This window comes from Thermobia domestica, chromosome 2 (assembly GCF_964235325.1).
Source record: "Thermobia domestica chromosome 2, izTheDome1.hap1.1, whole genome shotgun sequence".
In the NCBI taxonomy this organism is placed as follows: Eukaryota; Metazoa; Arthropoda; class Insecta; order Zygentoma; family Lepismatidae; genus Thermobia; species Thermobia domestica.
In genome coordinates this window covers 8,364,542-8,436,630 of record NC_137455.1, presented here as the reverse complement: position 1 = coordinate 8,436,630, position 72,089 = coordinate 8,364,542, and positions in this window count along the sequence as shown.

The window sequence follows — 72,089 nt, the reverse complement described above, 5'->3', positions numbered from 1 at the left end:
TGTAAGGAGTTAGCTATAAGGTCAGTGACTATTGTTAGATTAGTTGTTGTTGATATGCGAGTTACCAAGACATGTTGATAGATTGAAATTGCTGGTTTAACATGATCAATAATCCGTTTATACCTGGTGCGGTAAAAAGTAATCCATTATTTTGCCAATAGATGGCTTCAGTGATCTGTATCTCGCGTTGTATAAGTCCGACAAACACTGTTCAGATAGTTGTGATGAGTTGACTCAGTGTTGTGTGAGCGCGAGTCAAAATGGACACTAGCCAAGAGAAAATACGCCATATTTTACAGTTTTTCTTCGATAAAGGCGAAAAAGCAAGCCAGGCGACTGCAAATGTGAATAATGTTTATGGTCCTGATACTGTAACAGCCAATCACGCGCAATTTTGGTTTCGTCGATTCCGTTTCGGAATTTTGACGTCAAAGATACACCACGCACTGAAAGGCCAAGTGGCGAAAATGTCGATAAAATCATGGACATTGTCGCGTCCGACCGTCATGTAAGCACTATGTTGATTGCCCAAGAGCTAAACATTGCACAAAAAAACGTGTGGAACCATTTGCATAAGGCTGGAAACAAAAAGAAGCTTGATGTGTGGGTGCCACACGAGTTAACGCAAAAAAAAAAAAAAAAAAAAACTCATGGACCGAATTTCCATCTGCAAATCGCTGCTGAATCGCAACAAAATCGACCCATTTCTGAAGCGGTTGGTGACTGGCGATGAAAAGTGGATCACTTACGACAACATCACGCGAAAACGGTCGTGGTTGAAGCGCGGTGAGCCGGCGCAAACGGTGCCCAAGCCAGGATTGACGGTCAAGAAGGTTTTGCTGTTTGTTTGGTGGGATTGGCAAGGAATTATCTACTATGAGCTGCTCCCCTATGGCCAAATCCTTAACTCGAAACTGTACTGTCAACAATTGGACCGTCTGAAGGCAGCAATCGCCCAGAAGCGGCCAGCTTTGGCCAATAGGAGAGGCACTGTGTTCCACCAGGACAACGCCAGGCCACACACATCGATAGTGACTCGCCAGATGCTCCGGGAACTTGGTTGGGAGCTTCTTATGCATCCACCTTATAGTCCGGACCTGGCACCGAGTGATTACAATCTGTTCCGGTCCATGGCGAACACGTTTGCTTGTGAAAAAGTCGCTTCAAGAGAGGCTTGGGAAAATCGACTGTCTCAATTTTTTCCACTAAGGACAAGGGCTTCTATGAGAGAGGCATCATGATATTACCTTCCAAATGGCAACACGTTATCGAACAAAACGGACATATGTGACCTAAATCGGATCATTCTATGATAAGTCAAGACTTCAATGTCATGCCAAAATAATGGATTACTTTTTACTACACCAGATATAATACCTGTTCAAATTATATGTATTGAAGGGTGCTACCCTGAGTATATAAAAAGGGTCATTCTGAGATTTTCTTGTGTAAAGTTTCTGCGTTTACCATGGAGAAATTTGTACAGTGAAAATTTCCTTCCAATGGTCACAAACGTTTTAGGGACATGTGAAAAGCAACACAGCTCTTCTACAACATCTGTTTCCTCACCGAAAAGCTATCTAGAAAATTTACACAGTGGATTTCATTCCGTACTGTTCTTCTCAAGCGTACAGCAGTGAAAAAAAAAAAAAAAAACTTTAACTACTGATTATCGAAAACTAAGTCGCAAATTTTGAGTTATGAGGATTATAGATTACATCCGTCCCCTCCGTCCCCTCCGCCCAGAGTTTATGTTTGTATTGTACAGTCATCTTCAAAAGAGCGATCGTTTATGTGTTTATATGGCACGTTTATTTCTAAAGAGTTAAGGTTCTTAAGTATCTCAACTACTGTGTGCTTTTTGCCCGTTTCTTTCCGAATATTGGGAAGTACACTTCTTTCGCGATTGAAATAAACGACAACAGTTTGAGTTAACTGATTTTTTTCTTCCCCATTATTCCAATGTCTCTTGGTGTCCAAAAATATATATCATACAGGGAATTCGGATAAATATCTATTAATAACCAATTAAAATATCTAGGCAACCAACGATGATTGGATTACTAAGTTAGATTTTTCAGAATGAGATGCTCATCAAGTTAAGAAATAGGTAGGAGATCACAAGATTAAAAGAACAGCGTTTGCTTCTGAGAGATCAAAATGGAGTTGTTTACTGTTCGACGGAAAGTTGACTTCCGTCCTTTTTGTTTGTTGAATTGAAGTCCCTGTGATTGAAACGAAGTGGTCGTTTTCAAATATGGAAGTAGAAGGAGAGACGATAAAACATGTGACTAATTTTCGATAGCCGGGTAATATTATTAGTGATAAAAAGAAATGCAAACGTGAAATGAAATCAAGTACAGGAATGGTGAAACAGGCCTTTAGGAGGAAAAAAAGTCTGTTTTGAGGTACCTTGAATAAATAAAGAATCGAGGAGGACTCGTAAAACTGCTTCGTGTGGAGTATTGTCATGTATGGAGCAGAAGCATATGCATTACGCAAAAATGATGAAAAAACGATTGGAATCTTTCGAAATGTGGGTGTAGAGAAGAATGGAGAGAATTAGTTGGGACTTGCGGAAAACGAATGAGAGGGTGTTAAAAATGATGAAGAACAAAAGAATAGTTTTAGATATTATTAAGAAGATGAAGAGATACTTATTGGGCCATTGGCTAAGAAGGAACTATATCATGAAGAACGTGCTAGAGGGTATGGTAGCAGGAAAGAGTGGGTGGAAGTCGATGAGACTAAGTTGATGGACGACATCAAAACAGAAAAGTAGTACGTGAAGACGAAGAGGTTAGAGGAAGACCTTTTAACTTGGGAGCTTCTCAATTGCGGCAAATGACTTACCAATAATGGCAGAATAACTATGATGACGATAACCATACCGGGACAACTCAGAAATAATACGGAGAGAAACTACCAGATCATGAGTCCATTGTTCTGTGGCATAAATAGTTATTAAAAATGGATTCTGTGTTAAGAAAGACAGGCCATGACAAAAAAAAAGTGAGCAAGAACAAGCAGTGGTAGTTGAGAAAGATAACGAACGTGGCTCACTAAGCTCAATCGATTAGACGACGAGTACAAAACTCCAAATCTCTCTCTCGATCGACTCTGCACATTTTACGAGAGCTGGATAAAACGTAATGGCAACATTGTTGCAATTCGCATGTGGCTTTCTGCACAGAAGAACATTCCTTCAATGTCGTCGCCTCTCATATCTATCGTCTTCTGCCACACGTGTGGAAGGCGTTGTACACCGTTCGAGAGGCCAATCTTTGCCTATGTCCGTCAAGGACCACCATATGGCACGGAAGATGGCTTGTCTTGTGTACATTAGCGCAAATCCCGTAAGAATGAGGGCGGACATGTTCCCTCTAATATTGGAACTGGGAAGGACTGTCCCCCTCTAATAATCTGATTTGAAATGTGTTTATTGGGGAGAAATGTGATGATTTGTGTCCGATTGCCACAAAGGAAAGTGAGATGAAATTAATGTCCCCGTAGAATAAGCCTCAAATCTGCCAGCCTTCCAATGTTGAAGTCAACTCTGCAACCTTGATCTTCCACAGTATTGTTTTTCAACTTCATAAGTATTTTGAACATCGCTTAAATTTTTTAAAAAGATTATGGGAACGGTCTTACCCGTCCCCCCCCCCCAGATGTTGAAGACAGATTTGTGCCGCTGCTTGTGTCGTAATGCTTCCCCCGAAGTGGTTACTTCATTTGGCGAAAAGGTAAACATGAAGTATCAGAACTTGTCGTGCACTACGCCCACGTGTCACTTCAATCTTCATCTACATACAATGGTCCGTCTTTCTGAAACATGTTGTGTCGCTTCCACTTTCATCCTCTACTTCACAATAATGGAGTTTTTTGACTGAATAACACACAGTCATTATTATTGGACCTACTTACTCGCCTCAGATGCCCATATCAGTTACGGAACTCTTGTAGGTGTATCTTTCTGAAGTGAGAACAGTGTTGCTACACTTTTCATTCAATCTACGTATATTGAAGAGACAAGATGTTTGCTTCATAAATTCAAAATATTGCCTTAAACATATACGACATTTTAAACATGCCACTATGTCTCTGTGACCGTTATGCCAATAAGAAGGGTTACAAATAAATACGACTCCTTAATTTTTAGAGCTCCTTAAAAAAAAGCAACTAAAGAAGCCTACAGACGTAGTGGTAAGAAACTTACTTCCTACCAGGCGGCACGACTTTGAACCCCAGAGAGGCGAAATTTATTCCCTCGTTGTACTTACACTCTTCATAAACTTATTGTCTAAACCATAAGGTGCTGCTAGTTGCCAGACGTGAATATGTAGCTAATCTAAGGAGACAAGCTTCAGGGTGAGTCATCCCAAGATTCGAGAGTTATACAAAGCCACAATACGTTACATGAATTAAATAAACCAAGTGCAAGCGTTAGTTTCGTTTGCACAACTATTAAACGTATCTTTCCAGAATAAATGCAAACGCTTGTTTGTTTCATAGGATGCTTTGTATTCTCAGACGTGTTCTTCCTTTCTAGGCTTTTCACACAAATAAAACAGTTGAAGACAGATCCTGATGAAAACAGAGTTAGCTTCAACATTAATTACCTGCTAATGACAACATGCTCTAGGGTATTATACATATACAGTATATAATTTGATAATATTAGTAGGTACGTATTCTATACTTTGAACTCAACATTAGCTCTATTAGATCACGTTCCTTCTGTTGTTTTATAACCGCATTTCATGTTTCTAAACTCCCAAATTGTACTATGCATAAGGAAGGGAAGTCTGTAAAAGAGCTGTATCCCTCCGTCTGTCTATCAACAGAAAAAAGAGCAAAACTGACCAGAGGTAGATAGTGAGAAACGGTTTTTAAAATATTGTAAGGTTCTACACTTAACTCCAGTACGAAGTGCTAGCTGTAAACAAACTTCACATGACAACCACGAAGAAGAAGACATCATCAACCTTTGTCAACGATCGTTAAGTGAAAAAACAGTTATTTTGGTGCTCTAATTTTGAAACAAATGGGGGGGGTTAACTTCATATTTCAATCAATTCATATCGTCTGGATACTACATTTTAAGTCGATTGTACATGGTCTATCTTTTGTCGCCGTCAGGCTGGCACCAGAACGGTAAGAAACTACACAGTTCAGACAATAGAGACTCTGTTTTATCGCGTGGGAACGATTTGTTTACCATGGAGTAAACGGATTTTTACGAGAACAGCCCTTAGATCACGAGTGAAATTCGGACTGATCCTGATGTCACCTGACTGGCTCCGCCAATGAGAAGCCACCAACTACCATAGATATCATCATGGCAAAAACTGTCACCTCTAATCTTGTACAGACTCCTTCAGCATTGATTACGCAGCGCCTCAGTGCTCGAATTTCGTACTTGCGACTGGTGGACTGGTGGTTGCTTACCTAGATTCAATCCAGGAGCACGGCAACCGAGAAACTTTCTACTTCTCATACACCTCTAGGTCCATCATTTACTACCGTAATAGTTTATGTCTGTTTGGTGTGGAATCAGCATAGTAAAATCGCAAATCCAATAGTTGGTTAAACAAATATGAGCCTACGTGAGTGTGCATTTACGCAACCTGAGTGGCAGCCAAGGGCGCCGATTTCTCTGGAAATCTGGAAGGGGGGGGGGGCATTCAGATGAAGAAAGCATATATGAGGTTTTTAAAGGAGCAGTTCGACTTAGAAACGCATTTTTTACAATTTATTTCCATTTGTAGAGTTGAAAATTCTAAAAGGAATGGTGTTTGTTTGATCGCGATACGTTCAGTCGTTAGCGAGTAACAGAGGAAGAAAGATTTTGTGATGACGTCATAGGTGGGCAAGGAGCGAGAGCTGGCTTACATACTACACAGTGCCAAGCATTTCGTTTGTGAGAGGTGCGGTGGCACGTTCTGAGTGCGGTTTCCTTTTCCAGAACTGATTGCAAAGACTTACAAATATCATCTGCATGTAGAAAATGATATCTGATGGTGGGCTGTACAAACGTTTTTATAATATTAAAACATGAGTTCAGCGTTTCAAAAAAAAAAAAAAATCGAAACCAATATGTAAATAGATGGCGGACGAGATTGCTGCAACACCGAAGTACCTTTTCTTTAATCATTCTTCCGATTCCCAATCATAAGTATGTTCATTTTCACGTTTTCTTGCAATTTTTAACGCTGACCCTATAATTTTGAGCTTTAAGGTATGTACAGGAGCGTAACATATGAGGCAAAAATGAAATAACATCTGTAAAGTTTGCCAGAATACGAAAAACATTTCACCGGTTAAATTTCTTTTATTCTCATAGCTGTCCGCGGAACAACTCGCATCACCCGTTTCATCATCATTGTCACATGATACAGAGAAATTAAGCGATGGATCAATGTCTTGAGGAACAGTCATCGTCACTGATTCCTTCTACAAGCCGGTATATTTCACTCCCTAATTTATGTTGTATAGCTTATTTCTAAAGCAGTATCTTCAGAATCATGAGTGACATCGTCTCTATTACCCTCTAATGCCTCGTCTTGACTACAACCATCAATTGCGTCTTGTACGATATTTGTACGTTGGTAACTGGACAGAGATCGGTGCTTGTTCAATGGCTCAGATTTTAAACCTTTTAATAATATACTTGGAACAGCATTCTTTCTCAGTTTGCGTGTAAATAATTCTCCTGGCATTAGCCAGAAGTGGATCTAGAGGGTAAAAACTCAGGGGGGGGGGAGTCAGAACCCAGACTATGATATGTATAACATGTTTACTAAAAACTTTCAAAAATATCTAAATAATAGCTTAAATCAATTTTGTCACTCAAAAACTGGGGGGCCTAGGTTCCCGGCCCCAGCCTAGATCCGCCACTGGCATTAATTTTTCTTTCAGTAAACTTGACTTATGGAAGGCAGGCTCTTCAAGATGTTTGGAACACGAGTGATTTTATTTGGTACATTTTTTTCCCATTGATTTTCTTGGGCCATAATTTATATCGATCTGGTGATTTCTCACGACTTAGAAACGTAAGAAAAGATACTTTACGTCCTCAGCTTCAATTGCACAAGAATTGCAACCGAAAACACAGCAAGTGTTAGGCATTTCTACTTCACTTCACAGACACAGCACGCGCTGTACTAACACGTGTTTTCTACTTCACATTCGTGTTTCTTTCAGAAAAAAAATCCGGGGGGGAGGGACACTTAGTATTCGGAGAGGCACATTATTTTTACACAGTACTATTATATTTATTACATTATATACGTATTATTTTCGTCTCCTCCGGGAGAATCTCTCAGAGCTCCGGGAGACAGTGCCACCCTAAAAACATGTCTGGAAGAAACACTGTTTAGCACAACAAACGTAATTACTGCTCTCTCTCTACTCTTTTTATACTAATGCTGTAGGAAAAACAACTAACAAAAACTTCCCTCAAGAATTCAACCCAGAGCAAGACTGCTAACAAATCCAAAACACAATCTATTAAATCCAATGCACCATTAAAGGTTTATCGGCTGCGTACAAGGGAGTGGTTGCTGACTCACATTGAGTTTCTCGCGTATCCCACCCATGACGTCACCATTTACGATTCATCAAAAACAAATGCCTGTAGAAGTTGAACGAGACGGCCTATCAAGATATAAAAAATACGGGTCTCTTATTTTTTGTTTCTCTTTCTATTGCACCATACTAGTTTTTTAACTCGAACTGCTCCTTTAAGATAAATTGCATTCAAATTATGCCAAATATTGTAAATTTACAAATACCATGAGGGGGCCCACATGAGCTTTGGGGGGCCGGGCCCCCTCGGCCCCCTAGGATCGGCGCCCTTGGTGCCAGCATGAGACATTAACGGCGCCAGGGAATTTTGCAACGGCAGAACCATTTGAGCAGGAATCCGAAGACGAATCTGTATCGCCCAAGTGAACTAGTTAGCAGCTCAGTACGCCCCTTGCGAAGCCTACTGACAGAGGAGCAGAGTGAAGCAGCTTTCGCTTATTTTAAAGTCATTACTATTTTATAGACTGTGGATAAATATTCGAAAGTGCACACAAATATTATAGTATTCGGAGAAAGCTGCACGAATCATCGAAAGTTGTAAGTAAATTATCTGTACGTAATCGAATAGGCCAATACCTAACTCATAATCAAAAGGAGAGAGAGAGAAAGAATAATTCAAACTTTACGAGCTCGTTCTGAAGGTTGTTTATTTCTGCGTGATGTTAATTTAATGTCTTTTTGTATAGTAAAATGTATGTGTGATGTTTTCGTTCATCATGGTTAATCTTTTTAACGCAACAAACGTCAATTTACTCATTGTATTTCATTCTTACCCTACACCATTATTGTAAGATGTTAGAAACAACCAAATAATAGGGGAGACCGGGGTATTCACGAACACTTACGCTTTCATTATAAATAACTCTTTTGTTTTTGCAGATACAATTAAGATTTCTTTTTTATATAGAAAACTTGGAGTTTGTCCTGTTTACTAAAATGCAGAGGAAAGTCAAAAGTAGCAGTTTTCAACAAATCAATTAGATGTTTTAAAAATGTACCTACAGGTATGTTCGGGATTGCCCCAGTGGTCGGGGTAATCCCGAACATGTTGTTTACTTCGAATTTTCCTTTACGAAAGAAGGAAATGCATTAAAATATATTAAAAATATACCGTAATTTAGTATTTAAATCTTTAATGACAATTATAATTACAAACGTAACTAATATATATATATATCAAATAATAAATATAGCAAACTATTCTAATTAATAAAACTAATGACGCTTATTACCAAGACATGATCTATTTCCCGGGGGCGCGGTGGCTCAGTGGTAGAGCATTCATCTCCGGTGCTTTGGGGTCGTTGGTTCGATCCCAGCTCGCGCTGTATGGACTTTGTGCTGGAAAAACACCGTGTTCGTGGGTTTTCTCGGGTTACTCCCGTTTCTTCCCACTTTCTTCATTCCACCATTTCACTCATTTCTCATCACCGTCTCCTTTAGCCTAACAGGCATAACTGTGGGGCGTAAAACTCAAAGATTTCATTTCATTTTATGATCTATTTTCCAAACCAATTTCAGTAACTTATTACTTGCCTTTCAATAAAAAGAACTACTTAAAAATTTTTGATAATTTATTTCACACCATGGGGCGATCCCGAACACTACGGGGTAATGGCAAACATTCTGTCTGGCATTTCCCCGTGAGACGCCATTTTATTGTCCTAGAGGTATTGTCCCATGATATTTTACCAGTGTCATCTCTCGCACTATATGAAGAAGATCACCTGACGGCAAGGGCGCCGATCCTGGGTGGCCGGAGGGCCCGGGCCCCCCCAAAGCTCATGTGGGATTCCCTAGTGTATTTATGAATATACAATATTTGGCATAATTTGATGCAATTTGTCTTAACACCCTCATATATATACCTTCTGCGTCTGAATGGACCCCCCCAAATTTACAGAGAAATTGGCGCCCTTGCCTGACGGTGCAGTGTTGTCGGATTGTCGCTAAATTTCGTTTTGCTGTTATTACTGGTGTCGTTGTTCTATATTTTTTGCTTTTATTATTGTTACAGTTTAAATCGAATATTTTTTAGTGTTCGTGGTATAGTTCTTTAAATGTTGTTTTTTGTCGCTCGTTTGTCATGTCTTGTAAGTTTGGCAACGTTGTTGGTGGACTTCTGCTGTTTCACTTTTTCTCAAGTGTGCGTTCGGAAGGCAGCTCCACGAATCGTACCGAATTCTTCCGATGTATCACACGTAAGACAGAGCAGTTCTATGATTCGTATAGAGTCCAGGCCTCACGACTCCTTGCGGTCACTATAGTATGTGCTAATTCCAGTATCAACATGGATTCTGAAAGAGCAAAAGCGGGGACAGCAAGAAATGGATTCAGCGTTTCAAGAACGGATTCGATCTTTGACATTATTCTTCTATCTTAACCGGAAGTGAACCGGATCTACCACTTCCGGTTTCAGTATTGAGACCCCATAGCTTGGAAATTTATCGTAGTTCTACAATATAAAACAGACTCAACTTTTCTTTTTAAAATATTAACAAATTAGGTGCCACGGAGGTCCGACCGGTCCCACTGGAGAGTGGTTTAAGAAATTTCCTCGTAGGTCCCACAATTTATAATTCGTCAAATTGTCGTTAGAGTACTTAGGGGAGCTTACCACAGTACCGTACACCTAAGCATTTTTTCTGTTTGCTTGGAAACCAATCAACAAATTGATACAAGAAAACACACTGATAATAATCACAGAATTGATAATAACATAACATAACAAGAAGATTTTTATTATACGATTTGACCATTAAATTCTTCGATTTTCTAAAATGCTCAAAATGGCGTTGGTCAAAAAACTGTTGTCAGTACCGGACAGATTATTATAAATGTCAAATCGAGGAATGGCTGTGAATATGCAAGCAAATGTTATGTTGCAGTTATCAAATACAATTTATTTGCTGTTAATAATATTACGTTATCCAGTTCTTACAATATTAGCTGACAGGGTGAGCTATACTAGTACTTTCAGTTTAAAAGATGGAAAATAACTAGAAAATTAAAAAGTAAAGTAGTGCTTCATTTTTACGGTACTAAATTTTACACAAAAGTAACTACTGATAAAAATCAATGGTACAAGCAGCATTTACAATAATAATAAAACTAAGACTACATTAACAATAATGTCTAGGAAATTAAAGCCAAAAGATATTTCAAATTAAGAGTCTTCATCCCGCCGAAATTAAAATACCGCTAATTTTACAGTAATTATGTGATATCTTCAAATAGATAAAAGATAATCGAAATGTGGAACAAGAGCGCCGTAGACAATATTATTTTACATGAGAAACCGTTATCACGACTCACTTATCTGCTTTCGATTTCGAGCCATTTTGAAAATCGGCATTTATTTTCGCGTTTCTAAGCAGCTGAAAACGGAAAGCCACTAGGTGACTTGTGATAACGGTACCTCACCCAAAATAATATTGTCTAGAGCGCTCTTGTTCTATATTTCAATTATCTTTTATCTATTTGAAGATATCACATAATTACTGTAAAATTAGAGGTATTTTAATTTCGTCGGGATGAAAACTCTTAAGTGCTTTATCTCAGTAATATCACTGCGTACAATTTTCACAGATGAACTAATCAATATTTTCACTGTCGTCACATGCAACATGTGACCATCCTCGACAACTGCAGCACTGTACTCAATCCTGATCGAAACCTCCACAAATAAGACACTCCGTGAGAGAGTATTTTCCTCTGGTTTGTCCAGCAGCTCTCCGAATACTACAGTTTCTCGCTAACACACTATCCACAGGTTTCTTCAAACTTTCTTTATCCCATTTCCCTTTCTTAAATGTAGCCATCCTTGTACCCAGTCCAAGAAAATAAATTCCACCCTAAAGTAAGACTAATTAGGTAATTTCTTCTGTGCGGTACTGGGAGTGTCTGGTACTGGGACCACACGATCTATCAGAAAAACATATTACCAACTAGAGACTATGGAAATTTTAGTTAATGCTTTCACGTTGTACGCTTCTTTAATTATTAAGATATATTATGAGAGTAAGATAAATTTACTTCACTTACCTGAGGAAGGTGAAATCTTCTGTAAAAGTTATATGCGTAATGCAAGACTACAGGGAGGATCGATTTTCAGCGATTTGTCCTACTTGAGACTGGCGCTCACGACAGACATGTAGCGCCAAAAACTTACCTCTATTGATAAATGCATGTAGAACAGATACTGCTCTCTAATCTTGGAATGCTAAAACCACTACTGTCCGGTACTGGAAACAGTGCGGTACTGGGCCAAGCTCCTCTATATTGCAAAGTGCTGCTTCTAGTGTTAGTGAACTGTAGTGTTTCTACCACACACAATATAGGAGAGATTTACGCTGTAGGTTTTGTTGTTAGAAGTTGCTGATTAACGCCGCTAGGGGTGCTGAATATGAAGTAATCATCATTTGCTGTTTTTGTAGAGCCGATCGGACTTACGTGTTGCTTTGTCAATGACATATTATAAGTTTAACACTAGATTTATTATGCATTCTAATTCATTTTGATTAGTGTTGTGAAGTCCCCGTAGTTAGCTGATTTTCAGAAAGTTCTAGATTTGAGGTTAAGTTCTGCGCATACTTATTTGTTTTTTATTGCATGAAGGAAGTACTTACTGGCACTAAAAATAAGAGGAATTCATCCACACTTCTCATACAAAGCTAGTTTAATCATGTATTTATGAACAAATGAGTACCAAACAAAGCTGCCAGTTCAACTGGATTTTATCTCCTTGCCCATTAAAAAACACACACACATAGGTCTACGTAGGTCCGTTTGGATCCCCCAACTTTCATGCGCGCGGATTCAATATCTTGCCTTAGACTAGGAATGCAATGGATGTACCCGATTGCAATGAAATGAGCTGAGCGAGCTTAAACTACGTAATCATTCCTGGCCATTATGCAGTAATAAATGCCATTTTTAATTGTTGACAAAAAAATCGCGTGAAAACTTTTTCCCCATGTTAAGTCTATGCAAGCGTTTTTCGGTGATTATTCCTCGATGGTACATCGGATTTTTGATTTCGACCTATGTTGTCACTCAACACGACATACTCTATCAGCGTGCTAAATTTTCTTGAGATCGGCCAAACGGTCTAGGAGGAAGCGTTTTTCGGTCATTATTCCTCGATGGTACATCGGATTTTTGATTTCGACCTATGTTGTCACTCAGCACGACATACTCTATTAGCGTGCTAAGTTTGGTTGAGATCGACCAAACGGTCTAGGAGGAGTTCGCGGACAACCAAACGGCTAACCCGAGTATAAGAACTTCGCTTCGCTCAGCTCAATTATGTTTCAACATTAACATTATGTTAAAAAAATATGCACAAAACAAGAATAATGTAAGTAAGTACGTTTGGCTCTCTCTCTACCAGTGAACAACAAAATTCAGCTTTGGTAGCTAACGTGTGAAATCATGAATTTTTTCAGGTTTCACAGTGTTATAAAAAATATATTTAGTAAATCTGAAAACTTCTCTTTTTTTTGTCACTTGATCTGTCAGTTTGTTTTCTTTAACTTCTTAACATAAAAATTTTGAAGAGAAAGGTGTTTTAGTTTTAATATATTTTCTGCATTATTCAATTGAAATAATCACTTAAGGCTGCAGACTACTAAATATTTTTGAAAAACTAATAATTTTTCTTTTGCCCGTTTCTCGTAAGTGGAAAGAGGTAATAAAATGTAACTTACCACAATAATAGATAATGCTATTCTACACCCGAAAATACGGATCGAAAGAATTTTCAGTGTTGCCATCCATAGAAATAACAGTGTGACCAGAATTTGAATTACTCAAAAATCTAGGTAAAGGCAGCGATTAGAAAAATGAACTCAACGGTAATTGATGACTTACCATGCTGTCTATCTTTCTTGTTTACTACTTTTTAAATAATATTTCTATTTATTTTATAAACCTTACATAAATTCTTACAAAATAAATAAGTCATTACAAAATAAATAGAAACATTATTTAAAAAGTATTAAACAAGGAACATAGACAACATGATAAGTCATCAATTACTGTTGAGTTCATTTTTCTAGTCTCTGCCTTTACCTAGATTTTTGAGTAATTCAAATTCTGGTCACACTGTTATTTCTATGGATGGCAACACTCAAAATTCTTCCGATTTGTATTTTCAGGTGTAGAATAATATTATCTATTATTGTTTTAATTTACATTTTATTACCTCTTTCCACTTACGAGAAACGGGCAAAAGAAAAATTATTAGTTTTTCAAAAATATTTAGTAGTCTGCCCCCTTAAGAACATTATAAATGGTGACGATAATTTTGATTGTTGACACGATATATATTCCAAGTAAACTCGTGCTTGTAAAGGGACCAATATTACCTATAGAATCTGAGAAAGTAAACAAGAAAATACATTTGAATAATCAACTCTCTCCTAACACAATGTCAAGTCTCTTTGTTACTCTTCATTGTCATAAAACAGGAGAAATTTCGTCTAGAAACACAGAAGAAATCATAAGATCCAGGATTGGCTTTATCACAACCACTGCTGCATTCGAAAAAAAAAACTGGATGATGAATTGAGAATGTAGTGACATCTACCGGAAAACACTGGGTAAACTGAAGTTAACGCGAGTATACTCGGGATTTTTGATGAAATTAAACATCCGAGTATGCTCGGATATTTATCTTAAGAGGTTAAAGTAACATCTAATCACTCCCCTACAACTTGAAATGGGGGGCACGGTGTCTCAGTGGAAAAGCGCTTACCTCTAGGGCATGGGATACCTGGTTCGACCTCCAGAAAAGTAAGTTTGTGGTAGACCACATCGCGTTCATGGGTTTTCTTGGGGTTCTCCCGTTTCCCCCTACTTCTCATTCCACCAATTCCTCCATCATCATAGAGCTCATTCGTGGCTAAGCGGTTAGCGTACGCGCCTTTGACGCGGGAGACCCGGGTTTGATTCCCGGCGGGAGCTCATGTGGTTCAGATTCCACGTTAATCAGTAGGTCCCGTCTCATATAGGGCCTCGCTCCTGAAAGGGACGTTAAACTCAAAATCAAATCAACTCAACTCTTCCGTCATCATTCACTTGCTTTAATCATAGTCATCCTTAGGCTAACGGGCTTAATCGTGAGACTTTAAATTGAAAGATTTCATTTCGTTTTCATTTCAAACTTGCTATGAAAAACCATGAAAAGGTATTTGTTTGTATATTGTGTGGAAACAAGATCAGTAGAGGTAAAAATCAGTTTTCATATATATATAAAAAATAAATTTGTTCATTGACAACAGGAAAATACAAGATCAGGATCGGATCAGGAGGCCTCATCAATGCGAAATTTAAATACCGCTAATTTTACGGTAATTATGTAATATCTTCAGATAAAAGATAAAGCGGAACAAGACCTCCCTAGACAGTATTATTTTGCGTGAGATACCGTTATCACGACTCATTTATCTGCTTTCGATATCCAGCCATTTATAAAATCGGCATTTATTTTCGCGTTTCTAAATAACAGCAAACGAAACGCTACTAAGTGACTCGTGATAACGGTACCTCATGCAAAATAACATCGTTTAGGGAGGTCTTGATCTACTTTTCGATTATCTTTTATCTTTGAAGATATCACAAAACTGCTGTAAAATTAGCGGTATTTTAATTTCAAAGTGATACAGACTCTTAAGCTGATTGCGTTATTTGTTTCAAATTGTGCGCCGCGCCTAACGGACGCTCACGTTATAGTGTAATCCACTCTCAACTGTCAAATACATTGTAATATGCGTTTTACTTGTCAATTCTGTTGACTGTGGCATCTGGTGAAAAGAGTTTTTTTTTTTAATTGAAACTGATCAAAACTTAAATTATCAATTCAGGAAGAACGTTTGATGAGTTTGGCAGTTTGGACTATTGATTCTGAAATCAGCAGGATTTAGAACTTAGCTAAAATTCTAGAATAGTTCCCACAGGTAAAAAAGGAAACTAATAACTTTAATAAAAGGAACCATAATTGATTTATATTTTATAAAATTTTAGGTGATTTTAGAAGTTCAAAAAATATAGTTTGTTTCCAATAGTGTACTTAAATTTTCACATTTTAACTGAAGATTTTTTTCTCACTAAATTATTTTAGTCATTAAAAAACTGGTCTTGTAGCTGTACTTTTTAGAGACGACATACAAATATTGGTTATTACTTACAGACTTAGATGTATGCAATTTTATATTAAAATGTAGCAGACTTATCTCTGCTTGATCTATTAACTCGCATGCATTTTGTAATTATGTGTACAGTTTAATTATTTTCTATTCTACCTCAGAGAAATAAAATATACATAATCCAGTAGATCTTGGTGCAAGTTGGCTAAAAATGTGGGTCCCCCAACGTTTTTTCGCAATTGAGCCCCGCATCTCCTTACACCGGCCTGTATGGGAGGCATATCTCCATAAATACAAAAGGAAATGATACTAAAATAGGCTACCTATATTATTTGCTACTGATAATCTTCTACTCATATATATTTGTGTGTGTGTGTGGCGCTGTGAGGTTTCATTATTTCAGAAAGAAAGAAGGAAAACGGTTAAACTTTTTCCTCGCTGGTTGAAATGTTCATTGTTTTCATCACTTACTGCATCTGAAATGTTATTTGAGTTGGAATTACAGAAGTTAATGTTAAATTTGCTGAAGCAGAAAATAGCTTTATCAACAAGTGGTATGAATACGACAATTTTAATTAAGACTTCTGCCTGTCTTTGTACAAGTAAAATGAGTAAACAGAACCGTGTGTGATGAATTTTCCCAGGAAAATTAAACATTTAGTTGAATGCTGAAACACCAAACGTCCTGTTGGAGGATCGATGGAAAAATCGGTTAAATATATTTAAATTACAAATTGAATGTGTGTGTCGATAAAATGGATACTTTCAAACATCAAGGACTAATATTAACAAACCAAACCCATATTCACGAAGAAATTAAATGCGACTAAAAGCAGAAAATTCTGTCGAGGAATTTGAAGCTTAAAAAATATAAAAACGATAATCATCTCCTGGTTGCGAAACATAGTCGCTTACTCTGAGGAAGAACCTAGAGTATTTGAGGATAAAATCCTAAGACAAATATTCGGACCCAAGAACAAGAATTTGGAATGGTGGAAACTTCATAATGAGGAACTACATAATTTATACGGTTTACCAAACATTGTTAGGGTTATCAAGTCTAGGAGGCTCAGATGGGCAGGTCATGTAGCCGGGATGGAAGAAAGTAGGAACGCTTTGAAAGTCTTAACTATAAGAACAATCAGAAAACGACCATTAGGAAGACCTAGGTGCAGATAGGAGAACAATATTAAGATGGATCTCACAGAAATAAGGAAAACAAGGCAGAAACTGGGTGCACTTGGCTAACGACAGAAGTCAGCGGAGAGATTTTTTGAAAGCGGTATTGAACCTCCGGGTTCCTTAGACAATAGAGTTAGTTAATAAGTTACTGCATGTGTGTTCACTGCTTTGAACGTGCAACGCCTATACATCATTGAGGTTCTTAATTTGTTTAGATGTAAATATATATAAAAAAATATGTTTCTCTCATTACATGTATACAGAAAATGAAAATGAAACGACATTTTTAATCTAACATCTCATGGTTATCCTTCTTGGCCTAAAAGAGCCGGTTGAATAGTGAAAAGTGAATTATTATGAAGTTCATAGTATAATAATGTGGGAGGAAAAAGAAAACAAACTGATTCAATGTTGTCTATTATAAACTTACATATTCTGGGATCGAACTAGGGACCTTTCACAGCAGAGGCGAGTGCTCCAGTACTGAGCCACTGTACTACCGGCGTAGAATATTAGGCATTCGTCTAGCGACATGTTGGCCTGGGTTCGTTCCGTGATCAAAGTGGGAGTTAGTTTTCGTCCCACCCTTGTTCCAAACTGGAACAGGAACTCACTCAGACTGTAAATAAATATGAAATGAAATGTAGTCTTTAAGTTTTATGCCGGCTAGGCTAAAGGAGACGGTGATGATGAGAAATGGATGAAATGGTGGAAGGAAGAAAGTGGGACGAAACGGGAGAACCCCGAGAAAACCCACGCACACGGTGTTTGTCCACCTCAAAACTCACTTGGCGCGAGCTGGAACCGAACCAAGGTCCCGTTGCACCAGAGGTGAACGCTCTACCATATTTTTTAAAAGACTTGCTGATTTATTTTTCTATTCCACCACTTTTCAGGACTACTAGGCTCGACAGGAACACGAACACAGAAACACTGAGGACAGTTAAAATTCCACTCTTGCTAGTACAGAGGGACTCGAACCACTAATGGGCTTCACATTTTGATCATCAGCCTACCGCCTCAGACCGCGGTATCACTGAGCCACCGCGACCTCTCTCTAAGACGAGTTTCTGGGGAAACGTGAGGAGTAGAGGGGCTGGAGGGTAATGCTGACGACTTCTCCTGTATGAAAAGTTGGTATGGAGCCTTAACTTCCATTATTTGTAGGCCTTATTGTCTTATTTAGAATGGAGAGAGTTGTACCTTTAGTTATATACATTTTATACAGACATTGAACACCAAATTAGAGTGAACACAAAGATTAAGCGAATGGGAGATGAGTTTGCTAAGATCCGATAATTTAATGGTCTTGATGACTGAAATTGTAAATGCCGATTTACATTATTTCTCTAGACAAGAGTAAAGCGTTACAGTTGAAACGCATTAATTTGTCAGATCAAAAACTTTGTTGCATTTATAATAAATGGTTATCATAACAGTATTTTAATTAGAATATTTTCGTTTTTCCTAATTTTATAATTTCAACCACTAGTTCACGATTATTCATACATTCATTTTGAGTTTTACCTGTCGCGAATCTACGCCTTAAGATATTTGGAACAAACACGAGTGTCTCTTTTTGCACAAAATGTTTCGTGTTGATTTTTTTGAACCATAATTTATATCGATCTGGTGATTTTTCATGACTTGAAAACGTAAAAAAAAAAAAAAAAAAGTTTATGTCCCTCAGCTTTAATATTACGAGAATTACAACCGGAAACATAGCACGTATTAGGCATTTCTACCTCATTTCACAGACTCAGCACTCGCAGTACTAACCCTACGTGTTTTCTACTTCGCACCAGTGTTTCTTTCAGAGAAAGTGTTCCGGGGAGCGCATTTAGTATTCGGAGGGACATATATTATTTTAACACGTTACTATTCTATTTATTATTACATTATAGCCATATTATTCAGGCCTCCTCCGGAAAGGAGGCACTCTCAGAGCTCCAGGAGACAGTGCTCCCCCAAAAACATCTCGAAGAAACACTGCTTCGCACAACACTACGTAATCACTGCTCTATCTCTATTTTTGATACTAATGCTGTAGGAAAAACAACTAACAAAAACATCCCTTAAGAATCCAACACAAAGCAATACTATTAACGAACCCAAAACAATCTATTAAATACAATTCACTATTAAAAGTTTATCAGCTACGTACAAAGGAATGGTTGCTGACTCACATTGAGTTAATGGCTAGCCCACGAGTGACGTCAGCATTTGTGATTTATAAAAAACAAACGCCTATAGAAGCTGAACGAGACGGCCTATCAAGATTTAAAAAAAAAAAAAATTAATCCTTTCTATTGTACCAAACTTGTTTTCAACTCGAACTGCTCCTTTAAGCTTAAGAAGACAAACGAAAAAAAAAAAAAAAATAAAAAATGAAATATTTCAGTTTAGCGTTCCATGATTGTGCCCTTTAGGCTAAGAGAGACGATGATTAAAGCAAGTGAATGATGATGGAAGAACTGGCGGAATGCGAATGTGAGAGGAAACGGAAGAACCCCGAGAAAACCCACGAACACGATGCTGTCCACACAAACTTATTAGGCCGGGGATCGAACAAGAGACCCCACATAATAATGGTAAGCACTCTACCACTGAGCCACCGTGCCCGCAGTAGACAAACGGAAATGAATGGTTATAATGAAATCAATAGTATTTCAGTTTAACGTCCCATGATTATGCTCCGACCGTAAAAAAGACAGTGATGATGAGACGAATGATCATGATGGAATGAAGAAAGCGGAACGAAACAGAATAATCTCCAGAAAAAAAAAAACATTCACACAACGTTTGTCCACCACAAAGGTCATTTGGCGCTGGCTGCAATCGAACCAGGGACCCCACGCATCAGGAATGAATGTATGAATGTTCAAGTGCTGAGCCACCGCACAGCATACAGTGAATGTTGAATGGACAATACGTTAATATCAATGTCCTAATCGGCATAATAACTCGCAGCCGACAGATCTTGCGATCGCCAGCTCTACCCATTAAACCGCCTTACCATGACAGCAGACACTATTTATTCCGGGGATCGACTGTGGTACATCGCTCACTTCTGACGGAAATGGTCCTTAGTTCGATCCAAACTCACATAAGTTTTATTTGTGCATTTGTTAAGAGGCTCCATCACAGCGAAATTAAAAACCCGCTAATTTTACAGTAATTATGTGATATCTACAAATAGATAAAAGATAATCGAAAAGTGGAACAAGAGCTCGCTAGATAATATTATTTTACATGAGATACCGTTATCAAGATTCACTTATCTGCTTTTGATTTCCAGCCATTTAGAAAATCGGAATTTATTTTCGTGTTTATAAATGACTGCAAACGGAGAGCTATTAAGTGACTCGTGATAACGGTACCTCATGCAAAATAATATTGTCTAGCGCGCTTTTGTTCCACATTTCGGTTATCTTTTATCTATTTTAGATATCACATAATTACTGTAAAATTAGCGGTATTTTAATTTCACAGTAATTAGGCCTCTTAAAGCTTAGTGCTCTTTTACAGCACCGACACTATATGAGACTGGATCTACCATTTAGGGTGGAGCGTTCCAATTTTTTAAACGTTTCCTCCGAGAATCGAACCTGAATCGCGTGCACGAAGGAGCCACTAGCCCACTTACGCTTATATAAGTCGGTGCTGCACAAAATCCTATCATTTGAGTTTCGGTGAAGTTCTTTAACTTTCTTATTTCAGTTCTTCAGTTCTTTCCACGAAGATGCGTTATATTTATCATCTGTTTCAGTTCAGAGTATGGGAGGCATAAACGCAAATAATTTGATATCGTTTAACTTTAAAATATAATATATCAACGTCTCGCTATCCTTTTAATAGTGTCTATATTTTCCAGTAAACTATCCACAAACACACGCAAGTAACAGAAATAGAAGTTTCTCTAGGAAATATAGGATCTTCACTGTAATGTAGTTACCTTGTAAGTATACTTAGGCTAAAAGCTTTGGAAAATTGCACTACGTCTTTGATAGGGTCACCAGAGTATATTCCTCCAGGAAAGAGATTTGCATATTTCTCGTCAGAAAATGACGTGCTCATGGTGTGAAACGACCCGAGGTAGTCAAGATTTGACAATAAATGAAGAAAGTTTTATAAGAAAAATGAAGATAATGTCACGTCATACATATCACTTATTGCATCAATTTGGTGAAGAGTTGCGTACCTATAACGGACACATTCTTTCGTACTTTGCGTAAATAAACCATTGAAGCTTGTGGTTATTTTTATACCTTATTCTCAAGGACATTGACGGACAACCGACCGACAGCGTGGACCACTGTTACCACATTGCGCATTGCACCATTTTCCAAACGTGTTTCAATTTCTACACATCAGCTTTTCCGCATCCAGAAACGAGAGTTTCCTCCAGTTTCCAGACCTCTCTGTCGCTAACGACGAAAATTCAGACTGTCTGCAAGAAATGAGACATCATCATCAGTAACATCGTTTGAACCATTGAAGCTCCGTCGTAACGAGAAATTTAAACATTGAATGAAGTAAATAACTATTTGGTTTTTCCATTTGGTACTTGCTAACTAGCAACGCCAATATTAGCCTTTTTCTCCTAAAGTTCGTATATATTTACACAGTATATGAGTATTTGAGTTCTCTTTTGACAGTTCTCGCAGAGACAAACAAAATTCCTTTAGTCTTAACGCTTACAGCAACTTAAATTAATTTAGAAGTAACATACGCAGTAAAATGCCTTAATCCTTTGACGTTGAGAAATAATTAAGGAATATGTTCAATCCGATTTTGATGCAGTCTGATATAGCTTTAAATTGTCTTGTAAGAATAAGTTACAGCTTGTTTTGACATTATATACCGTATATTCATATTCTTTGGCATAGACTACTATGTTCTACATAGTTATTTGAATATTATTAATCTCTTATCCTAACAATGGAATTCCCACTAATTCGTTCCTCATTCCAACAGTGGCGGATGTAGCCCGCAGCACGGGGGCCTCGGCCTCCAGATTTTTGAGTGACTGACAAAATTGAAGCTATTATTTATACATTTTTGAAACTTTATAGTAAACTCATGATATACAAAGTGATTCAAACAAACTTGAAATTTCGAATATTAAATAATTTCATGAAAAGAATTGTTTTTAAAATTTATTATTTCATTTAATGTCATTTTAGAATACTGGCCACTAGTTTGGCCAGTGGTATATATATTCTAAAATACCATCATTTTTACTATTAAATGAGGTAAATAATTTTTAAAACTTTGTTTTCATGAAATTATTTAATTTCAAAATTTCCAGTGTTTTTGAACCAGCCTGTTCCTATCATGGTCAGGGTTCTGGTTGCCTCTCTCTCTCGCACTTTTAAACTTCTATATCAGCCACTGTATTCCTAAAATATTAATATAGAAATTAATTAACGAGAAAGAAAATATTTCTCCTTAGAAATAACAATGATAAATACAGTGTAGTACTGTAATATAAATGAGAAATAAATTAAATAGAGACAAAGGTTGATGTACTCTTTGTTTACTCTATACGTATTTTTCATTTTAAAATAGGAAAAATACTTAAGTTTGGAGAGGATTTCTGCAAACGACGGAACTCACGTAAAAGACAGAGGTATATATATATATATTTCACATGCTTAAAATGATACTGTAATTGTTTTTCCCTTCTTTTTAATTTTTGTACATACAGGTAGTTGTCAAAATAATAGAAACCCAATTGTGGTTTGTAAAACACAAGATGTGTAAAGCGATTACAATGGATATACACGGGCAGGACCTGGCACTTCCTAGCGGAGTGTTACTTTATCGTTCATAGTAGTACGTCAAATGTGTTGTTAGAACGGAGCGGCAGTTATTCAAAACAGGAGGTCTCTTTAAGTTTCTAAGAAGCCAAATGGTCAGTACAAAAACACCCCTCGGAAAATTTGTGCCCCTTGGACCCAGGCCCGGGTTCACATAGAGATTAAAAAAAAAAAAAACCAAGAAGTATTTAAAGGTGCACACAATCCGTATGCAAAATTTAAATCTGATATCTTAAAAATTAAGAGTGTAAATAATTTGAAATTTGCCTTAAGAAAAAAGACAATGTCACGTCTCTCCGCCGCCACTTGGCGCCACTAAGTTGACCATCCGGTTCCAAAACGCATCTGAAATGTTCTTTGGTCCGTGCTTGACTTGACCAATAAAAAAATTGGGTTCAATACGTGTTATATGAGTTTCATAAGCGTTTAATACAACGCTACGTTATTGTAACTTTTCTTACCATACTAACCATATATCCTGTTTCGTTATACAACCAAAAATGCTCTGCAATTAGTATGTGTAGTATAACATGCAGGAGATCATCGTAAATTACGTTTCAGATTGTGAAAGTAGGATAGGTTTCAACAGCTGACTGAATGTGAAAACATCTTACAACAAATAGTGAAAATATATATATATATATATATATATATATATATATATATATATATATATTAAGAAATACGTGTTTTCTTTTAAAAATAAAACATCTCATACTAAAAAGTAGAAAATAAAAGAAATCGTGCTTAAAGGTAAGATAATGGTTTTAATAAAATTACTTTTCTCTTTCTAAGATTGACAGTATCTTAAATTGTTCCGAGGATCATTGACCACATAACAACGAGTTACAGAACTCATGATAAATAAATATCCGAAGAGGAATAATGGACGGAACAGAAGTCTCAGTGACAGGAATAACCCAGCATTGGGGAATATTATTAACATAGGTCACAAAGTTAATATGGTAAATAGGACAGTGGTACTCAATCATTGCTTGGAACAGCCTATTGCGACAATCATAGTCCAACGACTGCTGCACAACCTGGACATTTGCGATCGGGTTGCAATTTCCGAAACCGCTGGTCATTGCCAACAACTCTTTAGAGGTGCCGAAACACAAAAAAATGACAAGCAATGATAAGAACTATAATATTATCTGATGAGTCTCCTTTCATAATATTTAAAACTATATGCCGAACTTAATTATGGTAGATGCCCAGAGAAGTTTATGCTCTTATCTAAGTGATCAACCTTTTCTACTGGGGTACCATCAAAGCATACTAATTATTAAAATTAACATAAGTTGTACGTACCACCAACAGCGACTCATGTACCATCAGATTGAGAAACCCTGCTCTGAATTGTCTACCACGAAACCAAGGACACAGCCAGGTCGAAGCAGCGCTGTATTTACAGAACCTGTATTAATGGTATAGGATACACTGGATACTGAAACCTAAATCTGAAACACGGAAGTAACGATACTTGAACTACTACGCACAAATAGCTATAACGAGTGAAATATGTTTATAGAGAAATAATTGTAAAAGAAAGTGAGAAAATAAAACTTCATTTAACAAATCAATGAGTGATGATAATATTTTTTTATGATGAGATACGGAATGAGACAAAAACTCTTTGAAATAGAAACAGATACAATTTCCAAGGCGAGACCACTTTTATGATACTATTTCGAGGGGAGACAGTAGCCTGAATTGTTGTCTCGTAAACACTTTTAGCAAATCTTATATAAGGTTTTCTGCACTCTATACAGAATAGAGGTCAATTTACGAGTATTAGTTAATTCTATAGCTTGGAGCAACTTCTATGACAAATAAAGCATAATTAATAAAATGATCTTAAATGTCACAGCTTCATATACAGATGGTGATCAGAAAAATGGAAACACCTGAACGAAATTGCAACTTACCAGATTAATATAGTGTCGGGCCACCTTTCGCCTTCGGAACAGCCTTGATGCGACGTGGGATGGAGGCATAGAGGTAGTGAATGGTAGCAAGTGGAATTTTACACCATTCCTCGTGCAGGGCATCGGCCAGTTCTGTGAAAGATGATGGAAGTGGAAATCGTCACCGCAGTCGTGTTTCCAAGACGGACCACAGATGTTCAATTATGTTGAGATCTGGGGATTGGGCGGGCCAGGGGAGGCGTTGAACTTCATCCCGATGTTCCTCAAACCACGCTGCAACAACACCAGCTGTGTGAATGGGTGCATTATTATCCTGGAAGATGGCGTCATTGTCCGGGAACAACATCCGGACCATAGGATGCAAGTGGTCTCCTAAAATTGCGACATAATCGTTGGCAGTGATTCGTCCGCTAAGTGTGACCATAGGACCCAATGAAAACCATTATATGGCGGCCCACAGCATCACCGAGCCGCCGCCATGTTTCACAGTTGGGCGGAGACACTGCAGATCATAAGCTTCTTTGGGCGTTGTCCACACATAAACACGGCCCGTGGTTGGGAATAGGGTGAAGGATGACTCATCCGACCACATCACACGTTTCCTGTCCACAACGGTCCAAGTTGCATGGTAGCGGCACCATTTGCGGCGTGCGAAAGCGTTATGGTCCCTGATGAGCGGTTTAGACCGTGCAACACGACCCCGTAAGTTCATGTCATGTAATTCGCGGCGGACTATGATTGTCGAAAAGGGTTGGGGGAGGTGTTGATTGAGTTCCTCCGTCACTTGCTCCGCAGTGGCACGACGGTTCTGCGTGACAATGCGCTTTAATACCCGGCGTGACCTGTCACTCATGATTTTCTTCCGCCCACTCTTCCGCTTCCCCGATGTGGTTTTCCCGTGGGTTGTTTAGGTCGTCATCACCTTCGACATTGTCACACGCGATACACCTAACACAGTAGCCACTGCCGTCACACTCACACCACATAACCGCGCACCAACAATTTGCCCTCTTTGAAAATCTGAGAGGGCTCCCATTTTACACTACCTCCGTCTGCTGCAGCCACTGGACACTGCTGTTCCACTGCTCCTGACGTAGTATGGAGACCGACCTAACACACCACCACCAGCGGTCCGGCGCCGCGGGCGCCACGACACCACTCCAAACCCATACATCTGACGTGTTGCCAACTTCAGATGTTTCTATTTTTCTGATCACCATCTGTATATACTACTTCAGGCAATTTTATTCACAATTCCTTGATATTTCGTTAATACCTGATAATGTGTCATTACTCATTGCTCCTGAAAAATACACAGGATAGTTTACCCGTGAGGGTGATTTTTCAGGCGATTTTCTTAAAATCGTCTTAATCAATTATGTTCAAATTTCTTAAATAATTACATAATTAATAACTTCACAATAGACGATATGTCATTTCTCATGAAGCAATGAACAAGAGTTAGTTTCCTTTGGGGATAAGTTTTCTTCGGTTTGGAAAATGCCTATAATTTTGTGTGTATTTCACTAATAAATGTTTCAGTTATAACTGTAGCATAACGTGATTTATATTCTGAAATTGGAGCTAGAAGGTTTAGTGTAGTGGCCTGTACTTTTTATTATTCATGTATTGTTGTTTCTTGTTAATAATGTAAAGTTTAGTAAAGTCTAATAAAACAGTCCCGGATTTAACTTCTTCAACTATTTATTATAAAAAGTTATATCTTTATGATGAATTTACAAAGTTTCTTTGTAATGTATAAAATGTTTTTCAAAGTTCATTGAATCCTCAGCACATAGCAGTGGCTTCGGAAATATACAGATTCAATTTTTCTTAGGTTAAATAGAAACTCCTTCGCTCATTGCGGCCTAGGGAATAGTCTCTTTTGTCCACTGCGACCTCGGGAGACAGTTATAGGATTTTTCTGTCGCTCATTGCAGCCTCGGGAGTGGTCTCTTTTGTCCACTGCAACCTCGGGAGACAGTTATAGGATTTCTCTGTCGCTCATTGCAGCCTCGGGAATAGTCTCTTTTGTCCACTGCGACCTCGGGAGACAGCTATAGGATTTCTCTGTCGCTCATTGAAGCCTCGGGAGTAGTCTCTTTTGTCCACTGCAATCTCAGGAGACAGTTATAGTACTTCTCTGTTGCTCATTGCAGCCTCGGGAATAGTTTATTTTGTCCACTGCGATCTCGGGAGACAGTTATAGGATTTCTCTGTCGTACATTACAGCTTCGGGAGAAAGGTTGTTATTAGGATATCTCTTTCGCTTACTCCAACCTCCATAAATAAAGTTTAGAGGGAATCTCCATAACGCATTGCGGCCCCAGTAGCATGGTGTTGGTAGGTTAATGTCCAGCTGTAGACTGATACTTCTGTTCACTTGTGGTTCTCTTTTATGGGTGTCCTTTAAAGGGACGGCTTGTAAGGAGAGGGTCGTCCATCTTCGGTTTCCTTCCGAACCAAGTTTTCCAGTGTTCTTCTTCTATCGTCTGTTGATGACTAGGTTTGTACACAATAGCACGTGGTTGTGAATGAAATATGGATTTATGGAGGTTGCTTACGCTTGAGGGTATGGAACCTTATAACACCATGTTATCACAAAATAAGTATCGCTGTTCAGATAACTCTGAAGTCGTCACCACTTGACAGAATGCAAACAAACTTGGTAGGGGTATATTTGGGAAACTGCAGAAGCGATTAGTGTAGAAAACAAAATTAGTTTCAATTTTTGCCACCAGAGGTTATTGTGGCGCTGTACAACTCCAAGTAGGTGCAGTGTGGAAGAAAAAGGACACTAGTGATGCTAAATGATAAGAAAGGCTATAATTACCTCTCCTGTGGGTCAAGCGGTATTAATTACAAATGTTATTAATACCCCGTGGTCAGTGGCTTATTTACGGGGGCTATTTTGGGCTGAAGCGTTCCCTTAAAATTCTTGGATATCTTACAAAAATGAAGTTAAATATTAGTCTTTCCTATGCTCATAAACTGCAAGCTCCCCACAAAATTCCAGGAAAGGTTAGTGTCAAATCTCATTTCTAGAGACCATTGTCTTGTTGTTTAGTATTAAGTACGGTAAGTGCAGTATGGAAGACAAATGATATTATTGATGTTGAATGAAAGGCGTAATTATGCCCCCGTGCGACGCCTGGCATTGATTTTTATTGTTATTAGTATCCCCGTGGTGTAGTGATGTGTTACGGGCGATGATGGTGGTGTGGAATTCTGTCCGAAGGTAGGTCTTTGACATGAAGGTCCCTGGGCAAGGAAAACCCATAGCGACTAGTACTGTATGAGGTTATGATGACGTTCTAAGGACGGGACCTACAGGTTAACATGGGATTCGACTCACGTGTCTTCACCGGAATCGATCCCAGGACCCCTTGATTACAAGGCAAAGAGTGTGGGAAGAAAAAAGAGCAAATATGTTACATTATCAAGGTCAGAGCAGTTCACTTCTGGCACATAGTGGGGCTCGAACCCGTATCACTGAAACACATGCAGGCTTTAGTAAGCACCTGAATAGTCGTGACTTCAAGACCAGGTTACGAATGGGGCACCAAGAGGGCAACCATTCTATTGAAGTTGCCAGAAAAGATCTTTGTTTGTAAAACTCTACAATACGTTGAATAATAATGCTGGTACCATTCGTGAATATCTCCGATGGTATGGGTTACGTTGTGAAACCATTACATAATGTGCGTTAAACAAAATGGTGAGAAAGTTTGAGGAAACCGGCATGTTAGGGTTGAGACAAGGAAGAGGTCATAAGAGAGTAACACAGGAAGAAGTTCAAAATGTTCGTGGGGAGATCCATGCCGTTGTGGAGAAATCCGTGAGTACCAGTGGCGTGGTAAGTGTCGAAACATCTGAACATGCCCTATGCAACTGTGTGAAAAATTCTTCGCAAAGTGCTGCACTGGTATCCTTACAAGGTAACAATAAAACATCAATTGCGTGCAGCAGATGCCGATGTTCGTCCCGGCATTTTAAGGGAAGCTTCAACCCAAAGGCCCCCGTAAATCCGCCACTGATCACGGAGTATTAATAACATTGATAATTAATGTCACGAGACCCACAGGAGAGGTAATTACAGCCTTTCTTATCGGTTAGCATCACTAGTGTCGTTTTGCTTCCACGCTGCACTTACTTGGTATTGTACAGCGCCACAATTACCTCTAGTGGCGTAAATCGGAACTAATTTTGTTTTCTACACCAGTCGCTTTTGCATGTTCCCAAATATACTCCTACAAAGTTTGGTTGCATTCTGTCAAGTGGTTACATCTCCAGAGTTCTCTGAACAGAGATATTTTATGATAACCTGGTATTTTACATTAAAATTCAGCGTATTTATTGTTAAAATCACTCGAGTTCGTGGGTTCCTGGAACGTATTACCCACCTAGTTTCTATTATTCAAAATGGAAAATACTTATTATGGTGCTCTAACTGCGTTACGAAGCGTATTAAGTTCGTATTTCAAGGTATCATTGTACTCGAAAAGTGTTTAAAAATTGTTATTTGATGTTACGTTAAATATTTAACGACTATTTCTAAAATCAGTACTGAAAGCACCACAAGATAATGTCTGCTGAAATATTTTGAAATTTCAAACATGAATAATGACGTACTGTTAAGAATAACTTTAACGTCAGGATTTCTTATTTTTTCAATGCTTCTTTTTCCAACCTCCCATTTAGACTTCAAATTGCGCCATTTTTCTCTTGACATCAGCAAGTGATTTAAGCTATGAACAAAGAGGTAATTGAAATGGATCTTACATTGTGTCGTTGAAAGACATCTCATTTATTATCCCCTTTGATTTTCATAAAACACTGTTTCTTTTTTTCTCTACTTTTTAAAGGATTGTAAAATGAAGAAAGTGTTGTGTTCGTGTGAATCTATCTTCCTCCATCTTCTCGGCGTGTAAAAGAATGAAGAGAAAAGATGCTAAATTTCCCACGAAGGATCTTCTGTTCTCAGCCATTGTGGGAAGTCTGTTCTTCTCGTTTTCCCTTATCATTTTCTTTCCAACAGCTACTTTCTTTCCATCAAACAAACTGGAGCAATTTCTTTTTACAAAGAAAACAAAGCTCACACCATCATCATGTTTGACTACTTCTGCCTTTTTTTTTTATTTAGTAAATGGTGGCCCCGAAATTGAACCCTATTTAGTCTATCTCTGCTTTACTTCCGAGTATCCAAAGTGTTTGCGTGTTAGCCATTGGTACGTGTTTATCCCAGCTTTTATCTGCAGCGCAAACACAAATATTTAAGGTAACTCTTCGTAGCCAAATGGCACTGGTTTCGGTAACCATGACGGTTAAGTATCACGCAAGCACAAGAAAATCAGTACTTTCCATTCCAAAACCGAATTAATGCGTTTCTTTTCCGTTTTTGTTTTTATTTCTCCTTTTATTTTGGCTTAAGAAACGTCTGTCATATTGTTTCCTGTGACATAATCTTCGGAATAAAATAAAATCCATCCATATGATGTAACCGAGACGTTAGGCTAACGATCGTAGGCTGAAACCAATTTAAGATTCGGCCTTCTCTCAGAAGCATGGGTGCTCACTTCTAAGTTTCTTAGTGAGTGCTCAGACTTCGGCATTAACGTACAATATTATTTTTGTTATTATTTTTTTTAAGTAGATCCAGTCCAGTTTAGTAGAAAGACTAGTTGTTCCTGAGAGGCGAGAAAGACTATCACTGGCTGCAGAAATTGCAAAGGCTAATATTTATTTATTTATTTCGGGAAAACAACAGGCAAATGCCTAACTACAGTTTTCCATCATTGTATGGTAATACACTTCAAAATATACATATAATAACATAATAATATGATCTAAATTGTATCGTAATACACTCTAAAATACATATATAATAAAATAATAATATGAAAGTAAAATGTACGTTAAAATACAGATAGCACAACAGCAAATTTATATAGAATGAAAATTTTATTTATAACTATAAATATCTATATCTAAGTGTCCTTGTGACATATTATTATAAAATATATACATTTTTCTGACAGACGATACATCCAATGCATTAGTGAGAGATGGAATATGAAATTATGGGGTCTCGTTGCTTTATGTGGGAAGTGAATTTTGATTTCTCATAACAAAAATTCTGAATCTATTGCACCATGAATTATTTTATGTAAGAAAATAAAATTACTTCTGCTTTCAAGAGATTGCAATGAATATTTGTTTCGAAAACCTTCGTAGTCCTCAAATTTTGGATATATCCCTGCTTCTTCATTTGTTAAAAAGCGCACGAATTTATTTTGAATGTTTTCGATTTTGTTTATGTATTTCTTACTATTAAAACCCCATATTACCGCTGCAAATTCCACCTTGGACCATACATAAGCAGTGTATAATGTTTTGAGAACTTAGTGTTAGAAAATCACTTTCTAATCCCATTACAAAGCCAAGGTTCCTAAGGGCCTCACCAGCTACTCTGTTGACATGAATATCGAATGATAGGTTTGACTGCAAAGTGACTCCAAGATCAGTAACATAATCCACTGTCTCAATTGGCGTTTAATTAATAGTATACATACATTGCGTACATACTTCATTTTCCTGGTGTATGAAACTACTTTGCATTTTCTAATATTTAGCAGCAACTTGTTGATTCACACCATTGAGAAATGTCACTTTGCAAAGAAATAGCGTCTAATTCTGTGGAGATACTGCGATAGATTTTTAGATCGTCAGCAAACAATAGTTTGTGGGAAGATGTTATTACAAGTGATAAATCGTTAACAAATAGTGTAAATAATAGAGGTCCTAAGTTCGATCCCTGAGGCACACCAGAGTCTACGATATATTCCTTAGTTAAAATATTCTTGTATTGAACTCGATGTTTGCATTGGCAAAGATAGTTGAAGACGCTATAAGTTGTAGAAGATTATGTGTAAAATTAAGTGTCACAAGTTTTCGGAGAAATATATCATGATAATTACGTCGAACGCCTGGAGAAATCTGTATAAATTACATCTACTTGTTCCTTTTTATCAATTTGATTAGCATAAAATGTGTAAGTTCTGAGACATTGGTTACAGTTGATATCTTTGGCATGAAACCATGTTGAAAGGGAAATATTATTGACCGTACATATGAGTAAATTTTTTCGTATGTAATAATTTCAAATACCTTAGATGGGGCAGATAGTAGGATTACCATTCGATAATTTTTTATTTGGTCAGTAGGACAGCCCGTTTTGGGAATGGGACAGGCGTCACCAGTCTTTCATTTCGTAGGAAATGTAGAAGAAGCTATTGACTTGTTAAAAATAGCTTGTAGGGGATGTTTCAGTATTTCTGAGAGGCTTTAATGATATATGGTGGCATTTTGTCCGGTCCATAAGATGACTGTGGTTTTAAGTTTTTAAATAGCATTCTCAACATCCTCGATTTCTATAAAGTTAATGTTTAATTTATCCAGGATTTCCGAATTATTGGGTTGCTCCATAGGAATAAGATTGTAGCTCGATTTATTGTGTGTCACTTGAAAATTTGGCGTAAACGCGTTTGCAATAACAGCATCGTCACTCAAGGTTTGGCCATCATAATGAAATATATTACTTGCCGAATTACTCATTTTATTCTTAATATACGCCCAGAAAGTCATAGGATTATTTATAATATTAGACTCGCAGCTGTTTAAATATGTATTGTATGCATTTGAAATTTCTTTCTTTAAATTTATTGTAGTGATAAAGTGATTTTCGAAAACCTTACTTCCATTTCTTATGGTGATATGATTTGCTCTTAATTAATCTAATTATGTCACTTGAAAACCAAGTAGGATAATTGAATTTAGCTCTTTTTCTCGTTATGCACCAGTCAAAAAAGGAATAGAATATATTATAGAAATAATCCATAGAGCCGTCCACAGTCAAACTATTTGTGATAAGTTCCCAATTTGTTAGTGATATTTCGCGGTACAGCTTATGAAAGTCAGCTTTAAAAAAAAATCTCTTACTTCGCTTTTGTTTGTACACTTGTATAAATATATTAGCACGATTTCCTAAATTTTATGTTCAAAAAATTCCTAAAAATTAAGATTTTCAAAATTTCAAACGTGTTTAGAAATATCTAGAACATTTGAGAATAATTTGAGTAAAAATAGAAAATGAGTCAACTTTCTTCAAGTGAGGCGAGTAGGACTCACTTGAAATAAGCACACCGACTAGTGAGAGGCGAGGGGACACCCCAAATTGTGAGAGGTACAGAGACTCACTTTAAACAAGCATCCCGTTAAAAATAAGCACAGAAAGGGATTTTAGATCGGTCTGCAATCCTCTCTCAGTAAACCCTGCCAACTATAATTGTTCTTGATTAATTGCAGAGCATTTCAGACCAGAATACGTTTTGTAATTGTAATCACCATATTGGATCCACCATTTTGAATTTTATAATTTTGACGTCAGATTCTGAATTAGATGTCCTAAATCCTCTCTGGCGGTGTTTCCTTCTTCATTAAATGATTGTCTCCTGTCTATGCTTGGAGACCACAACTAACGTTCAAAGGGTTGTTTCTACCATTAAACCCGCACCAAGGTCGACATTTTTTTTAAAAAAATGTGTCGAATATTTTTCGATGTTCTACAAGTATGTAAATTTTCATTTAAACTGTGAGTTACACTTCCGTAAGTTTCCTTGTTATTAAGATCTTTAATAAGCATGCCCCGTTTTGGTAAAATATGCATTTGGCGAACTATGTCCAAGTCAAATTTGGACCAAATTGATATTTTAAACATGAAATCTAATAAGATGGTCAAATTATCAGCGCAGTTGAACTGCACACAAAAGGTCTTAAACTGATGATTGTAAAAGAGTTATTTTTATACAAAGTACTATGTTCTTTTGTTTGTATAACACAGACGACAGTTTAAGTCATATTGAAAATAGTTAAAGTCCAAATTTTATATTTTGATTCACAACTTTGATTGACTGTATTGATTGACTGATTGCATACAGTTCATGGATGCAATGACGAGTAGTGCATATAGAAACCTACATAGGTTTAATTTATAGGATAGGACAGGATTTCTACGAAGAATCAACATTTATACGGTTATATTTTTCGTATGTGAGGTCAAAATGAGAATACTGTTGTATTGTTTGGACACCAAATGTCACTAAATACTCTGATACAATAGAAAATATACAGTTTAAATTCTTAAAAATGCTTGCATACAAGAAAACCGGTTTGTAGCCAAAGTATGTTCCCTATGAAGACTTAGTAACCAATTTTAGTTTTCAAACATTAGAAAAAAAAGAGAGGGTTTTTTTATTGTTGCTCTTCGGAAAAATTGATTGTCCAGAATTAATTTCACAAGTACTATTATGTGTCCCAACAGGTAAGACTAGAACAGCAAACACTGGGACATTCTATTGTAGAAAAACAAGAATTAACATATTACGTAAGATTTCTTTGTGGAGAATGTAATCTTCATATAACGAAATGATTATATTTCATGTAGTAGATGTATTTAGTATGTCCTAAAACAAATTCAAAATAATTGTCAGGCAATAACTTCTGAATAATTAAACGATGTATATTTGTGTATATATAATAATGTATTCTATGAATAATAGTGTGTTAGATAATTATGTACACGACACTATAGCTGGGCATTAACTTTGTTGTATTGTCTTTATGAAATAAATAAATAAATTTATTTTTAAGCCTAGGGCATTGTTATTGTTTGGTATAAGTTTAGATTTATTCATAAATCTAGCGTATTATTGTTTTTAATTTTCATTTCGCAATTTTAAATTTTCACCTTGGAAAGCAGAAAAATCTTAAGTCTAAAGTTTGGTTTGGTTAGAATGAATGGAATTGCATAGCATCTAGGTGCGTATACATAGTTCAGAAACTGACGAACAGGCAGACATTCAAAAATAATTTTGTAAAGCATGTAGAAGCCATAAAACGTGTAAATCCGTTGAAATTTCGAAATAGATTTTTTTCACGTTCATACTTCGTGAAAACGTGAAAAGTAAAAACATGAAAAGAAAGATAAAAAAACAAACAAAAAAAAAAAAAAAACGAGAAGCTAGATAAGGATTTCCATTTTGTTAAACTGGACGTTGGCCAACTTTTGTAAGGGAATCTCATGTTATATATTATACTCTGTTTCCTTATACACGTAGCTGGTCCAACATGTGCTTTCAGCCTTAGAATATATATGACCGAACAGATCAAAGGTTGTGTGGCTATCTTGTTTTTCACTTCAGGCATTAAATACGTGCTCCAGGGAGAAGCTCTCTAATAATTTTTTGTCTTATTTCACAGAATATATATATATATAACTTTCTCTCAAAAACAGGAGATCTTTTCCTCTCTCTCTCTCTCTTTTCTTTTTCGGAGTCTCAGAAATCTAAAATATTCCTTTCTCGTGGAGAATATGAATTTGAGTGTTTATTATTATTATTATTATTATTATTATTATTATTATTATTATTATTATTATTATTATTATTATTATTATTATTATTATCTGAACCTGAGCTCTCTACAACGCATCATTCACATACGACCATGAATCTCCTTGTCCTTCCTCATAGTATCTGTACATGTACCTATACAGCCACAAGTAAAGGATGTCTTCATAAAAATCGGCAAAAGGTATTATAAAGGGGAGATTTTTTTATATTGTTTTATCAATCTCGCACCGTCTGCAGGATTTGAGCCTATTTCAAATTGAAGTTTCTAATTCATGTATGTTCAGTGTTTTCTTTCTTCTTGCATGCAGTATGTAATAATCAAATACATTACACACACAATGTTAGTGATATATGGTATTCATTGGGCAAAACATTCCAAACAATAAAGATTCATCTTAGACTGGAGAAATGGTTATCCTTCGTTTTCCATTATCATTTGGCCATGAAACAAACGCCGGAGAGATATACTAACCACGTACACAAATTTGTGGTGTTGGAATGTATAACTCGTAGGATATGATGCTTTACTTTTTAAAATTTCAATACTTCCAATGTGCCCCTAAAAATGTAATAAAGGTATTCAATTAAAACTGAACAATCTACACAAAATTTGCAATCGATTAGTGAAAGCTTCATATTTCTATAGCTTGTGGTTTCCGAGATATCATTGTCAAAAAACTGGCCACAAGCATATAAGCTTTTCTTGACCACAAACATATAACCCTAGCATTTTAATATAATTATTATTATTATTATTATTATTATTATTATTATTATTATTATTATTATTATTAGTAGTAGTAGTAGTAGTAGTAGTAGTAGTAGTAGTAGTAGTAGTAGTAGTAGTAGTAGTGGTAGTAGTGCTTTCTCGGTGGCTCAAAACAATACACAGCACCCGTATCTTTCTCCTTTGGTTTTATGAAAACTATTGTGCTGCCAAAATGTCTTGAGCCGTGGCAAAAATGCGAACTAAAGCTCACACCCTCGCGTTGAGCCAATGAGGGCTCAGCTGTTGCTAAGCGAGAGAAAGTGAGTGGAATTCCTTCAGACGATAGCAGCGCTTGCAATGGAAGACTAGGGATCAAGTCAATAATAATATAGTAGTATAATAATATTTTATTTCATTTCGTAAACACAAAAATAGAAAAATGGCTAGAGAATAAAACTCATAAAATGCTTTATGTGGAGTGTTGCACTGTATGGGGCAGAAATATAGACACTACATAAAAGTAATGAAAGCAACTTGACGCTTTCGAAATGTGGATGTGGAGCAGAACGCAGAAAATTAGCTAGATCAAGCGGGAAACGAATGAGAGTATCTTAGAAATAGTGGGAAGAAAAGAACAATTTTAGATATAAGTAAGAAGATGAAGAGAAACTGGTTGGGACATTCGCAAGAAGGAATTGTATCATGAGGGATGTGCTTCATGGTATGGTGACAGGAAAGAGAGGGAGAGGGCATAGTAGACTACGTAATGGACGATATCAAAACAGATAAATCGTACGTGAAGACGAAGAGATTAGCGGAAGACCGTGGAGCATGGAAGCTTCTCAGTTGCAGCAAGTGACCTGCCAATAATGGCAGAATACGTATGATGATGTTGAGTCACCAAGAGGCTACGAAATATTTTCTCAGTATATATTTTCTCAACCACAACAAAATTGCGAAGAACTAAAAAGATCATATTGGAAAGAACAGCAAGACTATATTGAAGAAAAAGAGTGTTCATAAGAAAAAAATCGTAGAGGCTTGTGTCAACTAATAATAGCGATGATGAATGCAAGAGTGCAATTGAAATCCTCCTACATTCTCACTCTACCGATTTTTTCGTTATCATTCACTTTCCTTAATAATCTGGATTCCTTAGTCTAAAGAGTATAATCGTGGGACGTTAAATTGAATGATTGAAAGATAGACAGACGGACATAGTGATTCAATATTACTTCTACTTTTGGGATCAAAAGATCCAATATAGTATTTCAGGGAAAACTATTCTTGTAGGCCTTATATTGGGAGAACCATATATAGTGCAGCCAAACCCAAACTATCACTTAACTCAGTATGATGTGATTATTCGGTTAAAAAATACCAAAACTCGATTTAGGGGCCGTTCAAAAATTTTGTTACCAATGATCCAAAAATGCATTTAAAAAAAATCAAATATATTTCAGTCAAGAATTTTCTTCTATGCCTTATATATGAAGAACTATATATATTGTAGCCAAACCGAAGCTATCACTTAACTCAGTATGATGTGATTATTTGGTAGAAAATACGAAAAATCGATTTAGGGGCCGTTCAAAAATGTTGTGGCCCCTGACACAAAAACTAATTCTTGGATCATTCCTAAAATTTTTCGCCAAGATCGCAATCTTTTGGTGCATTTTTTAAAATATCATTCCTAAAATTCTTGTTAATAAGACAATTTAGGTGTCTGCAATTAAGTTCATCTCGATTTGAATAAATATTTCAGTTTTCAAAGTCAATACAATCAACAGGATAAAATTTCTAATCAATTTTTGTAAACAATATGGACAGGATGTATTTAGAGTTTATTGTTTGCATTTTACATTCGTAATGTTTAATCAGTGGAAGAAAAGGGACATTCAATTAAATTAATCTTTCTTTGCTATTTGCAACCAGAGATAATTGCAATTATTGTTAGTAAAAAGAAATATGACAATACTTGCCCGGGGTTCTCTATTAACTCTTCCTTCATCAGTCTGTTAGTGTCTCGGGTTGCGTGAACTTTAACATTTACTGCAGTTTTAATATAAGACAACACGAAATTATGAAACAGACGTCTACAATGTTTATTGTTCAATTTTCATTAACTAAAAATAATTGCAGAGATTTCAGCGGCAAACTTGCTTAATTATTTCGTTGTCTTCATTTTTGCCTCAAGGTATCGAATCTTATCATTTTCGTTCTCTCTCTCTGGTCTCACACAATTAACTTGTTCCTCACTCTTTTATTAGATGCGTATTCATAGCTCGCTTTTGATTGAGTGGGTAACACATTGGCACCTTTGCAGTTCCGATTCTAGTTCAATTACTGATTTGATTGCAATCAGTTTGTACAGTCAACGACAAAAGTTCTTTCTATTTGGTGAAATTAGAGCAGAAAGATAGTAGTTTCGTCAATAGCTTCAGAATGGATGAGCAATCTGAGTACAGATTTCAGTAAATTAAAAAAAGAATTTAATTTTCTGTACGTTCCACCCTCATTACCAAAATAAATTTTATCAAACGGAAAGAAGTTTTGTTGCTGACTGTATCCAAATTTAATCCAATTGAGTGGATGTAGAAGACAATTTAGCGTTCTCGATTTCTAAAAGGAAGGTTTCACACTCGAATCGCGAAACGAGACATAGTACGGAAGGCTTTTCGAGATGTCTCATCAGTCTTGCGAATTGATTGCGGGAAGGTTCCTTAAAATATGGAACCTGGTTGATCACTTCTGATACTTTTTCCATCATTTGTTCTTAATTGTTCCTAGTGTAAAATTCTTCACTGTTAATCTGAGAACTGGATGGCTCATAATTATGTATGTTTGAGTAGTGTACTATTTGTAATTGTGGACAAAACTTTCTACATGGCAACACTGTGTAGCGTAAGAGTGGAGATAATTGTCACTGGACTTGGAACCGTTATTGTGTACCCGAAAGGATCGCGGAACGGTTGTCTCTGGAATAGCGTGTGCGTTGTGTGCGCTGGATTCGTCGATTTGGGGTCTGTAGAGTGGCCAGCACGATCTCTCGATCTGTACCAACTAACTGACATTTTATAATGGGTTGTTTTAAAGGACAAATTGTATCAACATCGCATACGCAATTTGGCCGAACTACGGGAAGCTATCACGGAAGAGTTCCACAGGATACCAGTACGGGTCGGTCAAGTTGCCTGTGACAATGTTGCACTTCGTCTCCAGGCATGCATTGATTTAGATGGTGCATTGGTCGACCATGTCAAGGAGAACACAGATTAAAATTCTTGTAAGGAAAGATATGAGAGTAATATGTTTATGTTGAAGTCATGTTGCTAGTTTCTTTACTGCAGTTTTTGAATATCATATACATAAATACGGACCACCGTGTATAGAGTTACATCCATTTATTTCATTTTATTTTATTTTATTTTATTTTTTAAGAAAATATACAATGTTAAGAGAACAGTTTAAGTCAATTCGGGACTTTGGTTTAAAGAAAATATAGAGAAAACAAATTTCAAAGAGTGGGAACTGCATTTATTTTTGCCCTTAATCCCCCTGCTGTAGTTAAACATTCACCAAAGCGTTTAACTATTGCCTAAAATTATTATAAATAGAAAGATTTGTCAGTACGTCTGAATCATTCTATGATACATTGCTTTATTTCATCATCACTGATTATGGAAATATTTTGTCGTATGTCGTGATGCGATCGAGGAAATACTGATATTCATTCTCATAGTGGTTCTTTAATACAGTGAAAATTTCAAGGGTCGTGTGACAGTCAAAAGCGAAAAGCTGTTTTAGAACCCAGCGCTCACTAACTTTTCACAACAGCAAATGGTCATGAATGTTTCTGGCTGATGTCCGAAGCAAAAGTTATGCGACGATTATGAATAATCAGCCGTTCAACCCAGGGCTGACTGGTGTGGCTTGGGATCCATCACGACTGGCATCCTCAACGACAAACGTACGGCTATCTTTGGAGCGTTTCCACTATTGAAATGTCTTTCTGCGGCTGAATGTGTCATCACCATAATGTGACAAGTTATCTCTAAATTTCAGCTAGATTTATGCCCTTCTATATCAAATATTTCATCACCACACGGTATTCCATGCATATATTCGCACTATTGTCCATCGTCTTGAATAATGGTCTCTGAATATGCTACCTACCTCTAATAGGACACAGTTGCCAGTTCTACTCCGTGCAATACCTTTTTCTACCCAGGGTTTGATTTTAAACCTGTAAAATGTTTCGGAATAACTTCAACACCCCTCGTATTAGCGCTTAAAGGAGAAAAAAGGTTAGATAAGAGGCAACCCACAGATTTAATAAATTTGAACAAATTTACATAGACGAGTGTGAATTCTTATGCGTAATTTTGGAGAAAATCGAGGAGAGGGATTTTTTTTTGTAAACCTAAAACTTGATGTTGTATAATAACTACGCCATCTATTAACACGAAACTGAACGTAAACTCTCATCAAGCTTCTCACTGTGATATGAGCAAGACGAGATGGTACACGACATGGTTAATAAGACATAGCCTAAAGTTACAATTGATAATGAGGTATAGCCTAAAGTTACAATTAATGGTTAATTAGACATAGCCTAATGTTACAATTAATAGTTAATGAGACATAGCCTAAAGTTACAATTAATGGTTAATGAGACACAGCCTAATGTTACAATTAGGTTAATGAGACACAGCCTAAAGTTACAATTAACAGTCAATAAGACGTAGCCCAAAGTTACACTTAACGGTTAATGATATATAGCCTAAATTTACCATTAATTCTAAAACTTTTATTTTAACTATTGAGCGATGATATTAGAGACTAAAAGTATTGTGATTGCGAAAAAAAAATCGAATTCGCGATTGAACGGATTTGCACCTTTCATGGCCCCTACATATCGAAAAAGCCTGTTCGTCTGACCGTCCATCCGTACGTTCGTTCTGGTGTAAATTTTCATTCGCCTAGAGGTCGTACCACTCAATTCATTATCACCAAATTTAAAATTTAAGGTTCTTACAGAATTCCCTAGGGACGTTCTTAGAATTTTATTCCTACCCCCCAAAAAATTAAGGGTAGTTTACAAAAGGATAAAAATTGAAAACGGACATTTTCTTGGACATGGCCCTAAAGATTTTTTTTTGAAAAAGTAATACCATTTAAATAGCAACCCTATACTCTCGTGATGGTCATTTCTGGGGTAAAATGCAGAAAGAGTAGCTAATTCATCGGAGTGAATTTTTTGAGAACGATTTCCTCAAAAACGAATAAAGCTATTTTTGTTCATACTTCATAAATACTATTTCGTTAGTATCCTAACAATATGTCATAATTCGTTTGTCCTAAAAATATTCGCAAGGGATAGTTTAGTCTTGGAGTGAGATTGTTACGGACTATTTTCTCAAAAGAAACTTAAGGAAATTTTATTAATATTTCATAAATAAATATGTCATTACTATCCTGACTATAACGCATAATTTTGAAAATTTCTTTTAAAATTGGTGGTAAGAGAGAGCATGAAAGAACAAATAAATTAGAAGAATTGAAAGAGAGGGCAAAAACTATTTGATATAGTAGCTTGCAAGTGTTTATATTTCATGGTGTGTCGTTATGACATGACACTCAAACTGCCTGAATTGAAAAGACTGCTTTTATCAGACCAAAGAACAAGTAGAAAAATGGTAATCGGTAGTATTGATGTTATTTGGACAAAGAAATTGAAGAAAAGGGAAGAAGGGAAAGCCAAAGAGCGATATTGCGGTAAAGCTTTCAACCAACCCAGTACCAGTTACATTATCAAATCTTCAGACTCTTCGTATCGAATCTTCGGAAATAAGAAAGGAAGGCAATAAAGAACACGCTGAAGCTGAAGGAGATCCTGATTTTAGTTGGAAGTATCCTTTGAAGAAAACAACAAAGCAATCACAGATTGTATGCACGTAAATGAGAAAATCCCTCCCAACTTTAGCAAAAGTAAAGGAGAAAACCGGGTGACTGGAAGAAAAATTGCATCAATTGCTACTGGTTTTGGAAGATTTTAATATTGTGAGTCCAGAGCAGCCGCTAAACATAATTGACACAAGTAAAATAGCAAGAGTGGTTACGAAAAATCGTAAAACTGTAAGACTGTTAATAAAGTGAAACCTCTTGCCACCTATTTTGATGGTAAAAAAGACCAAACATCATGATGTCCTGAAGTCACAGAGATATGAAGATGGAAGAATATTATTGTATCCTTGAAGAACTGGATAACAAATTTCTCGGCCATGTCTCTTTGACGGATCAGCTTCAGCAAAGAATATTGTTAGTTCATCTGCCGCGAATTACAAGAAAATCAAGTAGACCTATCAAATGTACTGTCAGTCGGCTGCGATGGCACTAATACTAATGTTGGATCAAAAGGATGAGTAATTAGAATGCTTGAAGACCATTTAGGGAGACCCTTGTAGTAGTGCATATGTTTATTGCATTTGATTGAAGTACCACCTTCTCATTTACTAAAACAAATTGATGGTGTAACTACTGGTCCGTGCATTTTCTCTGGTCCTGTTGGTAGATCATTGTTGAATTGTGAAACAAGTCCAGTGTGTGGCTTCGAAAAGATATTTTCAAAACTTTCTACATTCCAAAATGTGTGTGATCTCAGTTATGATCAATGAAATATGCCAATCTGTCATAAGAGGAAACTGTGATAAAGGCCTAACAGATGAGAAATCTGGAAACTTGCACATGCTTGGTGGTTAACAAACGGCTTACAGACTTTTGAGTCTATATATATATCAACGTCAAATCCTTCAGAGGAACTCAAAACTCTCGCAAAGTTCATGGTAAAAGTATATGCACCAATGTGGTTCAACGTCGAACTGGAACCTCTCGTCAAATACGTAGTTAAAAATTTGTTCTTTACCATAAGATTTTCTCAAAGTTTGCAAGAACCATACAAGACATCTGTCAATAAAATAATTTCCAAAAATGCATTCTATGCGAATCCTGAAAATATTCTCATTACCATGATTGGGACGACAGATCAACTACACGAATCCTTGCTGCTGATATAATATGCCAATCCAGAAAACACTGCAAACCTTCTGAAATTCGTTCCTTCCAAGTGCCAATATTAAACTTCGAGGCTAATAATTGCACAGATGTGATGAACTGGAATGAATGTAACATAACAGAACCGCCTATACTGACTCATGTGACAGATGGCAAATTGCAAGGAATTTGTTCTTCAGAAAATATACGTGTTGCTATTAATGAGTTTCCATGTCATATACAAGCAGTGGAAAAAATAGTGAAATAGTAAAGCTTCTTCGTCACTACATCTGCACGAGAGAGAGATGTCTTTATTTGTTCCAAAAATGACTCGAGAACATACGTCTACTTTTGAGACAAAGTCACGATATTTTGCACGAAGACGCGAATGAAACTTATGAAACATTCAATCTTATGTTGACGGCAGACACCTCCTTGTGTTGAGTTCTGGGTTGATGTGGTCTGTAATATAGAATATGAACTACGGTAACTTTAGAAATCCACCTGGATACGACAAAGAATCTTAACACCTTGAAATTAGGGTCTACTTCAAGCTAAGAGCTGCCTAATAATTACACAAATATACAATAAACGTTTATTTACTTACAAAGTCTATCAAAATTAAGGCCCAATGCGCCCCGCCCCAAAAATTAGAGGACTGAAATTTCCGAGATAAAGTACTACGATATGATGCAACTTTCGCACAATATCCAAATTTGAATTTCGAACAAAAAGTGGCCTCTTTTTACTGATTTAGAAAATCTATCAAAGTTAAAACCCATTGCGCTCCGGCTAAAAATTATTTTATAAAATTGAAATTTTCCACTGTAAAGTACCAGGATCTGATGCAACTTTTGCCTCCTATCCAAAATCGAATTTCGAAAAAAAAATTGACTCTTTTCACTCCATCCAAACCCTTGTACCTATGTAGTTCATTTTTAAATTTTGATTAAGAGAAATAAAAATACCGCTAATTTTTCTAGTAATTATATGATATTTTCAAATAGATAAAAGGTGATCGAAAAGTGGAACAAGAGCTCCCTAGACAATATTAGTTTACATGAGATACCGTTATCACGACTCACTTATCTGCTTTCGATTTCCAGGCATTTAGAAAATCAACATTTATTTTCAAGTTTATGAATGGCTGCAAACAAAAAGCTACTAGGTGACTCGTGATAACGGTACCTCATGTAAAATAATATTGTTTAGGGCGCTCTTTTTCCATTTTTTGAATTTCTTTTATCTATTTGAAAATATCGCATAATTACTGTAAAATTAGCAGTAATTTAATTTCGCAATCATTAGGGCTCTTAAATGAATTTTATTTTATAAAGATAAAAACGCCAGATAGTTCATAAAAGAATTCGAAAATATATTTGAGGAATTTAATTAAAAGTAAACTTGTAATTTATGCAGCTAAGTTAATGAGAAATTTAGAATTCTCTTAGTTGAAAAATGCAAAGGAAGCTTACGATTTGCTTCCCCACTTCAGTATAACATGTCTACCTTCCACTTGTTCTCATAACTACAAGCTTTCGCACTTGGTAGCTGCTTTCACAGCAAATTAATGAACACACTTCTCCATTAACGATTCAGAAGGAAAAAAGACGCGAAAATCCAGTTCGCTTCTTCTAATATACAAGTTTCTTACCAAATTCCAATGCATTATACATAACTTTTTTTTTTTTTTTTTTTTTTTTTTTAGTAAAGTGATTATTAATTGCTGTAGAAGAGACCAGTACGTTCAAAGTCCAATCTCAGGAGCATGAAAATAATTAACAGATTGGTCAGTCAAATAAAAATTCCTAATGAGCACCTTAAGGACGGCCGCATATTGCCCAGAGGATAGGACAGCCGAGCCCAAGTTCAATACTCTGAGCAATGCACTAAAGGTTTGTCTCTCTCTCTTTGCCTCACATTTACTCGAATTGAGTTGATTTTAAGTTTAACGCCCCGTTCAGCGGCAAGGCTATATGAGACGTGGACCTACTGATTAACGTTTAATTCGAAGCACATGATCTCCCGCTGGAAATCGAACCCGGGTCTCCCACGCCAAAGGCGCGTACGCTAAACGCTTAGCCAAGAAAGATCTCTCACATTTATTCCAACACATGTTAGAAAAATAACCTCTCCTAAGGCTTAATGATGTACAACGTCTTGTACAAAGTTCTGTTTGAGGCAGCAGGTTTTATGCATTCATTCATCTCTCTCTCTCTCTTTGCATCCTCTCCTGCATGCCTCTGTCTCAGCTTGGCTATCTTACCTGTGGTCAATATGGGGCTAGCCTAAGAGGAGTGTAACAGTTTCAATTTAATAGATCCCCTTGTTATCGTATGGTGTCAATTTTAGTTTCTATATAATAATAATAATAATAATAATAATAATAATAATAATAATAATAATAATAATAATAATAATAATAATAATAATAATAATAATAATAATAATAATAAAGCTTCATGAGAATTTACAGTCTATTTTGCTCAGCTAAAGGAGACCTCTCTCTCTCTCTCTCTCTCTCTATATATATATATATATATATATATATATATATATATATATATATATATATAGGGTGGCCACAAAGTCTCATTACCTCTGCAAAATGCAACATAAACCACTAAGCTAAATGACATGAACACTATGCTTTCGAGAAGTTTTATGGAGATAGGAAACATTAAGTGTCCAAAGGATCAGTCTGTCGACCGTCATTCTCATGACAAAGCCGCCAGGTTCTGTGCGACATTTTGCGGAGCATTGCAAGTGTAACTTGAACTTAAGTTTGTTTCATAGCTTGTCAGTTCGACAGTGGTGTATCGTAACGGTTTTTCTGCAAACGATGCCCTTTTTGAGGCCCCCATAGCGTATTATCACAGGTGGTGAGATCTGGGCTTCGTGGTGGCCAGGCAAGTGATGCGGGCAGATCCAGACTGTCCCAACCAATCCAACGCTCAGGAAATACTTTTGTAAGACATTCGCGCACGGCGAGGGTTAACGGGAAAACTTACGTTAGAATTTATTATGGGGTAATGGGACTTTTTGGCCACCTGTATATGGGTTCTGGATATTTTTCCCGTTATGCACAGGATGGAAAAGGAATAGGTGGACCGAACGGAAACTGACTGTTACGAATGTCAAAGGGGAAAAAGAACAGTATTAAATGAAATTGAACAGAGGAAGAGAAACTGATTAGCACATGCTTGTGAAGAAACTGTAGTCTATCATTGAGGGCCTGATGGAAAGTACAGTGGAAAGGAAGAGAGGGAGGGGCAAAAGGGGGTATAATTAATGATAAATGTGGGTTGGTTAATTTTGAGTTGAATTTCCCTTTCAGAAACGAGATTGTATGAGACGTGAACCTATAGCTTAATGTGGAACCTGAAACAAATGAACTCTCACCGGGAACTGAGCCCGAAAAGCACATACAGTTATCATATATCCATGACGGAGCTCTCGTACACGATAGTAAACCCTAAAAGAATTGTACGTGAAGACGAAGAGATAACCTGAAGACAGTTGTACATGGAAGTATCTCAGTTTGTAGGCAGTGACCTGACAGTAATGGAAGAATATAAAAGAGGTTACTGAGAAACGAGACGAGACAGGATTACCTTGAGATTCGCAATGAGGCAGAGCTTTCCAACGGAGAAAGTATATTTTCGGTGGTGGCACATCATTTTTGCACATTTTCGTGACGCGACAGCATCATATCAGAGCATGGACAATCAGAGGTACCCACAGACAAGTTTGAGGGCACATGTTGCATCCATGAGAATATTTGGGGGAATATAATTCTTTATTAAAAAATATGCAATCAAAGTCGAAAATGGTAAATTTCGAGGTAATAAATATAGATTTAGGGGTAGTATGCTAATTTCAAGGGTATAAACGTTCATTTAATGGTAGGATGCTAAATTTGGAGGACATAAACGTACATTTAGGGGTAGGATTTTGAATTTGAGGGGTATAGACATACATTTAGGGATATGATGATAAATTTGGAGGGGATAAATATACATTTAGGGGTAGGATGGTAAATTTAGAGAAGATAAATATACATTTAGAGATATGATAGTAAATTTAGAGGGTATAAACGTACATTTAGAGATAGGATGGTAAATGGGGAAGGTATAAACATATATTTAGAGGTAGAATGGTAAATTTGAGGGGTACAGGCGTATCTTAAATGATTAGATAATAAATATGAAGGATATAAACCTACATTTAGAGGTAGGATGGTAACTTTGAGAGGTATAAACGTACATTTGAGAGTACGATGGTAAATTTTAAGTTTGAATTTCAAATTAAAGGAGGAGAAATGATTTGTATCGGCCCAAGCTCTTGGAAGAAATGAGCACCTCTGTTGGCATCTCTACCTATAATGATGATGATAATGAGTGTTAACTTACTAAGACTGCATTTATCTTTACGGTTACTGAGTTATTGAAAAACATAAGTAGTAGCAAGCATAGTAAAGACTTCAGGCTGGCTATACGCACATGCTTCCTCTGTTATATTCTGCCAGGTATAATATTCTTGTTCTTCCTTTGTCTGTATGTAATAATTAACAGGGACGCACCCAGAAACATTTATATTGGGGGAAGGATCCAGTACTAGAAGACACTACGTCCATGTAGTGTTCAATCAGTGCAATTTTACACAATGAGAGGTAATAAATAATTAAGTACAGCCATTTATACTCTCAAAAAAAAAGATAGAACTAGATTGTTTTTATAAGGAAAGAAATTACACAGATAATGTGTAAGATCATATGTTTATTCTACATCATTTTCCTGCTAAACAAATAGCCTATAGTTTTATTGAGAAAGCATACAAATATATTTCGACTTACGTAGTTTGGGCGAGTCCGGACTTGGTGGCCCTCTCGTGGGTATGCCCCTTATTGTTAACAATTCCCTTAAATCAAGAGAATAGTGTTTATAGTTGAAGTCGTTAAATCGAAATACAACTACAGATAAAGAATACAAAATTCGAACTTTTTTTTGGCCAATATCTGGGGAACGGTGGCCAACTGGCCAGTGGTCACTGGTTTGCTATTTGGTACCAAAAATGTTCATCATTCTCTTAGGTATTAATCAACACCAATATTACCTCTCTATGACTTACGGTTCCAGAGATATGGCTTCTTAAATCTCCCGAAATCCGAACTATTTTTTGGCCAATATCTCGGGAACGGTAAGTCATAGAGAGATAATATGGGTTTTAATCAATACCTAAGAGGATGGTAAACATTGTGGTACCGATATTAACTGTTGGCCACTGGCCAAACCAGTGGCCAGTTGGAAAGTAGCCACCGGTTACTATTTGGTACCAAAATGTTCACCATCCTCTTAGGTATTGATCAACACCAATATCATTTTTACAACTTACGGTTTCCGAGATATGGCTCTTTAAATCTCCCGAAATCGGCCATTTTTCGGTCAATATCTCGGGAATGGAAAGAGTAACGAGAAAAATCCCATCACTTTGTCAGATAGTTTTTGACGCCCTATCGAATGAAGGGCTCAAAATTGAAAAAAAAAAATCGCAAATAACAGAGAGATAGACACACAGACGTTGAAAATTCAGTAACAAACTTTATAAAGTCGTTGCATATATTCAGGATAACTGCAGTTGTATGTTATTTTCTTTCAAAACGAGGAAGTACAGAACTTCCATGCGCAAAACACTACTTTACTGTGTGTAAACATAGGCAGTTCTTTCTTTGTTTTTCACATGACACTTCTTCTCTCCGAATGATCATGTAGTTACATTTTTACTTGTTTTACCAAGAAGAAAAAATAGTGTATGCATATGGTCATTTGCTATGTACCGTATGTTACAATGCAGAAGGAATTTACCTTTTTGCTACACACACATACATCTTTATTATATTTTTCCCTCATGACATGTACTATTTTATTATGTGGGAGGCTTTTTTCTCAAGCACCGTTCTTTCACGTGGAGTAGAGTTCGTATTTTAATATTTTCTCTTATTTTAAGTAAACTCTATTTAAAAACCGAACAGTATTATTCTCAATGTATGTAAAAATGTCTCATATATTCAAAATGTATTTTTTTAAACTTCAGTTGATGTAATATTCCCTATTGTGGTATATTTTATGCATATACACTTTGAACCTATGACGCAATGCGTATAATTTTTACAGCACTCTGACGCTAGGGTATAAAACCTTCGGTACATACTGTTGCTGGTAATGTGAAAATGACAAAACTTTTATACTATAGTCCAGCGTTTCTGAAACTTTTTCATTTATGGAATCTTTTCACGTCCAAAATAAAATGTCAGAACAAACGAAAATAGCATTAAGTTATTCCACAATTTATAATAGTAATGCCAATCTTTTGATGATAATACGAAGTGAGTCATCAAAATTTTAACCCACTTCTAGATGAGATACAGACTTCCGTTTTTATATCCGCTTCCTTGATGTTGGTTTGTACATCGAAAAAAAGTCCAAAAGATTGAAATTTCCCATTTGAAAAAGGAGGAAAGTCCTCCCAGGAGATTTTTAGTTTTTTTTCGAATTTCGAAACCTTTTTCGTTACGGTTCGAAAGAAATGCCGGAAAGACGTTTTTGTCATTTTCGATTTTTTCAAAAATTTATACATACATATATATATATATACAGGGTGGTCGTGCATGAATGTCGGAAAATTCGTGAGATGAATCTACAGGTAAAAACAAGCAAAAAATGTCATATGAACATTGGGTGAATGCGGCTTCGTTTGGACGCTAGAGGCGTCTGAAATGTCACCTTCCGAGGCGGCAATTTGCAATATCTCAAGAACGGAGAGAAATGCGAATGTCGGGTCAAAACATATCAAAGGAAACCCCATCCGAAGAATCCAATTATGCATAAGTGGTGGCGAAACAGTGGCGGCGCTAGAGGGGGGCACAAAGAAAGTGAATGAAACATGGAGAAAAATGAACAACTTACACTGAAAAATTGTAGGAGGGGATGTTACTTGGAATATGCAACAACAAATGTTAATGAACAAAGGCAACAACGGCTAGTCTGTAGGGACTTTATGGGAGGCGGATTGTAGGAATACAGTATCTTTGTAATGGTGAGAAATAGGAATGTCGGGTCAAAAGGTATCAAAGGAAATGCCATCCGAAGAATCCAATTATGTATAAGTGATCGCGAAACAGTGGCGGCGCCAGGGGAAGCATAAAGAAAGTGAATGAAATGCGGAGAAAGGTGAACAATTTACACTGACAAACTGTAGGAGCGGATGAATATGGAACATGTAGCAACAAATGTTCATGAACAAAGACAACAATGGCTACGCTGTAGGGGCACTATGAGAGATGGAATGTTGAAATACAGTATCATTTTAACGGAGAGAAATAGAAATGTCTGGTGAAAAGATATCAAAGGAAATCCCATCCGAAGAATCCAATTATGCACATGTACTGCGGAACAGTAGCGGCGCGTGGGAGCTGCAAAGAAACTGTTAAACACTCTTAGTGATGAAACGTGCAGATCGCAAAAAAACACGTATGGAAGATGAGACCCAGTGTACTGTAAAAAGAAGAGGTGTTGTACTTACCATGGTCAACATAATGCCATTCTATAGCAGCTGTTCAATATGTCCTCCTTGTTCTTCGAGACATACAGTTACACGATGGCGTAAGGATTGTCTGACTGGTGCCAATATCGGCCGTAATGTGGCAAATGCAGCACATACACGCTGGCGAAGATCTTCAACATCATGCAGGGGCCGTGTATACACGAGACTCTTCACGTAACCCCACAGGAAAAAATCTAGGGGATTCAGGTCGGGTGAACGTGGGGGCCATGCTTGTCTTCCACCACGACCTATCCACCTGTGTGGAAATGTTTTGTTCAGATATGCACGAATGGTGTGACATGAGTGGGCAGGGGCGTCATCATGCATAAACCACATACACTGTCGTGTTCTCAGTGGCCCATCTTCAAGCAGAATAGGTAGGTTCTGAGTCAGAAACTGGAGATACGATATTGCGTTCAATCGCTGTGGTAAGAAATGTGGTCCCACAATGTTGTCGCCAATAATACCAGCCCACACATGCAATTCTAAACGCTGTTGATGCTTCGTCTCTACAATTGCATGCGGGTTGTTGAGTGCCCATCGATAGTCATTGTGGAAATTTGTGATGCCATCCCGTGTGAATAATGCCTCATCCGAGAACAATACCTGCGTTAGAAAGGCTGGTGATACACGGCAGCGGCGGTATAACCAACGACAGAAACGTCATCGGGTTTCATAGTCACCATCGTATAACGCATGCGTTCGTTGTACGTGGTATGGTCTGAGATTATTACTATGCAAGATGCTTAGCACGACTTGATGCGAAACGTGTTCCTGCCTTGCTATTCGTCGGGTACTAATACTCGGGTTCCGGGTCACATGTCGGAGTACCCTCTCTTCCAGGGGGGTGTTCGAACGCGTCGTCGTCTCGGAATGTCTGTGTTGGGAAGGAATGACCCAGTGTCCCGCAATCGCTGATGAATACGAATAAACATCCCCGGTGCTGGAATTTGTCGATCTGGGTAGCGTTCCGCATATAACCTACGTGCTTCTTCTGCATTACCTTCCGCTAAGCCGTACATCAAATGCATATCTGCCATTTCGGCGTTAGTGTATACTACCCTATTCATTGTGGTGCATTACAATTAGCGCTTGTCAACATCAACACTGTTTCACACGACACATTCACATACACATGGATTACTGCCCTGCCGGTAGAGTGTAGCACTAAAACGCTTGTGCTGTTACTGTCATTGCCCCATTCAGTACGAATGAACTGTGCGCTGTCCTCTGCACCTTCGATGCGAACGCTCTCGTTACCCACGCTTTCACTACTCCTATAACTAAATCTACTACGCGACGCTCTGCACGCCCCCTTGTTCCACCTACTGTAGCTATGCGCCCTCTGTCATCGGACATGTATCATACAGTACACCTAGAGTTGTATTCCTTGTTTCCTGATTGCTTTCAAATAGTTGTGTTTTCACCAATTTCAACTTTTCTCCATGTTTCATTCACTTTCTTTGTGCTTCCCCTGGCACCGCCACTGTTTCGCCATTGGATTCTTCGGATGGCATTTCCTTTGATACCTTTTGACCCGACATTCCTATTTCTCACCATTACAAAGATACTGTATTCCTACAATCCGCCTCCCATAAAGTCCCTACAGACTAGCCGTTGTTGCCTTTGTTCATTAACATTTGTTGTTGCATATTCCAAGTAACATCCCCTCCTACAATTTTTCAGTGTAAGTTGTTCATTTTTCTCCATGTTTCATTCACTTTCTTTGTGCCCCCCTCTAGCGCCGCCACTGTTTCGCCACCATTTATGCATAATTGGATTCTTCGGATGGGGTTTCCTTTGATATGTTATGGCCCGACATTCGTATTTCTCTCCGTTCTTGAGATATTGCAAATTGCCGCCTCGGGAGGTGACATTTCAGACGCCTCTAACGTCCAAACGAAGCCGCATTCACCCAGTGTTCATATGACATTTTTTGTTTGTTTTTACCTGTAGATTCATCTCACGAATTTTCCGACATTCATGCACGACCACCCTGTATATATATATATATATATATATATATATATATATATATATATATATATATATATATATATATATATATATATATATATATATATATATATATATATTAATTATTCCGGTTCAAACTTCCAAAAACAAATTCCGAAGGACTCAAAAATTCAAACCAACTTTTAGATGAGAGAGACTTGCAAATTTTTCATTCGCTTCTCGATGTCGGTTTTACAGATTGGATGTCTCCCTGCTATCTCCCTCACTTTTACCCCCCGGACCCAGCTATACTTTAACAAGGAATCTGAATCACATGAGGTAGGAGTGTGCATTAATGGAACCTCTGTGAGTAGATCAAGCACAACAATGAACCATACGGGACTAGCAAAGTGGTCTTGTGGTCTAGCTTTCTTGGAGTCAAAATACTGTGGTGGGTAATGGCTTATACTATCAGGATTTCCCTTACATGAAACTTATGCATGAACCAACTGCCGTGGTTCCCAGTGGACGTCAATAGCGGGTCCCGACCTTCATAAACTCGGTGTTGGACAAGAATGTAGAACACAAGAATTGACTCGAGTTTAACAGAACTTCCTCATAGTTATATGGTTAGCGTACGCGTCTTTGGCGCGGGAGACACGGGTTCAATTCCCGGTGAAACTTCATGTAGTTCGGATTGAACGTTGAAAGGAATCGCCAAACTCTTTAAACAAATGAACAATAATATAAATTTAAATCTGAAGATTAGATTGATTTGGTAAATACAAGATAATATTGAGTGCTTATGTATTGCTTCTGCAGCACGCTCTAGCCTTTGGTGGGAGCGCTCCCGAGTTCAATTCCCGCTCGGAAACTTATAACAGCTTTCCCAGGCCAGCCGTTCTGAGTGAGTCTTTTTCTGAATTTTCCTCATTCATATCGGACAAATGGTGGGATGGTACCTAACTTATAGGTCCTTGGCCGCTTCCTTCCTTCTCCATTCCTTTCTTGATCTCTTGGGGGCTCAGTGGTAGAGCGTTCACCTCCGGTGCTTGGGGTCCCTGGTTCGATCCCAGCTCGCGCCGTGTGGACTTTGTGGTGGACAAACACCGTACTCGTGGATTTTCTCGGGGTTCTCTCGTTTCCTCCCACCTTCTTCATTCCACCATTTCACTCATTTCTCATTATCACCGTCTCCTTTAGCTTAACCGGCATAAGCGTGGGACGTTAAACTTAAAGATTTTTTCTTTCTTGATCTCCAATTCCCTGAGTAGTGTGATCAGCGAGGGACGTCATCCCTCATAGTGTGACGGGCTAACATAGCCATAGACGTCGAAAGCCCAAAAATCTAATTTCTAATGAATTAGCGACAAACCTCCCACAAGAATTAGTAATCACTTAGCTATTCTATTTTTGATCCGCGTATCCTTCTCTCGCTTATTAAAATAATAATTCAGTTCGTTGCGAGACTAGGATTTCTTTTAATGGAAGGAGTCTAGACAAACGCATCTTGATGATTTTAATATTGTAGACGAAAGCTTTCCCACATATTATTCATATAGTGAGATTGGAATACCGCATATTGGTTTTTATGTTTATAATAAAATAATAACTTTAAAATAGGAATTTCATTTATATGAATTAGTTTCATCCTGAGGGAATATAAATTAGTTTCGTCAATTTGCCTGGAGTCCAGAATTTCTGATTTTCTGAAGATAAAAATGTAATTAGAGCTAAAACGAAATAAATTGAGAAATTACTTCAGGGTAGATCAACAAACGCAGCAACTCTCTGTACATTCTTTCAAATAAGTTTATACTAGATTCAATTTTAATTATTTTTTATTAGAATTTTCACTCCAATATAGTTCTTTTCTCTTGATATCAATTACTGTGTACACAAGTTTGTAGGAATGAGAGACAACGTGGGTTTTCATCCTCACTATACACTAGATCTAGCATAATTTGCATGTCTTTAGCATTTAGCATCTTGCTTTTAGCATCCTGCCCAAATCTAGCATAATTTCAGCAAGTTTATCAAAAAGCCGCAAAATCCGGAGATGAGAAAGAAGTTGGTCGTGGGAAGAAAAAGAACGGCAGAAATGTGTCCCCTCCCATTGATTCATACAGTCGGTAAACTATACAGGCAGTCTTATTGTTCGAAGCAAGTTTGAAACCGAAGGAGATCATACCTTTACCAATGCCTTTAGTGAAGGCGAGTGGGAGTAAAAACAACTTAGTGTTTCTGAAAATGAGTTAGAAAACGAGTTTTTTAAGTGACAGCCTAAAACTGTTAATGAAATTGATGCGTCACAAGAAAAATAGCCATAGTCAAAAAAGAAAAAGTCAGAAAGTACAAAAAAACTCTAGTTTCTTGAAGTTTTAATGTTTATGTTGGAACTTCAATCATTTTTTAAATTTAAATTAGCAACAAATGGAAGGCCTTTCTACATCCTGAGTTGTTATTTTTAATTTTAGAGATTTTTTCTATAAAAACTCCTGAATTAGTAATTATGAGAATCTAGCGTAATTTGACCGAATCTAGCATAATTTCGATCAGGTTTTGAAATATTTCCGAGATGTGAGTCTAGCAACGCTGCATTAAACATGGCAGTTCCATTGTCCATCTGCACCAAGGAGGAAATGGTCGAATGCAAGCACAGTATGATAACAGCTGTTTATCGCGAAACAAGATCTATGAATGGATAGAGCGTTTCAAACAGGGGAGAACTTCTATATGTGGCGCGGAAAGATCGGTCAGTCCATCGACGTCAACGACTAAGGACAATTTGAAAGTCGTTGATGTTATGGTGATGGAAAACAGACGAATCACAGTGAACGAAATCATCAGCAGAAGTTAAGAAATTTAAACGTTAAACATCAGCTATCATTGATGCGGTGCAAAAATGGTGCAACCGAAAAACTTTTTCTCCAATCGAATCAAAATAAACTTGTGAAACGTTGGGAAAAGGTGCGTTGAAGCGCAGGGATACTATGCAGAGTTCAGTTTTGTATTATTAGTATAAATGTACCTTTTCTCAAGTTCACTTACTTTTTGATTGCTCCTCGTATCTTTGTGTTTGTTAGAGTCAAATCTTCTAACCTCAAATCTCACACAATTCCATATTAACTGGAGTTCGGAAATTTTGTACAGAGAGAACAATACAATATTTTTTTTATATAATTTTAGTTGTAACTGATTGTTTTACTGTAAATTCTATTAAGTTATTTCGCAAATCTACGAGGATTACTCAATAAGTTTTGCCACCAGCTCTTAAATTTTTAAAATTAATTGTTGTACGTGAAAAATTTTACCCTTAAACTACAGCTTGTACCGCTTGCTTTCCGAGGAGTCTTTCAGTTTTCAATATAGTTCCCACCGTCGTCGACGTTCTTGTGCCAACAATGCACTAGTTGTTGCATTCTTTCTGTGAAGAATGAGTGTGGTTGCTAACGACACCAATCATGCACTGTCTCGATAACTTCCATATCGGACGTCATACGTTAAACTCCCAGGTCTTCTTTAAGCTTTGGGAATATCTAAAATTCAGAAGGCAGAACATCCCGAATCAGAGCTGGTGGTGATATCCCGGCTTGTGTGTGGCCTTGCGTTGTCATGTTGAAATGTGGAATTTTTATGAGGACGAACTCTACACAGTAGTGTCATTTCAGAGTTTGCTAGAAGGGGAGGGGGCAAGATTTTTTACTCATATAAGAATTTCATATTTTTTATTAGTATGTTAGTATACAATTGAATCAAACATATGTATTTCTCAAACTTAGCAGGGGAATTGCCCCTTCTGCAATTCCCAAATGCCGCCCCTGACTCTACACAGAAGTAAACGTACTTTCGTCACTGTCTGCACCTAGCGCTCGGAGTTCACAATTACGTTGTCGGTAGTAAACGTAAATGATGTAGAGTGGTCTAGAATGGAACTGAATAGTATCGCTACTATCGGTCACTGAAAATGTCACTGTCGACTATACTGAAAGTAAACGCCTTATATCTGCTCCGCATGATGTACTACTGTCGGGAGTAAAGGTAAATAATCTGGAGTTTAGTTGTCCCCCAAACCTTGGGGCAAATTACTGCACTGCAAGTTAATTTTTTACTTAATTACACCTTCTAATTGTTAACATTTTTAAAGTTTGCTCACAATCAACATATGGTTCACAAATATTAATTCTTTGGTTGCCACTCTCACCATTCTTTGATTGATAGCTACTCGCGCACTGCCAAGTCTCCAGTCCTTGGCGCGTATTATTTCTTCGTGTGTATATTCTCAACTGAAAGTGAACTATAATGTCATAAATCAGACAGTTAAATAATCACTGAAACGTGTAGCAACGTAGGAGTTGTTAGAAGGAAGCATTTTCCCGAAGTTTATTTACTTCTCTGCATGTGATCTCTTGGATATTGACATATATTACTAGTTTGACATCTTCGTTTCAAGCAAATAGATAAGTAAAAATGAAACGCAATTGGTATTGGTACTTTCTTTTTTTACAACAACGATGAACGAGAAAAAGTGAAACATTTCAAAGTAAATTTCAGTTCCCGATCCCATTACATAATTCCCTATCCATGGCATACACTCCACCTACATATGTAGCTGTCTCAAGTGTAACTATAAAATACAGTTTGAGTGGGCTGAACATATTCTATTTACACATAGGCCTTTCTTCATAATAAAGTGGTGCTGCATCACTTGCTGACCTTTGACCGATACATGCAAATTGCTTCAGAGGGACAAGTAAATTCAATATTCAATAAAAAAAAATAAGCTAGTAAGCAAAATACATTTTATACTCTGTGTGATGTCTCTCTGCTATCAAATAACTTAGCATTCGTGTGGGATTTCTCTTTTTAAAAATTCCATTTTGCAATATATATGTATATACAAACACTATACCTATTTCCCTCTTCTTTATGGGAATTCACTTTTCAGTCCTGAGATGGGTCTGGTATTTGTCTTCTTCTGACTATGTGTACAGTCCGCAGCAAAAAACCTGCAACATGAGCATGTACAATGGCTCAATAAAGAAGTCGGACACATACATATTCACACATTCAAGAGAGAATAGACATTCCAACAGTACGCTTCAAAGAACAAAAAATATATTTTAAGTACTCTATATTATTTACTTATGGAAAATAGAAACATTAATGACAAAACTCAATTTCATGACTACAAAAAATACAAAAAATGAAAATACAGCTAAAATCCATGTCAAAAAAGAACTAGGACAGGCAGCACCACTCTCTTTATTTTTCGGCTTAATAGGGGAATTTCCAAGAGTTTGTCTACTTGACAGTTTTAGACGTCCAAATGAAGCGAGTTGAAGCCGTACTGTTTTTACGTGGATGAAACTGTGTTTAAAAGTTAAAATGGGAAGTCAACGTGGGCAAACATCTTTAGCAGTAAGATAACTTTTTTCAAAAACATTAGAAAGAGGGAAAATCAGTTCGTCATACTGTGGAAATAGTAGATAGGTCACCCGCCATAGTTCATGATATTATTAGACGTTTTAAGTCAACAAAATCAGTGGAAAATACACCAAAAAGTGATAGATCTAGAGTGTTTTCAAAGTCAGACGAGCGATGGATTGTACTATAGGTTAATAAAAACTCCAAAACAAGTGTCCTAAACTGGCCAAAGAAGTATCAGAACATCTTAATAAACGTTTGCATCCCGAAACGATATGATTTGTTTTAAGAAAAGCAATCTACATGCAAGAGTAGCCCGTAAAATACCGTTCGTGAGCAAGTGCAATAGACAAAGGAGACTTAGTTTTGCAAAAGCTTATAAAAATAAAGAGTTTTTGTTTAGGAGCACTGTGTTATTCGCGGACGAAAACAAATTTAATTTGTACCGCTCAGATAATACATGTTACATCTGGCGAAAACCTAATGGAAATCTCAGAGCGAATAATCAACTATCCACTGTGAAACTTAGAGGTGTCTCAGTAATGGTTTGGGGCTGTATGTCTTCTGCTGGTCCAGTAAACTTTGTGTAATCGATGGTACTATGGACCAAACAAAGTATTTAAACATTCTGAAGCAAAATTTGGTACAAAATACTGAAACATTGGGAATAATAGAGAACTTCCAGTACTACCAGAATAACGACCCCAAGCACAAAGCACTCAATATGCGTTTGTGGCTCCTGTATAATAGTCCGCACGTGCTGGAAACACCTCCGCAATCTCCTGATATCCATGTTATTGAGCACTTATGGGCTTATTTGGAAAACCAGTTAAAATATCGTACTATTAGAATAAAGGAAGACTTGGAATCAGCACTTCAGACTGAATGGGCAAAAGGTGATGCTTCCTTCTGCAAAAAGCTTGTAAAATTCATGCCAGAAAGATTGAAAGCGATCGTGAAAACTAAAGGATTGACTACAAAATATTAAAAATATCTAATAACAATCTAAAATTTTGCTACAAATTAAGTGTCCGAGTTCTTTTTTGACACGGATTTATGCCATGTTTTCACTTTTTGTGTTTTTTATAGTCGTGAAATTGAGTTTTGTCATTGATGTTTCTATTTTTCATAAGTAAATAAAATAGAGTAATTAAAATATATTTTTTGTTCTCTGTAGAATACTCTTGGAACGTTTATTCCTCTTGGAATGTATATGTCCGACTTCTTTATTGAGCCACTGTAAGTGTATTGTGAAACGACGAAAGCTTTTGCTCTGAAATAAATGTGCAGGGGAAGACGCCGAGGTTTCTCCTGGCGTGATTCGTGCCACTTAGACGTTATGTTGATTCCTTAGGTATTGCTTCACAATAAACTTACAGGCTTATGTTGCAGGTTTTTTGCTCCGGACTGTACCAATAAGACTTAAATTGCTTTTATTTCAAATTACATTTCATCCCAAGCAACGTAGTACTGACAAGAGATATAATCAAAGATACGTATCAGTCACTTTCACAGAAGTAAGAGGCACAAGAGGATAATGATTATTTCAGATGAAATTCTCCGCCGGAGCTAGGAATTTAGCTCCCGTGGCATATTTTCGATGGTGCCCATTATGAGGTATTAGCAGCTTCGAAATACTACCTTTGTCTCTCTGGGTATTGAAAGTGCCCTTCCGCGGATGAAATCTTCTGAAATCATCACTCCGAGAGGGTATGATCATGGGCGTCTCTGACGGGGGGACGCGTTCCCTATAATATTTTGAAGTACAAAATATTCAAGATTTTATTCTAATTTAATTTATTTACTAACAACAGAATAACATATAAATAATAATAATTGTATTTATTTGGAATATAATATTCAGGCTGAGAAACGATTATAACAGAGTTCTTGATATACTTTAGAGGATCCGTGAAGGTAAACAGAAAGGTAACAAATAGAATCGAAGATAATAAACAGGTTGTGCTAGGTAGTACCATTTAAATCACTTTCTTTGATGTGCCCCCAAATTTTATATGCCAGAGACGCCAGTGGGTATGATTGTTTAATGATACCGTGTTCACTTTTTCACCCACTTTGATCATAAGCTATTAGCTTGTGTTGTACAACATGATAATCCTGGGTTTTCTCAAAGTTCTCTCGTTCGCACAATACGGTATTTTTTCCATAATAACCACTATCGTGTTATAATATCTTAAGTGTTCTGCTCTCAATGATTGGACATTTCTCGCAAATCTCGCGAAGCACATATGAAATCTAGTCTTATTCTAATCTTCTCTTATAGACGGAGGAGCCATCGACTTCAATAATGCCCACTAATTGTAAACTTTGTCCCTTTCAATTCCCAGTTATCTTCCTAGCATACCTACGTTCATTAGCTGTATATTTTATCCCTCTTAAGTCGTAATAACTTTCCTCACATATCTTCAGTCGGATCCGGACACAAGGACGAGGACAGAAAGACCGCGTCAAAATGTCCTCTCGTCAAAAGAGTCCCACAACAAATAGGACCGGGTTATAACGGCCTCGCTTCAAAAAGGTCCCGGTCACAAGGGTCCAGATAAAAAGATCCGAAGTAAAAAAAAAAAGCCTGAGAGCACAGTATAAAAGTGCTTATTAGTATGAAAACTAGCCTGTAAACAACACTTGATTTATCTGTGTTGAAAGATCATGTGGATCTATTTTCAGGTTAAATCAAAAGTATTGGGACAGGGTAAAGATATACCACATTGACTTGACATCTAGTTTTCCATTCCAAGCGCTTCTATGGGCTGAAAAAAATCCACTCCGTTTGGCGTAAACGACTGCAAGGCTCTCTCGCTTAGCAACAACTGAACGCTTATTGGCTCAACGCGAGGGTGTGAGCTTTAGTTCACGTTTTTGCCACGGGTCAAGACATTTTGGCAGCACTATAGTAACAACGAGACACGTGGATGAAGGGAAAGTAAATGTTGCCAGTGGGCATTGGCGTGACAACTGGATTGAATGTAAGTGTGTAGCCATTACGGCATCCATCTTAAAACCAACTATATTGGATATCACTCAGTATTTTGTTTTTTTAGAAAGTGAAAAGGGATATGTGTAACATATCAGTTTAAGCTTGAATCTTGCCATAAACAAGAATGAGAACTCATTTTTTACCTATCACCTTCATTTACGAGATAGGATGTGCTACGTTTGATTAAGTATCTAGTAGGAAAAAAAAGTATCAAGATAAGCCAATAATAAAGAGACGCGTCGACAAGAAAGAAAAAAAATATTGCAAGTGAGTCTTGGAGTAAAAACTGTATTGAATGAGGGTGTGAACATCATGGCAGATCTTTTGAATTCTACCATATTGGATTTCACATTCTTTTAACACATTTTAACACATTTTTATGTGTGACATGTAAATTTAAGCTAGAATCTTTTTACAAACGAGATGAGATTTAGGATTTAGATTTCTGGGCTTTCGGTATCTAAGGGTCATAAGTTAGGTACCACCCCGGCATTTGCCTGGGGTAAATGAGGAAAACCTCATTCATGGTGGCCTGCCTGAAAAAGCGTTTTACACTTTTTCGACCCAGTGGCTCCACCGGGAAACGAACCCGGGACCGCTCTTCCACAAACGAAAATCTGAAGTCACTTTTGAAAAAAATGAAATAAAATCTTTAAGTCTTACGTCCGACGGTTATACGGGCTAGGCTAAAGGAGACGGGGATGATAAGAGATGAAGGAAATTGTGGAAATGAAGGAAGTGGGAAGAAACGGAAGAACCTTGAGAAAACCCACCTACACGGTGTTTGTCCACGACAAAATTCACTTGGCGCCAGCTGGGATCGAACCAGGGACCCTATGCACCAGAGGTGAACGCTCTATCACTGATGTACCGCGGCCCCAGAGCTCAGTTTTGAACTATCGCCATTTATTTATGACAGGGTGTGCTACGTTTGATATTTGTATCTAGCCCTGAGTGATGCCGGCGAAACAAGGAGTCACAAGTAACTTGTCTCTTCTCATGACAACTCTGTGTAGTCGCGTGATTGTCTGAAGAGGGTACGATACTCTCTCGTCTGTGGTATCGATTTTCAGATGAGACGCGAGAAATTTATCGTTATGCGAGAAATTTATGGTAGTAGCTGATGGATTATTTTTTCTAGGTCACAGCCTGACAAATAACTTCACTGATGCACACATGTTACAAAGTCATCATGTTATCAAGTCATTGTCGTGATGATAAAGGTCGCAACTCGAACTGTAATCGATATCCAGAGAGAACTCTCTAATGAGGAACTCTTTTTCCCTCTGAACCTACAGAGACTCTTATTAATATTCAGATACTATAATTTTCCAAATTTTTAGTTTTCTAGGATAATTGAGTGAACACCAATCATTATGTTGACCTAACCCGTTCTTCGCACGGGGAGAATACGTTTCATTTTCGGCATAAAGGATAATGGAGGTTGAATTTGGATTTAAATGGCATCGAAAGTGTCACTGTTCATCTCACGAACCCTGAAAGATATGGATTCGTTTCACACGCACACACACACACACACACACACACACATATATATATATATATATATATATATATATATATATATATATATATATATATATATATATATATATAAAGTTTCGGGGCTAAATTTTGATTTAAACGACATCGGAAGTGTCATTATTCAGCTCAGAAACTATAGATTCGACACTAATATCTGTCATTTTGGATCATCAAGACAGCAAAATAATGAGGGATCAACATATATATATATATATATATATATATATATATATATATATATATATATATATATATGCAGATATACAGTGTGTGTTCCGTTGCTTCACGTCGTCCCGAATTTGATTACCGGTGGGAAAACGTTAAAAGCTTTTAATGCCTTACGGCGGTTTCTATTTCACTTTAAACAGTAGGTTCACGTCTCACTTAGTCTCGGTGATGAAAAGAGACGCTACAAGTTCAGCAACAAATAAATAATGGAACGAGGACATCCATTAACAATCAATAACAACGACAATACGAAAGCAATAGAAGGGAAGTTTTCAGGAACCTATTTAAGATCATCATACTGGCATTGGGCTGATTTAACGAGAAAAATCTCAAGGTGACCACAAGACCCGAACCCAGGATATCTCGATTGGGAATAATGAACACTAACGCTAGACCAGCGATCGCCAAACCGTCGATTGCGAGCTACTTGCGGGGATATTTTCGGTGGATTGCGTTAGCGCTCGGGCTCCTGCGATGATCTGATGCTAACGACAGGGGGCGCTGATAACAACTGTTTGTTTTTCCCGCGCAACTGCCATTGTCTGCCTTATCTCACGGTTGAGTGTATACGCGTTGGGTTGTGCGTGTTATGTTTTTCGTGTGTATATTAGACATTTGCTAAACGTTATGTTTTTCGTGCGTATATTAGACATTTGCTATGTTTTTCGTGTGTATATTAGACATTTGCTAAACGTTATATTTTCCGTGTGTATATTAGACATTTGCTAAACGTTATATTTTTCGTGTGTATATTAGACATTTGCAAACTTGGATAGCTCGATTTCATATTTACGAGAAATGTAAGTTTATAGGCAATAAACAAATGTAACTTTTTTTTAAAAAAAAAAAGTTGGTAGTTTTTTTGGTTGGTAGCTCACAGTAAGATATAAAACTGTACGGTAGCTCAGGAACTTTATACGTTTGGCGACCACTGTGCTACGATGTTACATCCGATTACACTTATAGCGAGCCAAAGTGGAATGAGATTTACAAATGCAATTCAAAAATGATTTTTTAAAAAATAAATAGATTTGAAAATCTTTTATTTTAGCAGAAAAGAAGAATGTTTCAAAGCTTCAGATGAATCTCTGCCTCATTTCACCTTTGCAACAACAGACAATCATATTAAAATACGATAGCATATAGTTGGCAGGAAGTGCTACGCAAGGCGTGAAACATACACATTTATCAGCATTGAGAAATGTGTTCAGAAATTAATGAGACAATGATTTAACACTTGTTATTCTCTTGTTGGAAGAAGAAGATGTAGAAAAAAATGATTTTTTTCTGGCGACGTGATTTTAGTAAGTCTTCCCGGGCTATCAGCCAGGTAAAGGTATTGATTACTAATGCAGATGTTGAATTCATCTTCAGAGATAGTAATAAAGAGACCAGAGAAGTGGGTATATATAGTGGACTATGAATGAGGGCTTGTGATTGGCTGAGGGAAACGCTGGCTCCTGACTGGCTGGGGGAAAATACTGGTTCCTGATTGGCTGTTGTATATTAGACTACGAGGAATGGTTTTGTTGAATGTCTGTTTATTGTTTCTGAAAAGGGCTGACCATATAGGGCTGAGTTGAAACCCATTGTCTCTTCCTTTCACATGAGATAGCTATGATTTCCTTTACTATTATGTCCCAAAAATTGTTGCACTTGGCTACTATGGTAGTATTTGTGAAATCAATTTTGTGACCCAACTTTAAGCTATTCTCTTCCAGTCCTGACTTTTCGGATTGCTGAAATTTTATGTAGCTGGATGTTCTTTTAATCATTGTTTTATGGTACGTCCAGTTTACCCTATGTATGATCACATGTTATACGATATACACCAGCAGTGCGTAGATGAAAGTCAGGGGACTCTCGATTTAGCCTTTCTGCTCTCATTTTACCCAGGATACTTTGCAGTTGGTGACGCCACGTGGAGTTATCACCAAGGATGTTATAAAATAGAGGATCTGCCCATACCACAAAATAGTGAAGCCATACGTCACAGCCATACGTATCCTATGATTGGTAATTTTCTTACCTGTGAAAGGTTGTTTCGGGTAATTTGTTCTAATTCCTATTTGTACACTGGTAATTTTCTTACCTGTGAAAGGTTGTTTCGGGTAATTTGTTCTCATTCCTATTTGCAGAGGTGCCCACAAGGGAGGCTATGACGCAAACTGCGTCATTAAAATATTTTGGGGGTGTTAAAAATCTATATAAAATGTTTGAGGCGGTGTAAAACTTAGTCGAAAAGTTTTTGTTCATGGAAGAATACCTATGGATAGACAATTTGGGGGGGTGCGTCATAGACATAAGGGGGGTGGGCACCACTGCTATTTGTACACCCATACGTGCAGCATGTAACCAATGTGTAATATAATCTGAAGCAACGATTTAAATAAAAATAAACGAGAAACACACTAAATATCTACATATGTAGATCGCAATGTTTTGAGCCAAAAAATATATGCTGGTCATTCAGTTAGCTAATAGGATGAAGATACACATAGGCAGATCTTCTATTTTACAGCATCCTTGACTATCGCGAGGCATCGTCCAAGAGAACAACTGAAATACTGCATACGTAATTACGCTAGTTTTTATACCGCTTCAAGATAGGCAAAAGACGTCACGGACAGGGAGCCAATCAGAACGCTAAACGCGAAGTGGGGCTACATGTTATTTTATATACCTTGGATGAAAGTCGTCTTTTACTAGTTTGAATAAGCGGAGATCTTATATTGGCTGGAGGTTTGTGAATAATTCTTATACCACGGGCGTCTTTAGCGGGTGGTCGGGGGGAGTGTCTCCCAAGATTTTAGTCAAATATTTTTAAAGAAACTATACTACTTTGTATATATAACTTTTGTTGGTAACAGGATTTTGATTTTGATTCATCCGACCCCCTCAGATTTAAAAAGCTAACGACGCGAGTGCTTATACCATGCCTTACAAGTATTCTTCTGACTTTGTCATAGGTGTGACCAATGAAAGGCAATACGGTAGTAGAGAGATATTCCTCACTCTTGACTTTTTGAAGTTGTATCCATAATAAAGAAGAAAAGGAAATAGCATATTGGATGCAGTCGTCTTGACAAGAAAAACTGCACGAAAGTTGCATAAGTTCTAAAAGAACTGGTTGGTGTCATTTCTTTGTTTGTTGAGGTTGTGTCTCTTTTTAGCACGACGGCAATATGAGACATGAACCTCAGTGGCAATATGAGACGTGAACCTCAGTGGCAATATGAGACATGAACCTCAGTGGCAATATGAGACATGTACCTCAGTGGTAATATGAGACATGAACCTCAGTAGTAATATGAGACATTAACCTCAGTGTTAATATGAAACGTGAACCTCAGTCGCAATATGAGAAATGAACCTCGTGGTAATATGAAACATGAACCTCAGTGGTAATATGAAACGTGAACCTCAGTGGCATTATGAGACATGAATCTCATGGTAATATGAGACATGAACCTCAGTAGCAATATGAGACATGAACCTCAGGGGTAATATGAAACATGAACCTCAGTGGTAATATGAGACATTAACCTCAGTGGTAATATGAGACGTGAAGCATGTAATGCTGTTGTACGATGCTAAAAAGCCAGAAATTACGGCGGGAACTGCTTGGTAAACATAAAACTCAACCAAAAACTGTCAGACACACCTTTGTCTTCAGCACCAAAAGTGTCAGGAAATTTCTTTCTTAAAGACAAGTACTAGATTACTCTCTGAAATTATACCAATGCGTTCCCGACGACATTTGAATCGGGAACCATGCGTACTAATCATGATAAAATGAGTTATTTAACTCAATATTCTTTACGATTTATAGATAAGAATTCAATGAATAAGCAATTATTACATTTTTTTAAAAATATATTTAACAAATAAACAAATTTCAATCTCCGATTCCCATGATTATTTTACTATCTCTTCTCTGTCTCTTCTCTCTCTCTCTCTCTCTCTCTCTCTCTCTCTATATATATATATATATATATATATATATATATATATATATATATATAGGATGATTCACAAAATCCGTAACAGAGCCTTAACTCAGATCTTAGTGCACAGAAATCTTTGAAATAAACAAAAATTGTTTAAGTGCTTGTGTCGAATTACGTGGTGATGCTTTTGAAATCAGGAACGTCTCAGGAAAAATAAGAAAGATCGACCCCCTGTCTCTATTTGACATTTTGAAGTTGGCCGGCCCCCAATAAAGGCCTTCCCGAGATGCCCCCCCCCCCCTTTTTTTAATGCACGGTTTGTTTTCTCATGTGCACTTTCGTACTTCGCTTTAGTTTCTAACAATTATTTGCTATTCCTTTTGAGTTGAAAAATGCTCAATAAAATCTGATGTGAGCTTCGAGATTTCAAATGCCGAAATGACCGAAGCAGAAATACGAGTCGAAGTCCTTGAGCTACGAAGGATGGACATACAGTGGCGTATCACACAATGTTTATTTTCTCAGTATTCATTTTTTAAGGCACCTACATACAACTGTCTCGTTGTACGAAGCACAATTAAAACTCATTTTATGTTAAATCCATAATATTTCTTTTAAATTCAAAAAGTTGCTTAACTGCCTCTGGTTAAATCATAACCGTGCAGTACAGAACATTACATTTTATTTCAAAACAACAAAGGGAAAGAAAAGGAAAAAAAAACCGACAAGATACGCACGTACAAATCAGCTGTTTCTCTCAACTTGTTATGTTCACTTTGTGAGCTCGGATTACTAAAGGTCGAATAGAAAGAAGGAAAAAAAAATCATTTGCGTTTCAACATTTAACAATTTCCATGGAAAACCTAACATGACAGAATATAATACCCATTTTAAAGATGATTCAGCTCTCAGCTTCACCGTAAGCATAGAGTAATAATATAGTATAAGAGGTTTCAACTGCTCTTCCCGCTGAAACTGTGGAGACTAGTGGCGCCGCCACTCAAGGAAGTTTGGTACCACTAACTACTAAAAGCAAGAACGAACCAAATGATTCAGAGCGCGTGAGTTTGATAGAATTAGCCAATGATATACTTAGCTGTGCCAGTAGCAGACGATGCAATTAGTTACAACTCCAGCCGGTAGTGTCGCAGAGTCACTTTCGTTGCATTGTGGGAACGATTTGGATTTCCATTATTGTAGGAGCGATTTGTACCATTGTTCTTCCAAAATATGCTCCAGTTCCTTAAGGAATGCTGGTAGAGGGTAATGAGACCGAACACGCCTTTCTAACTCAGACCACAATGGCTCAATGATGTTCAGATCTGGTGATTGTGGGACCCAGGGGAGGTGTGATAGCTCCTGGTCATGCTCCTCAAACCATGATTTCACCTTTTTTGCAGCGTGACAGTGTGGCAAAACATCTTGGTAGATGTCATCACCATCAGGGAACAATATTTGGGCCATGAGTAGAACCTGGTCCCCCAAAATGGCCTCATACGCCTTAGCATTCATCATTCCATGCAGGGCTATGATGGGATCTGCAGAAAACCACGATATCACTGCCCATACTGTAACAGAACCACCCCCATGCTTCTCAGTTGGGAGTAGACAGTCTGTATCATAGGTCTGCGACGGTTGTAAACACGACCGGTTGTTGGAAACAAGATGAAGGTTGATTCATCGAACCACGTTACGTGTTTCCACTGCTCATGAGTCCTTGCACCACTGGATACGCCTCTTCGCATTTACTGCTGTGACCAGGGATTTGGCGATAGCGGTCCAGCCATGAATTTTCATTGTATGAAGTCCCCGTCGCACTGTATTCGATGAAACCGTGTTCTAGGCCGGAATTGAGTTCAGACGTAATTTTCATTGCAGTGGTCTTCTTTTTAGCTGCTACAATCCGTTTTAATGCCCTCCGGTCCCTATCTGACAGGATTGTATTTTGACCACTGTTGTGCTTTGCAGACGTCGTTTGCACATGAATTATGTATGCCCTCGTGACATTGGACACAGTGCCTTTCGATACACCTACAATGTTCGCCACTGTTGCCACTGAAGCTCCAACCAGACGGGCACCAACTATCATTCCTCTTTGGAAGTCTGTCAGGTCGCCCATTTTACCGCACCATTTTCACACCACGACACTTACAGGTGAACTTATTACTGCTGACGGAAGAGGAAGTTCCATATGACACATTGAAACCATCCAGCAACAGCAACACATGTTGTACAGTGGAGAGCCAAACTTACGTGTCCTGTATGAAGTGTTTTTAGATTTTTTTGTCTATCCCCTGTATCTTTTCTTCCTCCTCGTAGCCTACTTGTGAAGCATATGCGTACACTACATTGATAATTTTGTCCCTGCATGTTTTCATACTCATCATTCTGCCGCTTCTTCGATTCACACTTATAACACTATCTTTCAGATCACTAGGAAGAACAATCCTCACGCAGTTTTATCCTTCTCGATTCCTCTACTATACAACAAATTGTAGTCATCCCCAAGCTCTCTGCCCTTATTAACTTTCCACCTTGTTTCTTGCACGCACAGGATTCCCATCTTTCTTCTTTTCTCCATATCTCCAATATCTCTTCCTTGTTCTGACATTAACTGTTCCCGCTTGTACCCTCACATGGACTAGCTTCTTTTTAACCAAGTGACTCGGTAGTCCTGCGCGTCGCCTACTGAGAATTTCCCGAGGCTTTATTTAGAGAACCCATCATGATAGTTTTTGCGTAGCTTTTACGACCGGATGCCATTTATGATGAAAACCTTCCTCATTTTCTCAGACTTGGGGGTGGCACCAAATTGGGTTGGATCTGTAACCAATGACGTAGCTTCCATTATATCGTGCAGGTCATAGCAACATACGTAAAAAATGCAGAAATATGCGGAAAGTGTATGATTTTAAATTGAACATTGAAACTCATAGGTTTTATGATTATCTTGTTTTATAAATACATTTTTCTATGTTGATAAACAAGTAAGAAATAAATGACTTGTAAAAAATTGGTTTCCCTTCATACACTTTATAGATGTTTATATACCATCCGAGAATGTAACTAACTCTATGGCCTATGGAACTCGGAGGTTCAATGCCACGTTCACAAGAGTTCTAGACTGATTTCTGGCCTTAGTCAACTGGATCCAGCTTATACTTTGTATTTATATTTCTGCGAGATCTATCTTAATATTGTCGTCCTATCTGCACCTAGGCCTTCCGAACGGTCGTTTTCCGATTGGATTTCTAGTTAAAACTTTGAAACTGTTTCTATTTTCTTCCACTCTGGCTACATGACCTGCCCACCTAAGCCTCCTAGACTTGATCACCCTAACAATGTTTGGTAAACAGTATAAATTATGTGGTTCCTCGTTATGAAGTTTCCCCCATTCCCCATTCTTGTTCCTCTTAAGTCCGAATATTAGTCTCAGGATCTTGTTCTCAAATACTTTCAGTCTACGTAGTAGTATTGGCTGCACTTTGCCGAACTTTTTGGCCCCTGGGTCCCTGCCTCAGGACCCATGGTCCCTGGCCGGGGTCAATGACCTAGGGGTACATAGGACCACCCCCTCTAAATTTTGGCAGGGGTACCATGGCCCACCCTCTAAATTTTGGCAGGGGTACATAGGACCACCCCCCTTAAATTTTGGAAATTGCCAAATCTAAAAATTTGGTATGGTAGCCTAGGACCATAGTATGTACCTCTATCAGTATTGGGTGTCTATGTCGTTCCCTTTCATGGGTAAAAAATTGCCAAAAAGTCAAATTTCGGGGGTTTTTGACCTAATTTATCCCCTTTGATGAGGTGTTATTACCCTATATGGTTATATGGGCGTATACAGGGGTTCATTCCCTTTCATAAGACATGGGTATATTAATGCACCCCTTGAAAAATTTGGGAGGGGTACCTTGGCCCACCCCTTAAATTTTGGAAATTGCCAAATCTAAAAATTTGGTATGGTAGCCTAGGACCACAGTATGTACCTCTATCAGTATTGGGGGTCAATGTCGTTCCCTTTCATGGGTAAAAATTGCCTAAAATTCACATTTCGGAGGTTTTTGACCTAATTTATCCCCTTGGATGAGGTGTTATTACCCTATATGGTTATATGGGCGTATACAGGGGTTCATTACCTATCATAAGACATGGGTATATTAATGCACCCCTTGAAATTTTTGGGAGGGGTACCTTGGCCCACCCCTTCAATTTTGGAAATTGCCCAATTTCAACATTGGGTATTATAGTACAGGACCCTAATATGTATTATGATAAATTTGGGTGGTCCACCTCATTCCCTTTTAGGGGTAAAAAATTGCCAAAAATTCAAATTTCGGGGTTTTTTGACCTAATTTATCCCCTTGGATGAGGTGTTATTACCCTATATAGTTATATGGGCGTATACAGGGGTCCATTACCTTTTATAAGACATGGGTATATTAATGCACCCCTTGAAAAATTTGGGAGGGGTACCATGGCCCACCCCTTAAATTTTGGAAATTGACCAATTTAAACATTTGGTATTATAGCACAGGACCCTAATATGTATCGTGATAAATTTGGGCGGTCCACCTCGTTTCCTTCTAGGGGTACAAAATTGCCAAAATATAAACGTAAGCAATACGTTATACCACGTGTTTGGTTTTTGATCGATTTTATCCCCTTTGATGAGGTGTTATTATCCTATATAGTTATATGGTCATGTATAGGGGTCCATTACCTTTCATAAGATATGGATATATTTGTGCACTCCTTTAAAAATTTGGGAGGGGTACTTTGGCCCACCCCTTTAATTTTGGAAATTGCCCCTTTTACATGTTTGGTATTATAGTATAGAACCCTAATATATATTACTATAAATTTGGGTGGTTCACCACGTTTCCTTTGATGGGTACGAAATTGCCAAATTTTAGTACAACCACGTGTTTGGTTTTGGCTCAATTTATCCCCTTGGATGAGGTCCTATTACCTTATATGGTTATATGATCATGTATAGGGGTCCATTCCATATCCCCTTAAATTTTGGAAATTTTCCAATTTAAGCATTCGGTATCATAGTACATGACCTCAACATGTATCATGATAAATTTGGGTGATCCATCTTGTTCCCTTTCATGGGTAAAAATTACTAAAATATAAACATAAGCAATATGTTGTACCATGCGTTTGGTTTTTGGCCCAATTTCTTCCCTTTGATGGGGTTCTATTACCTTATATGGTTATATGGTCATGTATATGGGTTCATTTCCTATCATAAGACATGGGTACATTGACGCACCCCTTGAAAAATTTGGGAGGGGTATTTTGGCTCATCCAGTCGGTTTTAGAAATTGTTTTAATATAAGCATTTGGTATCATAGTACAGGACTTCAATATGTACCACTATAAATTTGGATGGTCCACATCGTTCCCTTTCATGGGTAAAGAACTACCAAAAATCGAATTTCGGAGGTTATTGACACCTGTTTAGCACGTTATAT